This window comes from Cucumis melo, chromosome 7, assembly GCF_025177605.1.
Source record: "Cucumis melo cultivar AY chromosome 7, USDA_Cmelo_AY_1.0, whole genome shotgun sequence".
Lineage (NCBI taxonomy): Eukaryota > Viridiplantae > Streptophyta > Magnoliopsida > Cucurbitales > Cucurbitaceae > Cucumis > Cucumis melo.
This window is the reverse complement of record NC_066863.1, coordinates 21,319,389-21,391,477: the sequence shown is the minus strand read 5'-3', so window position 1 is coordinate 21,391,477 and position 72,089 is coordinate 21,319,389. Positions and strand designations below refer to the sequence as shown.

The following is a 72,089-nucleotide window of genomic DNA, read 5'->3' as shown; positions in this document are numbered from 1 at the left end:
ATTACCATTGCCAGCTTATATGTTATCCAATGGGGCGTAAAAATGAAAATAGTTGACAGGGAAAGGAATACTTTATTCCTGAAAATAAAATCCAAGTCCAAAAGTTGAATTTTGTTTCTGGTTATATAGATAAATTACGGAAGGTGGTCAGCCAAATTATCTCTAGTAGTGGAACAAAGCTAAACAAAATCAAGTATTTAAGGCAGACTGAAATATCACTTACACTTGAATAATCAAACATTTCTTCTTAGTAAAGCAACCAATATTCCTTCTCAAAACCCTTAGAAGAAATTCCAACATTTCTCACAAAAGAAAAAAGAAAAACAACCATTTACCTGAGTGAAGGAAACCCAATAGAGATTTTGGGAGATAAACGATGAATGAAATAAGAAGCTAATGGGTCACCGGTGGCTTACAAACAAATAAAGAATGGAATAGGCAAAGACAAACAGAGAATGAAAGAGTCAAAGACGAAAGGAAATACGCAGAGTCGCAGATGAACAAAGTAACGAACGACGAAAAATCAAAAGTTAACTTCAATTTTTAACCTAACCAGTTAATTTCGACCTGATCTGACTCAAACCGAACTGAATCGAATTGGTTCTGTTTCAGTTTGGTAATATTGTTGTTTCAAATTGATCTAACCCAAACCAAACCAAATGGGTTCGATTTTTTTCTCCCACCCAAATACCTTGATGAGTATATGGAGAAAATCTAGGATGGCACCTTTGTAGGGGAACGACTCATTTTTCAGTGTTATCAAATTTTCAATTTCTTTAGAGCTCATCTTGTTGCCTTACTAGGCATCCTCAGGTCTGGATGGCCCAACTTTTGTTTTCTTATTTTTCTTGGTTATTACGGCTCTAAGCCCTAGGTTTTTAGGTGAGAGCCTTTGTTCCAAGTGGCTCATATGCTCACTTCTTCTTGAAATTCTACCACCACAACTTCAAGGCAGTCTAGTTTCTGGTTCTTTGCAGCCTTCTTCTTCGTTGTCAAATCATCAACTCGCTCGTGCAAAATTGTGAGCTTCTCCTTTTTCTTTTCTTTATTTGGCTTGTTGATGGTTTGGATTTGCGCCAACTTTTCTTTTGTTCTCGCCAAGGACCCTAAATTCTTTTTCCTTTTTGGAAGGTCTAGCGGAGAGGAGTAGATCCATCCCCTTCTTCCCTTGTCTTTCTTGTCGCGTACTTTTCTCGTTTTTTTCTCTTTTCTATCATACGCATTTTGTTCGCACGTTCTCACTTCTTTTTTTCTTCATCCTCCCTTATCCGCCTCATCCTTTCCTCTTTCTTCTTTTATGCCTCTTCTCTTTCTTTCTTTTTAGCCTCATCTTTGAATGAATTTTAAGACTTTTGTGGAGTCTTCTTTGCGCACTATAAGCTTAGGCATTTTCTTTTTTCCTTTGGCCCCACTATTATCTTTCCCATACCATGCTTCAAATGCTTATGAATCGGTTGAAGTTTATCAAGTCATCTGTGCCTATCATCGTAGGGTCCAAGTCAGTTAACCCTTTGTAGATCTCCTCCTCTTTCCTCATCCATTTGCTGGCAGATGTAATGGGTTCATTGGTTTACCCTAAAGGCCTTTGGGCTTTCTCTGAACCAAGCCTATCAGAGCAAACAAAAGAAGGGTTTTTGGTGATTCTGGGTTTAATGTTGATCTTCTTCGTAGAGCCCTTAGGTCTAGGTTTTTGCAAAGAAGATTCTTGAGGATTGGTGGATTTTCCAGTGATAGGCTTTTTTGATGATTGTGGGTTTGAGGGTACCTCTTTCCTTTTCAGGAATTTGGAAACTAAATGGATTTCAGTATTGTTCTTTTATTTGTTCGCCATGGGTTTGGTTAAGGGTTTGAAGTTTCTGATGTGTTTTACAGTGAAGGGTATGAGTTTTTCAATGAGGCTTGACTAGTTTGAGAGAATTTCAATTATACGCGAGCTTCAAAAAGGACAAATAAAGGTTTTTGAAAGGTTTCTCTTTGCTATTTATAATCGACGAGTGACGACTATGTCATCACTTGATTTCAGGATATTAATTGTGGTCTGACACTGAGGGAGCGCATCCCTTTAAAGGCAAAAATGACCATTGCATTCAATGCAACGCTTTGAATTCCACCATGAGATACACAATCCCCTAGGTGATACTAAAGTTTGGGTGGGCAGCTAATTATCTTATCGCTTAATTATGTGCGGGGTAACACCATTCTTAAACTCATGCAACTGAAGTAACATGGCCTCTCCTGCGGCATGATTGTTAAAGTTTAACTTTTTACACGTCCATAAAGCCTTGTGCTCCAACTCAATGGTAAATGGTTGATCTTTCTAAAGACTAACACATAAGGAGTGGTGTGGTATTTAGACTCACTGCTTAGTGTTATGTGTGTGTCTATATCTTATGCTATGCAGTAAGGCATGGTTATTACATGCTATATGCTCTCTATGTCTTGCATAGTTACTAAGTCCTCGTTGAGTTCAAGTTTTCATATTGCTTGTCCAAACATAAGCGAAACAATAGGTTTTTTGGGTAATCCATGGTCGAACACTTGTCATTCATGTGGTATCAAATTAAAGCTTAGTTCTAAGGTTCACTCATCATTCATGTGGTAAAAAGAACCATCTATACCATATGAAGAAGTGTAAGTTCAAACTAGATCTACTTATCTACACTAGAGAATTTGTAAAAGGGGAATAAGAATGGAAGCAAGATGGGAATGCGAACTAATTTATGCAAGAAATAGTAAAGGATAGATCTACGAGTCGCTAGGCTTTTAAACCATGGGGCAGCCTCGATGCAATGTATCTCATTTAACTAGTTTATGATCAAGGCAAGCACCTCTCGGTATCTTAAATGCCACACTTGCTTGCCTCTCAGAATGCAAATGACTAAGCTTGGTTAAGCGAGATATATCTAGAAGATTTCACTTACAAGACTTATAGAACTTCTCTTTTAAGGGTGACAATCTCTCAGTGTCAAATACTCATACTTGTTCTCCTTTCGGGATACAAATGATGAAAGTTATCTCGCCAAGGTGGAGTTTATCTCTAAACTCCTCCTTGTGTGCATTAGTCATATCCTTAGTACTTGCCCTCTCAGGTAGTTGGCGATAAACATTAGCCAACTAATGACTATAGCTTAACTAACGCGATAAGAATTATAAGCTAAGCTTCTTATTAAGAACTTATCATAAGATCAAACAACAAATAACACATTAACAAGTGAACAGTAAAGAAACAATGAATTGAAAAGATATAAACATGCAATATCTTAAAGAATGTAGGTCTTAGACTACTGTACAATATAAACAGATACATTGCAAAGGAATACAAAAATGGAAAGTTTAGAAATGAACTTTACAAGTTAAGGGAAATGAAAAGTGGCATCTTCCTTACTCGAACTCTAAGCTCTCACTTAGAGACTAATTGGAGAAGAAGAAGAATAACTTTCACAAACGGCAGAAAGACTACTCCTTTTTGCCACTTTTTAGGTTTTGGTTCATTCAGGCACACTTTGCTTGGTGTAGAAGGAATTCTTTTATAGGCAACTTTTCGGTGGGAAAATTCTATTCTTCTGATCATGTTTGCGTTGAATGCAACCATTGTTAAGTCACATCACCCCAACTACCATTCTTGTCTTTTAGTGAACTTTCCTCGCGTGTTGACATACATCCTCGCCAAGAAGTTGTACTTGCTAGACAGGCTCTTCTTGTGTAGCTCTTGCGCGAGGTCTAGGATTCACTAGTTTCTTCTTTTGTTCTTATTCCTATGTTAAAACATTAAAAATGCGGTAAAACAGATATGAAGACTTATGTACAACGTATTTCCAAATACTTATGAATTTACAACATAAGCTTTGCGTTTTGACACTTTTACTATGCATTTTGGCTTCATTATTCTATCTAAATGGCTATAATCTCCACAGCACTGTGTGAGAAGATCTCTTTGACCACAAATGGCCTAGACCATCGCGAACGAAACTTTCCCAGAAAAAGATGTAAATGTGAGTTAAATAGTAGTACTTTATGTCCAGTGTACAACTTGCGCTTATGGATACGGCGGTCGTGTCATGCCATCATCTTTTTCTTGTAAATTTTGGCATTCTTATAAGATTAAGAACACCACTCTTGAACTCATGCAGCTGAAGTAATCTGGCCTCTCCTACTGCATGATTGTTGAAGTTTAACTTTTTGCATGCTTATAAAGCCTTGTGCTTCAACTTCAGTGGTAAGTGGTTGGCTTTCCCCAAGACTAACGCATAAGGAGACATCCCTATTGGTGTCTTATACGCGGTGCGATAAGCCCATAATGCCAAATCTAGGTGATAGGCCTAGTCCTTGCAGGATGAATTTACCACTTTCTCCAAAATTTTCTTGATTTCCCGGTTGGAGATCTCTGCCTGACCATTTGTTTGAGGGTGGTAGGCGGTGGCAACTTTATGGTTGATATTGTACTTCGCAAGCAACTTGGCAATTAATGAAGTAAGAATCTTTATCGCTAATAAAGGCTAGCATCTCGAATCGCGAGAAGATGTTCTTTTTAAAAAATTTGCTTACTATCATCGCATCGTTCTTCGTGTTGGAAATGACTTCAACCCAAATCGAGACATAGTCCACGACCAACAAGATGTAGGATGGTCGCCAAATTAAGGAAAAGGCCTCATAAAATCAATCCCCAAACATCAAAGAGTTTAATCTCTAAGATTTGCTTTCGAGGCATTTCATCACGATGAGACATGTTTCTTGTCCTCTAGCACTAGTCATGATTGATCACGTAGTTCCTCGCATCTTGAAATAGAGTGGGCCAAAAATAACCACTCCGTAAGACCTTCCTAACCATTTTTTGTATGGTAAAGTGTCCTCCATAAAGCACTTCATGCACTTGGTGATTATCTCTTTTGTTTCAGATTTAGAAACACATCTTCTTAATATCTGGTCTGGCCAGCATAGCCCCTATCGCCACATCACTTGAATCAGACATGAGTTTAAATGGTTGCGACCAATCAGGGTGATGGCGATAGGTGCTAAGGTCAACGTGTCTGTAAAAGCGTGGAACGCTTGGTGGTACTTTTCATTGAAATTTAAGGGTTGATCAATGCAATTACTTAAGGGTTTAGCAATTTGAGAAAACCCTATGATGAATCTTCGATAGAATCCAACGTGTCCCAAAAAGCTCCTCAGCGGCTTTAAATCCAAAGGCGGTGGCAACTTGCTTACCATATTAATCTTCGCATGATCCACTTTTAATCCGGCATGGGAGATTTTGTGCCCATGAACAATTTCCTCTGTTACCATGAAGTGACACTTCTCCTAATTTAGTACGAGTCACGTTTCTTCGCATCTCTTTAACACATCTTCCAAACTGCCCAGACATTCTTTGAAGGAGTCCCCGAAGACAGAGAAGTCATCCACGAATATTTCAATTGATCATTCGAGGAAGTTTTAGAATATAACCATCATGCAACTTTGGAATGTCTTTGCTGCATTGCATAGGTCAAACGACATGGAGCGAAATACAAACATGCTATGAAGACATGTAAACATGGTCTTCTGCTAATCTTCCGGTGCAATTGTAATCTGGTTATAACCAGAGTAACATCCAGAAAGCAGTAAAATTTCTTCTCTGAAAGCATGTCCAACATTTTATCAATGAGAGATAAGGGAATGTGGTCATTCTTCGTCTCTACATTCAGTTTGTTGCACTCCATACAAATTTTCCACCTAGTGATTGTTCACGTTAGGATCAGTTCATCATTTTCATTCTTTATAACTGTCATTCCTCCTTTCTTTGGAACACATTGGATTGGGCTAACCTATTCATTGTCTGCGATCGGATAGATTACCCCACATCAAGTAATTTAATAATCTCTTTCTTTACTACTTCTTTCATCACAGGGTTTGATCGACTTTGAAGCTGATGGTGCCCTCTTGCCCTTCTTCCGATCTGATCTTATGCATGCAATAGGATGTGCTTATTCTTTGAATGTTTGTCAGGGTCCATCCTATCGCCTTCTTGGGGCGTTTTAGCATAGTCAATAACGCATTCTCTTTTACTACATTCAATTGGCGGAGATGATGATGGACAAAGTGTCATTCTCTCCCAAGTATGCATACTTCAGGTGGTTAGACAATGACTTGAGCTCTAATTCTGGTGGCTCTTCAACTGATGGCTTATTCTTGCTAGCCTTTGGTGTGCAAATCTGAAGGCTCAAACTTCCATGCGTAACACATGACGTTAACTTCTTCTAGGATGTATTCAAGGTCTTTTTCTTTAAAGAATTCTTTAAGGCTAAACAGTTTGGCAAATACTTCTTCTCAATAATCTCATCCAAAGGGTTCTATTACATTGTAGTTTTCAACAGTGGAGGGGAACTTCATTGCGTTAACAACGTTAACTTTACTTCTTGGTCATTAAGTTGCATGGTTAATTCCTCTTAGAGGCATCTATGAAGGCATGAACCGTTGACAGAAACGATTGCCCCAAAATGATATGTACCTCTCGATAAACTTGGTACAAAATGACGAAGTCTACGGAAAATAAAAACTTATCCACCTTAATCAAAATGTCTTCAATCTTGCCCTCAAGTTGTGCAATGGATCAATAAACTAGAGCACCATTTGAGTAGGTTAAACCTCCTCTACCTCTGATATCATGAAGATAGAAATGGGCAACGAATTTATGCTTGCTCCTAGGTCTCATATATAGTGCATGACCAAGATCCATCCCGCCTATTATGCTTGCTCCTAGGTCTCATATATTGAGCAAGGTACCGTGAAGCTTCTAGGGTCTGTCATCTTCTCTAGTACCCTATTCTTGAAGACATCGCTTGTTGCCTGCGTTAGATCTACAATTTCATAATCATTCATCCATCTCTTTTTCCCCAAGATATCTTTTAAGAATTTCATGGAATAAGGCATTTGCTCTAGCGCATCAACAAATGAGATGTTGATATGAAGTTACTTTTGGAAGTCCAAAAATTTTTGGAATTAGTTTTCGTCGCCTTCTTCTTGAAGCAACCAGGAAATGGAGAAGACGATATAGGATTTGAGCTTGTCGCTTGGTCAGATGCTTCACCATGTTGTTCATCTTGCCTCGTGCTCTCTACTTTCTTGTTTTTCTGTATGTCATTATTCTGCAAGGAAGAATTAATATTAGTTAAAGAAATATATAAGAAATTAGAATCATTACTTGTGGTGCCATTCTTGGTGTTAGAATTAGAAGTGGTATTTCTACGTTCAGGTTCTGTGTCACAGATGGTCAAATTTCTTCTGCTTCTAAGTGTCACATATTGACACTTCTCTTTCCTCGATCCCCCTGCCTGGTGTGGTATTTCAGTATTGCTTGCAAAGGATCTTCGTGGTTTTCCAAACAAATCACTAACTAGTTGCCCCAGTTGTAACTTTAGATTTTTTATTGACATGGTTTGACGATGCAGAAGGGCATCATTCCTCTACATATACTTATGGAGAAAGACCTCCATAAATGAGGAGGAGGATAGAGTTGTGTTGGTGGCTTGTTGATGTTGAAGTGCTGAATCATGTTGTCTATCATTGTGATTTCTTTAACGAACGCTAGATGCTTCGTTGTGATAGTGTCCGTGACCACCTTGTCGCCTTGATTGTTTTGACCTTGTCCTTTCTAATTGAAGTTAGGATGATCTCTCGAACCCGCATTGTAGGTGTTGGAGTATGGATCATTATTCACATATACGACAGTTTCTATATTAAGTGGGCATGCGTTAGTGTCATGAGGGTCACCGTATCCCACACATCCCATCGCATTCACTTGTTTTACTGCTTGAACTCAATTGCCTACGACATTTACTTGTGATAACGCAAAAGATTGCAGTAGCTTTTTCATTTAGGTTACTTGTCCACGTAATTCCACCAATGCATTTCTATCAATTCCATTGTCAATTCTTTCTCCTTGGCAAAAGCCAAAACCATTATCTTCTTATTCTTTTATATTGCTGGCTAACGAATCCAACAGACTTTATCTAGTTGCAGGAGCTTCTCAACACGCCTCCTACTAATAAGGTGTCAACTGACTATTGAGTGTCCTTACTTAGTCCAAAATAAAAACACTTTCATCAGGACAAATTCAGCAATGCCATGATCAGGGGAAGTTTTCACCATTCTCTTGTAGCATCACAGGCTTGATCACAAAACTTGCATTCTCACCATATTTAGGATAAACAATTCCATGATTGAATTCATATAAATTTGGTGAAGCATAGAACCTTATAGATCTGTCTCGATCGTGAGCCAAATAAACTAAGTTGGCAGCTTGATTGGCAGGGGCTCCTTGATTATTTTGGTTATTCATTCTGTTTGTTCTTTGTCTCCTCTGCCTCTGTTGTCTATTTCTCCAAAGAGATTACTCTGTCTCAAGGTCAAGTTTGAATTCAGGTTGTTCACCCTCACTTATAAACTCGTTTACACACTCTTTGGTTAAAGTATGTGATTCAGCTGAAAAAGAACATTTGCATAAGATTAGCGAACATATTAAATTCAAAAAGTCCCCGACAACGACGCCAAAAACTTGCATATTTTGTGTAATGCAACGTTTGTTCATTATTATATCATGTTAAGCTCTAATTGAGTAACCTATTAGGCGACTAGTGTAGGATGATGCGATAAAAGGAGCAAATCCTATCTATGGTTGTTACTCTTCTCATGATATGCATGTAATACAAGTTGCCCACTCTATCGTCCAAGTGTAAGCGAAGAGAGACTTCCTAGTAAATCTCGGGTCGAACTTAGAAAATTAATGTTCCTATTAAATCCATCGTGTAGCGAGACTCATGCGATATAATCTATACAATGTCGATATGAACAATATATTTTATCCTAATTAGTACACTAGAGTGCAACTGGTGGTACAAGGTGATCATGGAGATGGAGCATGATGGAAAATGAACTCATATTGCAGGCATGACATGAAGGAATATTTAATTAAATAATCACAATGTATTATGTATTAACATTTTGAGGGATACAAAACATCTATTAACTTCAAAATTAAGGCAAGCGTCCTTTCAGTGCCTGCGCCATACTTGCTCGCCTCTCGGGATCCAAATTCTTAAAGTTAAGCTATGATTTGTATCTAATCAGTTTGTATATATTGCAAGCAATTTATCCTAATTCAAGGCGAGCAACCTTTAGGTGCTTTCATCGCACACGTTAACATTTCTGCAACTTATCCGAAGAATGAACTCGACAATAAGATTGTATTCCTATAATCTCTTCATCGCTCGCTTAGTTAAATACAGGCGCTCACTTGTCAGGCGATTGTTATCAGCACAACTGTCTTTTCTCTCAAATAAACAATGCTTGATGTCCGTGTTTAGCTAAACAAAACTTACAAAACATACATTCGTGTTCTCTAATATTAATAACACTTTTCATTGCTCATAAAATAGATCGAAAGTGAATATCAACAGAGAGATAAAAGAGTGGTAGAAGAAATGCATTAATATCATAAATATAACTTTAGGCCTTTCGGCCATGGATTACATTTTACAAATTAATACAAGAAAATTATAAAATGATATATAAAGAAATATGTCAAGCCCCAGAGTATGATTTCTCATATTCCTTGGCTCGAATTTTTGCCTATTTGTTGAGGGAAAATGGTAAGTGAAGAACTCTTTCTCTTTTTGTTATAAGCACTAACCTAAAATTCAAGTAGAAAGAATGGAAGATAGAATGAGCTTGCTCTCCGATTCATTTTCATACACTTTGTTCTGAAGTAGATGCTTCTATGTATAGACAGTGAGTGATGCTGACAGGACATTTCACGCCTCATTAATGCTTCGAATAAAAGTTGTATTAGCGCTGCGCATATGTCCTTTTGTCCTTTTTTCTAACATGTGCACCAACCAAATTTGTCTGCAAGTGCATCAGATAGCCTAGCTCGTTATGATCGTTGTCATGTCGGTTGGATGCATCTCCCTGCATGACATTCTATCGCCAAGCATAAAGTTCTTTTGTAATATGCGATACATAATTTAATCAAATCCTCTACTTTTTTCCATGTTCTTATGCAATAAGGCTTCATTATTTTACATAAAAGGCCATGATAACTTATATTTCTACGAGTGGTCACTTGATATTTGCATGCTTTGGTATTTAAGAAAAATGATAGTTGGATAGTTTGTAAATTCACAAATACCCACCAACGTGCTATTGACATTGCGAAAGACGATCACATGAAAGCAACATCTTGGATTGTTTCTTAGTGTACAAAGTCATTTTTTAAGATGAATGACAGGGCTTCATGTCACCCTTCTAATGTTTTAATTATATGAAAATGCATCATGCAATAAATGTGCGAGTTATGATAAGGCTTGGGAGGGCTTGAGATTCATTTGAATTCTACTAGGGGTACTCCGGAGGCATCATCTGCCATCTTGTCGGCATTCTCGAATGCATTGATTTGAAATGATTAGGTACATGCTTTCACAAATATAGTGTATTTCAAATATAATACATTCTAAGTTACCAAGTAACTCATTTACAATTTTGCTATTTACAGGAACATATATTGTTGAAGAAGTAAATGATGAAGATAGGTTTAAGTATTATTTCATGGCTCTTACTACTTTTATCAATGCATGGAATTATTGTTTACTAATAATTTCAATTGATGGTGCGTATAGGAAGAAAAAATACCTGAGTACGTGCTTGTTTCTTTTTTGTGAATGCATTATAATTGGGCTTTAAGTATATGACTAGGTTAGGCATCTAAGCTAGGCCCATACGATAAAAGGTGTTAGTTCCTACCTATGCATTGCTGACTTTAAAGATGCATTGTGTACGTACAAGTTTTCCTCTCTCCTAACCAATTATAAGTGAAAATAGAGGTTTTCTGGATAAGTCGGGGTTGAACTCAGAGAATTAATGATTTTAAGGTTTTAATCTTCCATTCTAAAATCATGTGGTATCTGTACAATATAAGTGCATAAACAGTATAATCTAACATATTCTTATCTACAATATGTTGTTGGAGAAACAAGATGGAAGTGGCGTTGGTGATTTATAGAGTACGAATTCTAGTGTGTTTCGGCGATATGAATGCAGAAATTTCTAAATAATTAGGTGCAAAGCAAGGGTAACCAATTCATTAAGTTGATACAAAGCATTTATTAATTTCAAATTTAAGACGAGTAACCTCTCGGTGCCTTCACCATACTTGTTCTCCTTTTGGGATCCAAATACTTGAAGTTAGGAAATGATTTATATTTGATTCATCTGATCAAAGTATATGCTACTCATCCTATATTAAGGCGAGCAACTTCTCAGTGTCTTATCAGATGGATGGACGAGCATGGTAATGGAAAAGAATCAAGATGGAACACTTTAGTTTCATATAATTTAACATGAAATTGAAAACTAAGCAAAAAATAAATTCAAGAATACTTACTTGAATTTTAACATTCTTGATCGTTTTCGTTGATTTCAAGTTGTAGTCAACCACAAAATTCTTCTATACTATTCTCTAACTTTAGAACACGGTCGTGGGATCGAATCAGTGACCAAATTTGTGAGTTTTTGAGAGAAAATGAGAAAAATGAAAATTTTCCAAAATTCTCCTCAAATTCTTCACCAAAATCTTACTTTAATTGATCAATATCTTCGGTATTTATAAGCAAATCAGGTTTGCAACATCGTAACCTTCACAAATTGAGAAACTATAAAAGAGGTGGAAAAAATCTCACCTTTTTTAAGAAACGATTCAATTTGGAATTGAATTTCAAAATTTTCAAAATATTTGATATTTGAATTTCTACGATTCAATTTTCTAATTATTTTATTATTTAATTATAATTAATATAATTAATTAATATTAATAAAATAATAATATTAAATCAAATCCCGATTAATCCAATTGAATTAATTTGAATCTCTATTCAGATTTTCCAATATATTTAAATCTTATTTAAATATCACTTGTTTCTTAAAACCTCGTAACGAAAATTAATTTGAACTATTCAAATTTTCGATCTCCTTGTTCTGAATTTTATTACCAGAATGAGCTAGTAGTGGAGCCTAGTAGACTTAATGATTATGGACTCTAATGATCCAAGATTAACTTATTAAACTCTTTTAGATCAAACTAATCAACATTTGTTAACTAATTGATAACTTGTACAAATATAAGTTATTGAAGCCTTTTAGGTATGAAGCCTTAAGGCAAAAGTTTAGAAGAAAACGCATAGAAAAATAGAGAAATTGATTAAGTTCCTACAAGTTATTATGGCCTTTTAGGTAGAACAATGGAGCCAAAACGCGGGATAAAAGTGCCAAAATGTGTAGCTTCTATCGTAAATTCATAAATATAAGAGAATACAACTTTCATAAGTCTTCAAGCCTGTTTTATCGTGTTTTTAGTAATTTATTGCAGGATTATAAAGAAAAGAAGAAAGATAGTGGATTGCAAAGGAGCATGTACTACGCGATAAAAGGCTTTTCTGGCGATTAAACATCTCTAGGCGAGGAACCACATCTTTACGCGATGAAGATTCACTAGAAGACATGAATGGGAGTTGGAGTTGATGTAACTTAACTGTTGGAAAACGAACTAGGGCTAGATGCAGCGGAATTAACATAAATTTTTTTCTCTAACCCTTAGAACATAAACAAACCATGCATAAACAATTAATCACGAATAAACATACCTTTATGCCAAACTGATCCAAATCGAATTGCCTCTGTTCTTGATAAGAATGATCCTTCAATTTGTATCACCAAAATGCTGCGAAATCATAAGTGTTCTTAGACAATATCCATGCGCAAACTGAAAATTTGACTCCTCGAATTTTGGTCTGCTAGAACCATACAAAGTGAGAATTTCGACTCTATATTCTCTCTTTGTGTAAAACGAATTTTATGTTTTTGCTTGTATGTAAAATAAGACACCTAAGATCTTATTTATAGGCTTCCTGGGATTTCTTAATAAGCTCTTAATTCTTCAATTGGGCTTATTAATTACGTCTCCTAATAAGTTTCCAATTTTCCAATTGGACTTATTACGTTTCGTAATAGGATACCAATTCTTCAATTCGATTTATTAATTACCCAAGCCTAAAGACAAATTTGACACAGTTCTTTCACGTGCGATCTGTTAGGTTAATTTAATATAACAATGGGCTCATAACTCGTTCTATGGTTCATAAATCATAATTGGTCTCTAGCAAGACATTATGACTGGCCATATTAAATTAAGTCGATGATCAAACATAACCTAATATAATTATTGCTTTAATCATTTTATCATGCAATATCCATAATTAAATATAAGGCATGGACACAGTCACATTATCTAATTCAATTGGTTTCTCGATCAATAAGCATACTGAAATAATAAATGACATTAATACCCTTATTAATTCATTTATAGCACGGTCATACATTTCCACAGTCACGCTTAATCGAGGGGCCTAGAGATATCTCTCTATAATAAGAGGGATAAATTCCATCTTAATTAATCATTGTCAACTACATAATTCATAACGTATTCGAGTACAACCATTATAATTACCGATTAAAGATAATGTTTAATTGTGTCAAAATAGATTAAATTCTTATGTTTGACACTATGATAATCTCAGGTCTAAGGATAAAAACAATCAATTATTTGAGATTATTTATGACACATGTTCATGTAATAATCTCACAAGGGGTCAGTCTAATTTTATTCTCTAATAAGAAAATATTATTATAATTTATGTCTCTACATATATAATCATCTTATCGTTATCAATTAGAACTCATACTAATCTTAATTTATTATTGTTCCCACAATAATAATCGATTAGGGATATTTAGAATATAATAACATATTCATGGATATTATTATACAAGAGCATGCAATTGAATAATAACTTTTAGTAAATAATTAAAAAAATAAATCAATCATCTATAAAATTATTATAGAGCATAATAAAAAACCAACAATTCTCTCACTTGCTCTATACATAATCAGCTAGGTATCTAATACCCATGTCCCTAGTATGATAATCATGTTTTGACTAAGGAATAGCCTTAGTCAAAAGAGCTGCTACATTATCATCCGTTGGTACTCAACATCTGTAGTAGAATTGGCAACAGTTGCTTGTTTGGAACTCTTCCAACTGACAGCACCTCCATTCAAACAAACACATATCTTGGCTACGATCTATAGTCATCTTTGTTGGACTGAAAACTTGCATCCGTGTAGCCATTTACAACTAGCTCATTTTCAAGTCATCCATATACCAAGAATGCATTCTTAGTTCTTCTCAAGTATTTAAGGATATTTTTCACTACCGTTCAGCTTGCTTAATTTGGATCTAACTGGTAGTCAAACTTAGCACGCATGATACATCTGGTCGAGTGCATAACATGGCATACATGATAGAACCCATAGGCGAAGCATACAGAATCTTTTGCATTCTTTCCCGCCTATCTTTGGTCTTTGGACACTGATTCTTGCAGAGACTTATGCCATGTGCCATTGGCAAGAATCTTCTCTAAGAATCTTGCATACTAAACCTCTTTAGTATATTTTTTTCAATATGAACACTCTGACTTAGGCCTAAGAGTCTTTTAAATCTATCTCTATAGATCTTGATGCCTAAAATATAAGCAGCCTCACCATGTCTTTCATAAAAAAATATTTATATAACAAAGACTTGACATTCTGTAAGGTAGGTATATCATTTCCAATGAGCAATATACCATCGATATAAAGCACGAGAAAAACAATTATGCTCTTAGTGACTTTCTTGTACACATAAGGCCCATGTTCATTTTTTATAAACTTAAACTTTTTTACTATTTCATCAAAACGAAGATTCCAGCTTCTTAAAGCCTATTTCAGTCCATAAATGGATTTTTGAAGTTTGCATACTTTATTAGCATTCTTTGGATCGGAAAAACCCTCAGTTTGTGTCATATACACATCGTCCACGAGATTTTAGTTAAGAAATGTTGTTTTGACATCCATTTGCCATATTTCATAATCATAGTATGTAGCAATAGCAAGAAGAATTCTAATAGACTTAAGCATCGCGACTAGTGATAAAAAAGTTTCATCATAGTCCACACCATGAGTTTGTCGGGAACTTTTCCAACCAAATGTACTTTGTAAGTGTGCACATTGCCATCCATGCCAGTTTCTTCTTGAAAACCCACTTGAATCTAATGGTTTTTATACCTTCGGATGCATCAATCAAGGACCATACTTAATTATCATACATGGAATGCATTTCAGACTTCATGGCTTCGAGCCACTTTTGCATCTACTCGGGAAAGCAATTCCTTTTCTCATGCTTGTGTTTATGCTTATATCTGTTTTAATTTTTTCCCCTTGTTATTACTTTTTTTTCCTATTCTTATAATTCTGATTATGCTATGATTCTTTGGCCAAATCTATCTTCATTTTTTTCTCTTTCCTCATTTTTTTTCATTTCCTCATGATTCTGTTTATGTTCATTGTTACTCCTTTCACTACAAGAAAATTGAGATATCCCGACGCACAGAACGACATTGGGAAAGACTATGTTGAGAAATAAAGTTTATGTCGTCATCAAGACTTCCATGTTGGTAGTGGCAATATGTCCCGACGTTGTGTTCAAGATGTCAAGACAATATACCCCTTCCCCGACGTCGTGCACGTGCAAGTTGGTGAAACATGAAAATTAAATAATAATTTGCCTTTTCCCCAATGCCATGCAATTATACGTCAGGACCTAGTTATGCCTGATATGGACATCTGTGGCATCGGGAAAAATAAAAATTATTATTTAAATTTTAGATTTCCCCGACGTGTACATGCACGACATCAAAAATGTTCTTACTATGGCCAACGTTAACATTGACTATGTTGGGAAGAGGTAATGTTTAAATAATTATTTAAAAATTTTCCCGACGAAGTAGGTGAAACATGGGGCTTAATGGGGCTCATTTCCGATGGTTTACTTATGGCATTGGGAAAAGTGGGGATCTGACGACGTCTTCGTGGTGCATCAGGAGATCCCCTATAAATAGGAGTATTGTGTTCTCAAACGAAAGAGAAAGAGTTAGAGATCAAGAAAGAGGGAGATCCACTGCCTTGCCATCGTCGTCTGTCGTTCGTCGTCCCCTTGCTGTTACTGTCGAGTTGTTTCGCCGCCCACCATCCTCTCCTCGTTTTCGTATTTTGTCCTTATTGTCGCTCTACATTCTAGTAAACGTTTATTCTTTTTTGTTTCTTTTTTGTTTCTAAGTTAAATAAATTATGTTTCAAATGTATATTGAATTTTCATGGATAGAGTTAAAAGTTTTACAATCTATGTTTAAATGAAATCGTTTATTGAAATTGTTGAGAGTTTAGGAATTAAGTTGTATGTATAAAATGTATATTGAAATTTATTATAGGTTTAGGGTTGAAATTGTTGAAATTTATGTTTATATGTATTTAAATTGTTTGAAGTTTGGGAATAAAATTGTCTGTATAAATTTTTAGATTTATTGAAATTATATTGAAATGTGTAGAAATTATTGAATTGTTGAAATTGAAAATTTTTAAATTGTTGAAATAGTTTAAATATTTGAAATTGTTGAGATGGGGGCCAGTTGAGTCATTTTTATTAATTTGTTGTGGTTATTATGTAGTTATTGTAGCCTTTAGTATTTAATTTGTTTGTATGCTTTGTTTATTCTAATTAAGTGTATGGTAGCCATGATTCGTTAGTTTAAATTATGGTAGCCTTCAGTAGTTTATAATTTGTTGGAAGTGTTATATAGCTTGTAATTCTGGTTAATTGGAAGTGTTATGTAGCATGGAAAGATTGAAGTAATATGTGATTAAGTTGTTCTGGCTATCCTGCAGTTACGGTAGCATTTTTAGTTTAAACTTAGTTATAGTGAAAGTTGGGATATTGGGTACTTATGAGGTGTAGCTTATTCATGGAGTAAGTTTGAGCATTTTAGAGGAGGAATATAAGACTAATAAAACATCTTTATGTTCTTGGTTCTAAACGATGGACAAGGGTTGGATGAAACTTAGGAATAAGTTCTCGTTTGAGTATAGAGAGTTATGTTCTTGGTCCTAAATGATGGACAATGGTTAGATGAAACTTAGGAATAAGTTCTCAGTTGAGTATAGAGAGGGAGTTTCCCAATTTTTAGAGTTTTCAAATTATCACATCGATGAGTACGGACAAACAAGGTGTTCGTGCAAGAGATGTATGAACTCAAATTGGGACTTATTAGAGGGTGTGTAGTAACATTTATTAACGATTGGAATACCCTCTCCTATACAGATTAGGTGTATTATGGAGAGTCAGTGAACTTGCATAGAGGTATAGAAAGATTTGATGAAGGAACTAGCAGTGACCCTTTTCATGAAGAAGCTAGCAGTAACTCTTTTCCTGAAGACAATGAAATGTTAGGTACTTCATGATTTACAAGCTCTGATTGAACATGAAGAAGAAACGGAGGAAGGTTTGGAGAATGACGTGCTATTTAATAGTGAGGTAGAATAAGAGACAGCGAACATATTTCAAGAGTTATTAAATGAAGCACATAGTGAGCTATACCTCGGTTGTTCAGAATTTTCATCCCTGAACTTCTTGGTTAAGTTGATGCATGTCAAGGTTCTCAACAATTGGAGTAATAAGTCATTCGACATGTTATTGGAGATGTTTAAAGTAGTGTTCCAATGTGTAATACTACTATCCTTAGTTCATTCTACGAAATCAAACGAAAACTACTAGACTTAGGCTTGGGCTATGAGACTATTCATGCATGTAAGTACGACTGTGTATTGTACAGGAAGGAGTTTGAGGATTTGCAACATTGTCCAACTTGTGAATCTCGGTACAAGGTTAGTCCTAATAGAGAGAAATCTTTTTTTTGCACAAGGTATTGTGCCACTTTCCATTGATACCGAGATTACTATGATTGTTTGTATTGCAAGAGGGTTCGTCTGACATGAGATGACATAAGGATAAACAAGTCGAAACAGATGATGTGTTATGACATCTAGCTGATGCAGAGGGTTGAAAGAATTTTGATTGTGAATTTCCTGAGTTTACTTCAGATTCACGGAATGTTCGTTTAGGATTAGCTTCTGATGGGTTTAATCCCATTTGGAATCTGAGTACCTCGTACAGTATGTGAACTTTAGTATTAATTCCTTGCAATTTTCCACCTTGAAAATGCATGCAAGAGTCCAACTTCTTCATGTCATTGCTCATACCCGATCCAAGATCTCCTGGTAGGAAAATTGATGTTTACCTCTAACCATTGATTTAGAAATTGAAAGAGTTATAAAGTTTTGGTGTTCGTACGTGTGATTCGCTTATCAGACAATTCTTTCAGTTGTATGCAACCTTGTTGTGGACAATTTATGACTTTCTGGCGCATGGTGACTTATCTGGGTGGAGTACGAAAGGATATCAAGCATGCCGCAGAAGCATGAGAGATAGATTGTCATTCGAGATAAGATGGAAAATATATTTCATGGGACACCGACTTTATCTTCTAGAGAAACATGTTTGGCATAAAAGTAAGCTACATGATGGAAGTGTAGATGTAGGTCTCCTCCAGTTGTACTAAATGGGCATAATATCTTGAAATAACTAGATTTCCTGGAGTTTCCAGTGATGAGTAAACATCTCTCACTAAAAGATAAGAAGAGAAAGAGAGCTTTAAATTGGACGAGGAGAAGTATCTTTTTCGAACTTCCTTACTAGGCAAATCTATTAATACATCATAAACTTGATGTAATGCATATCGAAAAGAATGTTTGTGACAATTTGCTCGTTACATTGTTGAATATTGAAGGAAAAACAAAATATACCATAAATGTTTTGTTGAACCTATAAGGTTTAAAAAGAACAGAGGATTTACACTTGATAGAAGTTGATAACAGATTAGTGAAGCACCATGCAAGTTACATGTTGACTAGCAGTGAGCAAGTTGCATTTTGCAAGTATCTAAAATCAGTTAAATTTCTTCATGAATTTGTTTCTAATATTTCACGATGTATGAATGACAAAGACAAGAAAATATCAGGTCTTAAGATCCATGACTATCATGTTTTGCTACATCGACTTCTCCCTCTTGGTGTTCGAGTGTATCTACCAAAAAAATGTGTACATTGCAGTTATTAAATTGTGTTTTTTTCGTGACTTGTGCACAAGAAAAATACAAATAAGTGATTTGGACTGATAGCAAGAAGATATCATAATCATACTGTGTAAATTGGAAAGAATATTCCCACCTTCATTCTTCGACGTAATGGTACACCTTGTCGTTCACCTACCATATGGAGCAAAAGTCAATCGTCTGGTTAATTATAGTTGGATGTATCCCATTGAGAGAAGTTTATGCACGCTAAAATAGTTTGTTTAAAACAAAGCACGTCCTGCGAGATCTATTGTAGAAGCATATGTGATGAATGAATTAAGGACTTTTTATTCAAGATATCTAAGTGGGATTGAAACTCGATCTACTCGAGATGAACAAAATGATGATAGCATTCATGATCACAAGGTACTTGGTGAGTTTGAAGTGTTCGTGCAAAAGGTACAATTATTAGGTGCGTCAAGTTCATGAGCTCTATCATAGAAAGAGAAACGCCTTGCACATTGGTACATCTTGAACAATGTAGATGAAATAGCGGAATACCGCAAGTACGCATTTTCAACTCTATACTTCACTGGCTATTTTAAGTTTTTGTTAAGTTATTATCGTCACAAAGACTCACAACTATGTACTTAGGAAATACTTGAGGTTGATACATCGTCAAGCTCAAAACACTGCTAACTTATTTAAAAGACATCACCTAGCATTTCCTGATTAGTTTAGAGCTCGGGTACATAGAGTACATGAATTTGGGAATTGATATATTCTTATTTCAGAATTCATATTCATTTACATCAATTTTAAGTTATAGAAATACGTGAGAGATAAAGCCTTTCAGATGATTTTTCCTCACTTACGACGGGACCTTTACTTGACGTTCGGTCTTATAGTGGATGCATCGTCAATGGGATACGATTTCACACGATAGAGCGTAATTCTCGATGTACTATACAAAACAATGGAGTCATAGTAGTCGATAAAAATAGTGGCAGTGGAAGTGCCGACAACAATTTCTACGATATATTAGATGAAGTTCTTTTCATTCAATATCTGATGGGACGACGTGTTTGGCTATTCAAGTGTAGATGGTTTGACATAGATAAGAATAAAAACCATAGGACACACATGGAATTAGGGTATAAATCAATTAACATGTCGCCTTTTTGGTTTTCTAAGGAACCGGTCATTCTCGCCATCCAGGCACATCAAGTCATTTACCTCGAGGACCTAAAAAATGGTGCCAATTGGAACATTCAAGTGGTCCAAAATAAATGTAGATGGGACGTGCCCGAAGTTGAAGATGTTGAGAATGAGCAATTGAATGTACTGAAAATCGTTGTTGGACATCATGTGGATGAACACGTTAAGGATAATACCTTGTGCAGACCTGATTTTGATCCTGCAATGGTGGAAAGACTGATTGTGCATCATTTCGTTAACGATTTCATAAAGGATGATGATGAACAATTATCCATTCAACGCAGATCAAGTGATGATGACTAATAATGACGAATCACGTATTCACATATTTTATTTTTTATATATTCAGTTTCAAATACTCTCATTTGTTTAATTAATTTTAGTTTATATGTCCCAATATCCATCGCTCTAGGAGCGGATAAGTCGATGCTCTTTTGATTTCGATGCCTTTATGTTCAACAACATGGGAAAAGCATCTTCGGTGGGCGATACGTCAAGTTAGTCCCATTACTTAAATAATTAATTGCATAAAATGGAGTTCTGTTTTTTATAGTCTTCTAATTCGTAGATGCCTCTCAACCCAATACTCGAACTCTTAGGAGACAGGAGCACTCTAAGAACTTGGAGTTAGATAGATACGTGCATCAGAATGGGAAGATCCCAATATCCATCGCTCTATAAGCGGATAAGTCGATCCCGCCACATGTTGTTCGCTTCAGCAACACCATCAATGTGTTAACACGAGATATATTTTCAATCTGCTTCCTTAAGTGGACTGTTATTACTCTAGAGTACATCGAGGTTGTGAAGGGCGGTTAACGGGTAAGTTTTTAAATTACCTTATATATATGTTATCTACGTGTATATATATATATATATATATATATATATATATATATATATATATATAGAGAGAGAGAGAGAGAGAGAGAGAGAGAAACCTAATCCATGTGTACTTTTCTTTTGTAATGATGGTTAGTGCTTGATTTTGCAAATCGAATACTTACTCGATTTGTTGAGCATTAAAAGCTCAGTACGTGGAAAGAGTTCAGGGGAGACAACCATAGGCATTTTAAGAAGTTCAGTGATCTTGAACAAGCACATTCCAACCCACCCCCATATTGAAAAGTTGTGTAGAAGATTGGCACTTCCTCCGCAATCACTACATAGTTGACAGTTTCAGGTGATTTACATTTTTTAATGTTCCTCACCGTTATTTCATTTTTGTTATTTGTATGTAACATTTTAATTGTTTGTATGTGGGATCAATTAAGGATCAACAGGGCTGCTAGAGTGAAGCACCCTTACAACCATAATAGTGGATCCAAGTTGTTTCTACAATGACAACATGAGCTCGTTGAAAAACAAGGTCAACTAGTCGACTGTGTGGAGTTGTTTAGAGAAACATAGGTTCGGAGTGGCCAGCTCATTTGCAGGTGGTCACGGATGCATATGTAAGTTTATGAAAATCTTTTGTCTTATTTTGTACTTTTATTTACGAGTTTGACTTAATTAAAATTTTTCTTGCAGAATCAAATGCTAGAACTTCAGTCCCAGCTACCTCAGAGGATTCTCTAGGAATGAGATATGTGGGACAATTTTAGGTAGACGATCGAGCTACTCAAAAGGTCTTGGTTGGGCTCCAGGCCAAAATTCTGAAAGACTGCTAGTAGTTATTCGTCATCATCATATGAGAAAGATGCACGACAAGGAGGTTAGCGAACAAATGGAAGGAAGTACCTGACAAATGGTAGAAGAAAATGCTCAACAAATAGAAGAAATGAGGATGATGATTGAGGAACCGAGTTGAGCACAAAAAGGACCTCGATTCCATTGCAGTACGTATTTTTCAACTTTCAAGTTCTTTAATTTCTTATCTGTGATATGTATCTAACTTTACTTTTATGTCATTGTAGGTTGGGAGCCTTGGGGAAACTGACGTCCATGGCGATTAGGAAAATTAGTTTTTAGTTTGTATTTTTCATATAATTCAGAACCTACATATGTGTACTTTTTAAATATTTGATTTAATTTTAACATAAATAGGATTTGGTATTTTAATACTTTTTTTTTATTAATTTTATGTTAGTTTTTTTCAGAATTTGATTGAATATAAATTGAATAAGAACTTAATAGATTAAAAAAATTAAATAATAATAATATTTTTTAAAAAAAATTCCCGACGTTGTATCTAGCAAATGTCCTCTGACGCAGTGTTGAGCGTTACATACTGCTGATGTCAAGGGTGACATCAGCAATACTCTATGGTCGACACATTGATCGGACGTCGGAAATACCCTTCCTCGACTTTTTGAATTAGTCGGCGAATCGTGCATCGGGCGAAAGTCATTGTCGACGTCGTCCCGTTTAGGTATCGATGTTGCCTCCCCAGACGAATTACTGCCAACTTTGTTCCTGACGTTGGTTATTGCGTCAAATAAGCCTTTTCCTACACATTTTGTTATTTACTCTGATGCCCCTATACGTTGGAAGATTCGTTAATTCTTGTAGTGTCTGCTCATATTGTTTCCTTTGCTAATGCTTCTGTTTATGCTCATATCTATGTTAATTTTTTTCCTTTGCTCTTACTTTTTTTCCTTTGCTCTTACATTTTTTCCTTTGCTCATGATTCTGATTATGGTATAATCCTTTGGCCAAATATGTGTTCATTTTTTTTCCCATTTGCTAATATTGAAAGCAATTAACAACAACCCGAGACTTACGTGGAAACCCGAGAACCGGGAGAAAAACCACGATACTTTAGTTTTTATTATTTTTCTTATGAACAAAAACAATAGGTACAAAGGGAGTATAAATAGAGTACAATAGGAATAAGAAAGGAAAAGATTTAGGAAATATTTAGGAAATAAAATCTTATATTTTATTTTTTCCAAAAGTATATTTTATTCTTTCCAAAAGTACTAATTCTAACACTCCCCCTCAAGTTGGGAGGTAAATATCAATGAGTCCCAACTTGCTAACGCAAAGGTCGAAGTGTGGTCGGAGAAGCCCCTTGGTAAGAACATCAGCAATCTGTTGGCTTGAAGGAATGTACGGAATGCATATGCTTCCACTGTCAAGTCTTTCTTTGATGAAATGCCGATCAATCTCAACATGTTTAGTTCTATCATGTTGCACTGGGTTGTTAGCAATACTAATAGCGGCCTTATTATCACAAAAAAGTTTCAATGGTGTCTCACATTCCTGATGAAGATCTGACAAGACTTTCTGGAGCCAAATTTCCTCACATATTCCCAGACTCATAGCTCTGTATTCAGCCTCAGCACTGCTCCTGGCCACAACACTTTGCTTCTTACTCCTCCAAGTTACAAGATTTCCCCAAACAAAGGTACAATAACCGGATGTAGACTTTCTATCAATAACAGATCCTGCCCAATCTGAGTCAGTATATGCCTCAATGGTCTTTCTATTTGTTTTTCTAAACATCAACCCTTTACCAGGTGTATTTTTCAAGTATCTCAGGATTCTGTTAACAGCTTCCATATGTTTCTCATAGGGAGCCTGCATAAACTGGCTGACAACACTCACAGCAAAGGAAATATCCGGACGAGTATGGGATAAGTAAATTAATTTACCTACAAGGCGCTGATATTGTTCTTTATCAACTGGAACTTGATCATCAGAGTTTCCTAGTTTACAGTTGAATTCAATAGGAGTATCAGCAGGACGACATCCCAACATACCTGTCTCGGTTAGCAAATCAAGGGTGTATTTTCTCTGAGACACGGAAATACCTTCTTTTGATCTAGCCACCTCCATTCCAAGGAAATATTTCAGATTTCCCAAGTCTTTGATTTCAAATTCATCACCCATTGTTTGCTTTAGTTGACTGATTTCTGTTTGATCATCTCCAGTCAAAACAATGTCATCCACATAAACAATTAGAATAGCTATCTTTCCTGTTTTGGAAGCCTTTGTAAATAAAGTATGGTCAGAGTGCCCTTGACTGTACCCTTGGGACTTGACAAAGGTAGTGAATCTGTCAAACCATGCTCTCGGAGACTGTTTCAGACCATATAGAGATTTTTGGAGTTTACACACCTCCTGACCAAATTGGGCTTCAAATCCTGGTGGGGGGCTCATGTAGACTTCCTCCACAAGGTCTCCATTCAAAAAAGCATTCTTAACATCCAGCTGGTATAGAGGCCAATCTTTGTTCACAGCAACAGATAGCAGGACTCTAACAGTATTCAATTTAGCAACTGGAGAAAAAGTTTCCGAATAGTCAATACCATAGGTTTGAGTGAACCCCTTTGCAACTAACCTTGCCTTGTGTCTATCAAGCGTACCATCTGCTTTGTATTTGAGAGAGAATACCCATTTGCATCCTACAGTTTTATGTCCCTTGGGTAAAGCACAGATCTCCCAAGTTCTATTCTTTTCGAGAGCCTTCATCTCTTCCATAACAGCATTCTTCCATTCAGGACACTCTAGAGCAGTGTAGATATTTTTCGGTATTATGGTAGAGTCAAGGTTTGCTGTAAACGCTCTAAACTGTGGAGAGAGATTATCATAGGAAACATAGTTGCAAATGGGATGTTTAGTGCATGATCTGGTACCTTTTCTCAATGCAATTGGAATGTCAAGAGAGGGATCATACTCATCAAGTTTTCTTGTATGACCCTGTTCAGCTTCATCGTTACTGGTTTCTATTCTAACCTCAGTCTCATCATCACGGTTCTTTTCTTCCATATTTTCAAGAACAGCAACATCAGACTTGTCATTCTCACTCATTGTATTATTAGTACAAGGTTTTGTAGGGTTTTCCATACCTTGGTCTCGAGGAGGTTCGAAATTTTGGACTGGAGCCGGCGGTTGACTAGTAGGGGACCCAACTTCCTTTCTGAGATTCCTCCTGTAATATGTTTTCCAGGGAACTTGGTTTGTGGGTAAGATTATGGGATGAGGATCAATGTCAGACACGGTAATAAGAGTAGGTTCAACAAATTCAAAGGTGTTGTTAGACTCTTCACTCACATTCTCCCCCTGAAGATGGCTAACAGGAAAGTAGGGTCGGTTTTCACAGAAAGTAACGTCCATAGTGACAAAATATTTCCTAGACGGCGGGTGAAAACATTTATAACCGTGTTGGTGAAGGGGATACCCAACAAACACACAGGCCTGAGCCCGAGGGGTAAATTTGGTCTGATTAGGGCCGAAATTATGGACATAGGCGGTGCACCCAAACACACGAAGAGGAACCTCAGAAACAAGACGAGTAGAGGGGTAAGACTCCTTAAGACAATCTAAGGGAGTCTGAAGGTGGAGGATACGAGAAGGCATTCTATTGATTAAGTGAGCAGCTGTAAGAATAGCATCTCCCCACAGGTATGATGGAAGGGAAGTGGAAAGCATAAGTGAGCGGGCTACTTCCACAAGGTGTCGGTTTTTTCGTTCGGCCACTCCATTTTGTTGAGGAGTGTAGGCACATGAGGTTTGGTGAACAATCCCCTTGGAGGCTAGAAATTCACTAAGGTTATGGTTTTGGAATTCCCGACCATTATCACTTCGAAGAATTGCAATTTTTGTATGAAATTGTGTTTTGATAGTATGATAGAAGTTTTGGAAAATGGATGGAACCTCGGATTTATCTGAGATAAGGTAGACCCAGGTGAGACGGGTATGGTCATCAATGAAAGTTACAAACCACCGCTTTCCCGAAGAGGTGGTGACCTTGGAAGGACCCCAAACGTCACTATGGATGAGGTTAAACGGTTGTGTAGGTTTATATGGTTGTGAGGGAAAAGAGACTCGATGTTGTTTTGCCCGGATACACACATCACAAGATAGAGAAGAGACATCAACTTTAGAAAAAAGGTGGGGAAATAAATGTTGCATATATGTAAAGTTTGGGTGGCCCAGTCGAAAATGCCACAACATACAGTCTTGTTCAGAAGTGCTAAAGTAGGATGACAGTAAACTAACCCTAGACAAACTACTACATGAGGTATCATCATCAAGGATGTAAAGTCCCCTGCTATGCCGGGCAGTGCCAATCGTCCTCCCCGAGCTCATGTCCTGAAAATAAACCGATTCAGGTAAGAAGATAGCTTTACAATGCAACTCACGAGTGATCTTGCTTATAGATAACAAATTGTAAGACAGTTTAGGGACATGCAAAACATTCTGGAGAGCAAAACCGTCAAAGGGAACTATTTGTCCTTTGCCAGCGATCGGAGCTAGAGAGCCATCGGCTATTCGGATTTTTTCATACCGGCACACGGGGCATATGAGATAAAGTGTTCTGAAGAACCTGTCAAGTGATCTGTAGCCCCCGAGTCTAAGATCCAGGGATTCTTCCCATCAACGCTAATAAGCCCAAGGGATTGAGGCATACCTGACTGAGCAATGGCACCCAGAGTCGGAGTCTTGGTCTGGCTCACAGTAGGATCAGTTGATTGAGAAGTGCTAGCAGGTGTAGTCTCACTAATGTAGGCACGTCCTGAGTTCTGTTTCTCGTTGGAGGACCGTTTCTTACCTCCTGGGGGACGACCGTGGAGTTTCCAACACTGATCCTTGGTGTGCCATTGTTTCTTGCAGTGCTCACACACAGGAATTGACTTCCCATTATTCTTGTCACTGTCATGATTTGAGGACCGAGCGCTAAAGGCTGCGGAGTCAATGGTAGGGGTAGTCAATACACCCATGGCATTAGTGCGATCCTCTTCCAGGCGGACTTCAAAACAAACTTCCATTAGCGAGGGAAGAGGTCTTTGTCCGAGTATATGACCACAAACATTATCAAATTTGGGATTAAGTCCTGCAAGGAAGTCATAAACACGGTCAGCCTCTTCAAGTTTAGCATATTGTGTACTGTCATTTGGTGTGTCCCAAACTGTCTCTCTGCACAAATCCATCTCTTGCCAGAGGAGAGAGAGCTTGTTAAAATAGGTAGTTACGTCCAGGGTCCCTTGTTTGCAATTATGGACCTGTTTTCGCAGTGTATATAACCGAGAGGCGTTCTGTCGTTTCGAGTAAAGGGTCAACGTACAGCTGCTGCTTACTGTACTGATTTGACAAATTTACGGTTGAGGGATGCTGTCCGGAGCTCGTAGACGGCGCATGAGGATGCGGATGGCCGGAAGGGTTTAACGGCTGGACATCCGACGGCGCGTAGAAGGGAACGGGATGGACGGTGACGTGAAACGGCGGCGGCGCGTGGGCCCACGCGCCGGACACGAGCGGCGCGTGAATCAACTTCTGGTCAGACGGCGGCGCGTACGGCTGCGGAACCACTCCCGTTGGGTAGATCGGCGGTTTCTGTAGGTTCTGGAGCAGTTTCTCCATGGCGGCGGCGACGGCGGCGTCCACGACGGCGGCGATTCCGGCGGCGGTGACGGGTTCAGTTTCGATCTGGGTTTCTCCTAGGTTATTTTCTAGGGTTTCGTTATTGCTTTGCTCTGATACCATATTGAAAGCAATTAACAACAACCCGAGACTTACGTGGAAACCCGAGAACCGGGAGAAAAACCACGATACTTTAGTTTTTATTATTTTTCTTATGAACAAAAACAATAGGTACAAAGGGAGTATAAATAGAGTACAATAGGAATAAGAAAGGAAAAGATTTAGGAAATATTTAGGAAATAAAATCTTATATTTTATTTTTTCCAAAAGTATATTTTATTCTTTCCAAAAGTACTAATTCTAACAGCTAATATTTTTTTTCCTTTCCTTATGATTCTGTTTATGTTCATGGTTACTCCTTTGCTCATATTTTTTTTTCCTTTGCTTATGATTCTGTTTATGCTCATGAAGAAATTCTATGTTAATTGTTTTACTTTGCTCATAATCATTTACGTAGACATGTTCATACCTTTCTGTCCATATTTTAAAGTCAATCTCTTCATACCTATTGTTTACTTATGGTAGTAGGTCTCATGTACTACTTTTGACTGTCATTTCTGCTTCTGATGTTGGTCATTTCCTTCTTTGCTTTTAATATGGGTTGTCAACTATGGATGTCATATCCCTTATATTCTTGGGATTCTTTGGTTCTTTACTGCTTAAAATCTTCATTGTATCATTAAGTACTCTCATCCCTCTATTATAAATATGTTGTCCCCTTTCTTCATTCCATTTCATCCTTGCTCGTTTTTCAACGTACAACTGAACTTTGTTTGGTATGTTACCATTCTTCATTCACATGGCTACTTAATTGTATGCCCATATTCAGTTCTTCTTCTACAACACATTCATTATGTCCATGTTGAATTGTACTTACATTTTGAGTAAATGTCTTCCCTAACTTGTTTGTTGTTGTCCTCTGTTCTATTTGTTACTACTTTCGTTTCAATGCATCTTAAAAAAAAAATACTCCTATCCATTTTTTTGTTACTGCTTTCAGTCAATTTGATATTCAAACATAAAATATGATGTTGTCCATGTTCTTTGTTGTTGTCCAATGATTTGTTTGTTACGGCTTCCATTAAATGCATCTTTGAAAGAAAACAGTTGTTCCTTTTCATGTTCTTTTTCTCTTTACATGAAAATCGTTTAATTTGCTACACGATTTTTTAGATTTTGCCGCCCTGATCCCCTACCCCACCCCGATAAAAAATATAATTAATTATATATAAATATAAATATTTATTTATTTACTTATTTAATAATATGTATAAGAGTAAAAAAACCTATTTTGATATACTTCATTTCTTTCTTTTTCTCTATTCCATTTCTTTATTTTGTTTTCCCTAATTTCATTTCTATGTTGTGAACTTTTCTTAAAAAATATATGTATATATTGTGCCTTGACTTGTGATTTGTAAATTTTTCTTTAAAAAAATGTGTTGTTGCATCTAAAAAAATATGATGTAATTAAAGGCTTTGTCAGAATACTTATGGATTGATTTTTGATTTTTTTTTTATATATTTTTGAATTTTATGAATAAGTTTCTAAATGTATGTTCTAATAGTTTAATTTTTATTTTTATAAACAATGAGAATTTTACATTTTAATTGTTTTAAATAAGAAAATTGATAATATTCTATTGAAAATAAAACAACCTTGAAAATGTATACACATTTAAATGTGGATTGGAAAATGCTATTAAACTTAAAAAAAAGGAAAATATTTTCCTATGGGAAACCCGATCCCCACGCAATCCTTGTCCCACTCCTTGCGGGAAAATTAGTGGAGATGGGGAATGGGATAGAGGGGCAGAGACGGGGATGAGGAGTGACATCCCCGCCCCTGCCCTTCTCCATGGACATCTCTATCTACAACATCACAAAAGTTCTTCAACATGAAACATTCTTCTACGCAGAATATAATTGAAAGAGCGTTCAGTCTGTTGAAGGGTTAGTGGACAATCTTACAAGGAAAGTCATAATACCCAGTCTAAGTTTAATGTCGCACAATAATGGTTTGTTGTCTATTGCACAACCTAATCAACAGAGAGATGACCAACGCTGAAATGGTAGAGGATTACAATAAATTAAGGTGATTCAATGTATGCCATGACTGCAGGTGACGACATTCACTACATTGAGACCTCGAATGAATGGAGTCAATGGAGGGATGATCTGACTGCAAAAATATTCAGTAAATGGGAGTTACGTAATTAGTAGTACTGTTATAGTTGTTTGACTTTTGTAAATGGCTATGATATTTTATGATTCATGCACGAATGGTAGATAATGATGAATAGTTTACTATCTTGCATACTTTCTACCTTATGTTACTCATTTCATTAACATGTTTACGTATGTTTACATGTATGACAAGTTCTTTCTAAGCCCCTAAACTCATCTAGATGAAAGAGGAAGAATCCAAACTGGTCGAGTGTTTAGTGGTGTTGGTCTCTGTTGGTGGCTGGAAGTCAGATAATAGTACCTTTAGACCTGGGTATCTAGCATAGCTCCAACGAATGATGACAGAGAAGTTGTCAGGCTGTAACATCCAGGGATCACCGATAATAGATTGTCAGATTAAATTCCTAGAGAGAACGTTTTAGGACATTGCAGAAATGCAGCCCAACATGTAGTAGGTTCGGTTGGAACGAAGAATTCTAGTGCATCATCGCTGAGTGTGATGTGTTTGAAAATTGGGTGAAGGTATGTATCTTTGGACGACTGTTATTCGTTTACTATCACAATAAAAAACTAATATATTTAAATGTTTGCATAGAGTCATCCTGTTGCCAATAGCCTCTTCAACAAATCATTTTCCTATTACAATGACCTGTCCTACATTTTTTGGGAAAGATCATGCTACAAAAGCATGCACAGAGACCTTCGCTGATGTGGGGTCGAATGTGCCAGGAGGGTTCGAGGGATTTCCTATTGACGATGCTAAGGATCCGGAGATCCCTATGATGTATAGTCAGAGACTCGACATTTTGCTTGATATGAGGTCATGGGGACACGATCAGGTCGATTGGGTGAGGGAAGGAATGCTTCAAGTCAAAGCAAGAGGGAGTGAAGAGGACAAATGGTTGAAACTGTCGACATTATTCGCAATGTAATGGAATTTGTGAATGACCAATTGAAGGCCATTACAGAATGATCGAACACACAACGTCAGGGGAAGGACAAGTACGATGCTAAATGCATGAACCAGTTACAAGATATCCTTGAATTAAGTAGTGGTGATAGGGTGCGGCTTATGCGAATCATAATGCACAGTGTCCAAAACATGAAAGCATTCTTGAGGATACCTAACGAGCTGAAATTGGAGTATTGCACCGTACTGCTAGAAGATAACGCTTGACAAATTGTTGATTTGTTTTCGTTTCTTCCTTCTATGGGCTGGATCTTTTGTTTTTATGTACTTGTCTTTATTTGTTAATCTATTGTAAACAAGTTTGCTACAAAGGTTATATATATATATATATATTACTTAATTTATTTTCGGATAAATACGCATTGGAAATGTCTTTCGTGTTGCTTTCTCACCTAAGCAAATACATCAACAAATCATAGCGATGTATGCTTAATTTATGATATGAATATCGTAACATATATATAGATTAGTCAAAAAGTAAGATTGAAGCTTAATATTTGATATGAACGTCGTTATTAAAAAGATTAAAGAAAATCATTTGAATAAAAATTAACAACCCATCACGTATCATATATATGCATGCAAAAAAAGTAGTGAAAATGCAAGATTGGAGCGTAATTTTTTATATGAACGTCGTAATGAAGAAGATTAAAGAAAATCATTAGTAGATTTTTTTTATGATGTCTCATGTATATGCTTGAAAAAAAAAAGAATAGTGAAAAATCAAGATTGATGCTAAATTTATGAAATGAACATCGTAATCATGAAGATTAGAAAAAAACCATTTGAAAGAAAATTATTAATTCATGTATCATATATATGCATGGAACAAAAGAGTAGTGAAAAAACAAAGTTTAAGTTAAATTTATAAAATGAACGTCATAATTAAGAAGATTAAAGAAAATCATTTCAGGATTTTTTTATTTACCATATATATGCATGCAAGAAAAATGGTAGTGGAAAAGGAAGATTGAAACTCAATTTGTAAAATGAATGTCGCAATTAACAAAAATAAATGAATTCATGTGAAGATAATTTTTTTTTGATGTACCATAGATATGCATGAAAAAAAAGTAGTGAAAAATCAAGATTGAACCTAAATTTATTAAATGAATATCATAATTAAAAATATTTAATAAAATCAATTTAAAAAAAAGTGTATTTCATGTACAATATGTAGGTAGAAAAAATAAGTAGTGAAAAATCCTAATTGTAATAGTCTTTAACTCAAACACAGCTTATAATAACACATGTTATCATAATCTATATTCTAAACACATGTTATAATAACAAATACTATAATAATCTGCAAGGTTATAATAACACGACTATAATAGTTTACATTAATAACACAAACTATATTAATCTGCGACCTAAATACAAACAAATAACACAGATTATAATAACCTGGATTTCAAAGATAGACTATTATAATCTTCCATTATTATAAATACCAAAAGCCCCCTTGTTGAATCCAACGAAATGCAAAATAAACATAGGAGAGAAATATGGGCAAGAGTAATACTTTCAAATGCTCACCTCACCTTTCCTACGGAAGTTGACAAAACAATTTTTTCAAAAAGAATCCAAAACTGAAAAAAAAAAAAACTTAAAAGGGGCTAAAAATGTCAATTTCTCTTTTAGGTTGCGTGTTTTTTCATTATTATTTTTTTTCTAATCAGGAACCCTAGAAATGAAAAATCCCCAATTTTGAATGGAAACCCTAATCATAATCCGTTTTGATCTTTGTGGATCCTCCATCTTTGCGCACTGTCGGATCATTCTCCGGACCTCACTCTTCTTCGCCGGAGGTTGAATTGATGTTGCTTGCGTGTTGATTTACTGGAACCAGCGGTGGGGGGGTGGGGGGGGTGAGAGAGAGAAAAGGGCTTAGATAGGTGAAGAGAGAATAAATTGTACAGAGAATGGGGAGTCCTGGATCTGGTGCGGTTGATTATGCTGTGGGATCGATCGTGTGGGTTCGAAGGAGGAATGGTTCATGGTGGCCTGGTAAAATCTTGGGTTCTGATGAGCTTTCATCTTCGCACCTTACATCACCTCGATCTGGAACTCCGGTCAAGCTCCTCGGAAGAGAAGATGCCAGTGTGTAAGTTAGGATCCTTATTATGATCTTTGAATTCTCTACCTTTTTTCCTCATTTGTTGTTTAGTTAGGCTCCTCTGTTTCATCGGTTATGTCTTCACTTACACTGGCTTATATTTGTTTCTTCGTTTGAAGCTTGAATACTGAAGAAAGGTGGGAAATATCCAATGCTTTCAATAACAAGTTGAGTTTTAGATGACGAAAGTGCATGTTTAGGGATACTGCCTTATGCCTTAGTATCCAAAATCAGACTAGATTATGTCACTATTTGCTTTAGGAAATTACGAAGTACGGAGAATTTGGAAGAGGTTTATTTGCTATAAGATGGCTTTATTGGCTGTTTCTATCGGGTTGATTGTGGATAAACATATTGTTAAGGATAGCATGCTGCTTGCCAGAAAGGTTGTGAAAGAGTTATAAACTTGTCCAATTTACGAAGGGTAGGTTGTTCAGAACTAGAGAGTAGAGTCAATTGTGTTGGTGAAGGATATCGCTGTGATGAAGTAAAAACTGTGATGCTTATTATCAGTATGAATTAGGGTTATATCATTTCATGAACAGGAAGAGTCAAAACTACAGTTGATAATTAATTAACTAAGAAGATGAGTCAAAATTGTTATGATACTTTTGTTCCTACTCGGGGTTTTCTCACTAGAAGGTTGCTCCATATGGAAACTATAATTTGGTTACCGATGGCTTCTGGCATAGAAAAAGTATCCACTGAGCTCAGAATTCAAAAGGTAGGAGCAATTCAACCAAATAGCTACGACTCCTTTTGGTAACCATTTATTTTCTAAATTAAGCTTATAGACACTGCGTACATCTCCAAATTTCTTCCTTGTTATCTATAATAGTTTAGAAAACTAAGCTAGATTTTGAAAAAAAAAAAAAAAAGTGATTTTAAAAAACTTGTTTTTGTTTTTGGAATTTGACTAAGAATTAAACCATAGTACCTAAGAAAGATGTAAATTATTGTAAGAAAGGGGATGAAATAGGCTTAATCTTAAAAAATAAAAAATGAAATTGTTATGAAATAGGACATAAATAAGTGCACACACCACATAGCTATCATTAGCTTTTCTCGTTTCAAATAAGTTCATGCAAAGCACTTTACAGCTACCACAAAGAATCTCCAATTGGGTGAAAAGTACCTGAATCAACATCTGTGCCTAGAAGATAAGTGTTTTAAAGATTGAAGCAAAGAATCAAGTAACAACAATACGATTTGTCATCTTCGTTGCTAGCATCTGTGGGATGGACTGGTTGATCTGGAATGTTAGAAGTTTCCATTTGGGTTGCTCCAAAGCCCCTTGGTTTGCTCCAAGTGCAGAAATGTGGGAAATACCTAGTTGGTCTTTAGTTTAGAGTAAGGAACCTAAGTCTGGTTCTGGGATTTGTGAAGACCATTGGCTGCCGAATTCTCCTCTTTCATTCATTTGTTTGAACCTTTATGTTATCGCTTGAAAGATAAATTGGTGGCGGAGGATTTTGGGATTCTAACGATTTACATTTAATCTAGACTCAAGAAGGAATCTACAGGATACAGAGTTTGAAGACTGGCTGGTTTTTTAAAAATATTGGAAAATGTGGCCTCTAATCACGTCAAGATAGCTTAATTTTGAAGGGAAATTCCGGTAAATACTCGTGCAAATTACCCATTCTCTTATTAACGAATAATTACAATCTTGAAGCGGACCTAAGATCAAACTAGGGGATTTAAAATTCACGAGAAGGTAAAGTTCTTTGCAGTCTCTTACCTGAAAGGCACAAATACTCATGAGATCTAAAGCATGCTTCAACAGCTAGAGGAAGGATGAGTTAATTAGTTACCCTTTTCGGCTGCTCTTTTACAATGGTCTGGCTTTTTGGCTGGAAATTGGAATTGTCGTTTACTTGAAGAGTTTAAGGTGATGCTTCTTGAGCTTTTGTTGGTTGGACTGCTAATTTAATTTACTATGGGAACCAATTTTGTGTAGCCAGAAGTTGACTAGGCAGGAATTCAATTAGATATTTGGACACATGGAAACGAAGGGCTTGGAGATTGCTATGCTAGTCTCTCTTATTCTTCTGTTACTACTGTAGCCAAACCTAGTTTTCAAGGAAACCCCATTGCTTTATCCTTAAGTTTAATGCTGCTTAATGAATTTCCTATCATGTTTCAAGATCCATTGTTTTGTCCCTTCCAAAATGACTGGAAAGACCACTAGAGTGGAGTTCTTTAGTGAGATTCTCTCTCAATTACGTGTGAGAAATGCACAATAAATCTAAGATAACCATTAAATATGCGAAATTCAGCAGAATCAACGTTATTTGGACATTGTAATCAAGGGTTTAGAAGTCTGGATCATTAGCATGTATGTCTGGAAGATGTTCAAAAGTAGTCATGTCGCTTCTAAGCATGGTAAGTATGTTCTCGTTTTTTATGAAGAGGATTTGCCACTTTGTTTTCTTGCAAGGATTGATGTTTTTAAATAAAATTAAATCATTGGAGAAAAGAAATCCATCGAACATGCATTTGACTTATTTTTTAGTGATTGGATATATTTAAGAGAAAATGGTCAGTTAGTAAAATGAATACTTTGTATAGAAGGTAATGTTTCCACTGCTTAAGGGTTCTAACTAAAGCATATAATTCTAACTTATAGGTACATCAATATAGTTTTGAACCCACCAACTTCTCACTCAAAGTACCATATTGGATGTTTGTTTTGAGATAGAACAACCCCTATCCCAACTTCTGTTGCATCAATTTGCCACTTGAAAAGGTGAGAAAAGTCTGGTACGTAAAGAACTGGACTCTTGGACAAGTATTCTTTTAGTTTCTCAAAACTAAGTTGTCTAGGGTTCTTTTTCTTTTTTGAAACGGATATGAGTCTCTTTATTAAATGTATTAATAAAAGAGACTTGCTCAAAGTACATGAGAATTATACTACGAGCGAAAAGAGTAATCACAAACAAAAGTATAGATGCAAACAAAAACAACACAAGCAAAAGTAAGAACAAAGCAAACTTAAAAAACTTTTCATAAGAAGCCCTAAAACAGCTGAAGATTGTAGACTAAAAACTTCAAAATGGATCGGAGGAGAACACCAAGGGAGAGCAAATTGCCAAGCAACTTGTTGATGAAAAAATATGCCTCCTAAGTAGTCCTTAAATCTTTGAGTGAGTGACTAGAACCAAAATATTTGGAAAGAACTTTAGAGGGTCAAAATAATAGAATCATCCGTCTAACCTCTCGTGATCCACTACAACTCAAACCAAAATAATTCCGCATTTCTCAACAATGGACTTTAAGTGATCTGGAATTTCACAGTGCTGAGCTTGTGAAGGAAATAAAGAGGCATGATTCTCAATAATTAGATCATCCTTCTCCCCTGTCTTTGGCATATGTTCGGCTTCCTCGCTGCTCGCACTAGAAGGGGAATCAAAATCTGAGACACTTTTCTTTTTTGATGAAGCAAATGGAGTTCGAGCAGAAGAACCTCTAAAAAATTTTACATTTAAATTAGAAAAAAAACTGAGTATTTAAAATGAGGATGAACTGATCTCAGAGGAACTGACTTTGATTGAGAAGGGGCTTGCAAAAGGGCACGATTTGCCTTAAAAAAATCAGGGTTCTGATCCAAAATCATTTTTTCTTTAGCGAACTTTTTCTAAGGCCTCTTTAACCCTTTTTCTTCTAACAAAATGCTTTGGAAAAGTCTTGAAGGGATGTGGGAGAATCCTTGATTTTGGATGTTTTTTAGACTTAACCTTCGACCCATATTTGGTCGAGGGAAAGAGGGAAGAAGAAGAAAGAGCAACAGAGGAAGAGTTGGGAGATGGAGTTTTTTCAGAGGGGATTTCAGTGGGCACAGAATCTGCAGTGTAGATGAAAGCAAAAGACTTTGACGAGGATGAGGGAAGTGACTTAGCAAGGACTTGCCTTCCATTTGTGCTGATACTTGGAATTCTAATTGGCAATGAAGTATGTTCAGTTGAAAAATTCTCTTTTCTCTCCAAGGGTTGCACTTCAACTTCCCCTGCATTTTTCCTTTCTCTTTTAGGGACCTTTTTCTTCTTCTCTCTCCACTTTAAAATCGGCTCTTTAATGGCCCATGTCTTTTGGACTTCCTTCTGGGGGCTTACTACTGGAAAATTTTGAGAGAGGCTTTTCGCGCCAAGAGGATCTTGGACTACTTTCAACAACTCCATGCGCTGTTCTAGCCTCTCTCTTCCGACAAGCATGAGTTTGATTTATTCTCCTTGAATCTTCCATCATTGGCGGGAAGAAAATGGTTGGGGAGTCTTTGTTTTTAGAATCCAGTAGACTTTGAATCTGGTTTTCTTTCTGAAGCATCAACAAACTAAATGTGAATGGATTTCTTGAAAATTTTTCTGGGTTATGAGTAGAATCTAACTCTTCATCAACCAAGTAGTTGATGAAGAATTTAGCTCTTTTTTCATATGAGATTTCTATAGTAAATGGTATAAGACCACAAAATTTTTCTGAGCTTGAATTTTTGAAGCAACATTATCAACTTAAATTTTTCATTTGCAATAGATACTAAACCGTCGAAATAAGACGCAATAGCTTCAAAGGTTTGTTGGCTCCAGTAGTTGAGGGTAAGTTTTTAATCGATATCCACCCACCATTGCCCTTCACTACTTTTGACCGACCATGTAACTGCTTGTTCCACCTCTTAAATTTTAAATGAAAATTGCAACAAACCTGCCATTTCCTCGGGTATTCAACAAAGTCTTCCACCTCACCTTGATCCAAATGAAGTAAAGTACTTTCCGCAGACAAAGGATTGATAATCACATCAGAATCAAAGAATAGTTTTAGAGTGCTAGCTATTTCTGCCCATTCATCAATCTCTCAAACAATCTTGTAACAGTCCAAAGATTGTTGAAATCTTTGCAAACTTCTGGATTCTTGATAATCTAATAACGGTTTATGCTCTGTTTTTTGAGTGCTAGAAACAGAGGAAGGAATGTAACTCATTGGCTTCACCTTCTCTGCATATCTATCTTTCAACACCTTAAAAGTTTGCTCCTCAATATTCTTACTGCTGAATGATGACCTTAAATGGGATGAGTACCAAGTCATGTATTCATGTTTTGACTTGAAACCTCCTAACATTTTGCTGAACGAAACCCAACCCTATTTATCTTGATCTGAGGGAATATGAATGAAGGATCTACCACCTGTACAGGGCTAATCAACTTATCTCATTACTCAACCGGACTTAGCTCTGAATTTAGAAACTTCAACCATCCCATTTTCAACTTTTTCGTTTTTGAAAAAGAATATATCTTCTGGTTTGTGGCTCAAAACTGAAATGGCTTCGTGAAACCATATAAGCTGGGGATAATGACAGTATTAAGTTGGCTTGTACTTCCACTTGAAATGATCCATCCTCGTACTAAATGCAGAAAAACAAGTTATCAATAATACAACTTTCCATTTCCATCTTTGACTATGATTGAAAGCGTCCAGTAAGGAAAGAGACTGAAAACACACTCGCCAAAGAGGTCTTCTTGCTGGAAAACTGATAGATGAGTGGTGTCGGAAAGGGGGAAAGGGGAAGGGAGGAAGAAGGGGAAGGGAGAGAGGAGAGAGGGAAGAGAACTTACCTTTTTTTAAGTTGTTGTCAAAGAGTACCCTTTTTTAAGCAATCTGTTAGAGGAGCTGCTATAGAACTAAAACTTCTAATAATTGGTGTAAAAAGATGCTAAATATAGCTATATATATTTGAAACGGAAGCACAAAAAAGATTGTACTTGTTTGATGGATTTAGGGTGAATGGTTTTATTTTGATAGGGTCAACTTCAATCCCACTTTCTTTGATTATGATTTCTAAAAATGATATTTCATCATTGACTAAAAGCTAACGTTTAGAAGAATTTATAAACAATTGATATGATGCTAGCGAAAAAAAAAAAGGATAGTTTTCAAGTGATTCAAGTATTCTTGTTTATTTTTGCTCTAAAGAAGTATGTAATCAAAATAAACAACAAATTTGTTAAGGAAAGGAAGAACATGGTTCATCAACCTCATAAATGTATGGGTTGTGTTAGAAAGGCGGAAGGGGATGACTAACTCACTAGAGATCCCTGATTAGTCTTGAATGTTGATTTCTATTTCTCCTGGACAAATTTAAATTTGGTGGACTCCACTTGTCAAATCGATCTTTGAAAATGCAGAGGACCCTCCTAATTGGTCCAGTAGTCAATAGATAACCAATTCGTAGTATAAAAAACGATACTTGATAGTTATTTTATTAATTGCTCTATTGTCAATGTGCATCCTCCAACTACCATCTTTTTTAGGTGTTAATAAAGCAGGAACTGCACACGAACTTAATACTTGGCTGGACGTGTCTTTTTTTTAATAGTTACGTTATTTAGTCATGTAATGTTTGCACTCTTGAAGGCTCATCTTGTAGTGTGGTGTGGTCATGTAACAGCTGCTTCTCCTTTCTTAATCCAACTAACCCTGTAGGGTATTGGATGTGGTTTTGTCTTAAGTTCTACGGCATTTGCTAGCTTCTTCGAAACAATGTTCCTGTTGCTGCCGCTGTTTATAGTGACGCCACACATGTACCCATGTATATTGCATCGAGTTTTAAATAAAGAATGGTGTTGAGGGTGTGTTGCTGCTCTGGGAGCAAGGAGTAGTCTTTGAATGAAACAAGAAAGTTGTTCCCCTTGATTAGCTTCCAAGTAGGTGATGTTTCCTTCATCTGATTCCCTGCTGCCCTCTCTTTCTAGTTTCTATATTGACATCTTCTTCCATTGTCGCTATGGTCTTTCTTGAAGGACAATTGTTGAAGAGATGTCCCACTTGGCACTTGGCCACCACGGAAACATTTTCCCGTACTTGGATGATTGTATGGATGTTGTGCTTTCTCTAAGAAGGTTTAGGCATTTTGTCTTTGGCTGGTGGTGGTTCAATTTTCTTTCCTGTTGTTCCTACATTAGATGATGAGGGAATGACTTTATTGTTTGTCATGTTGTTCCTCCTGAACCCTCCCCTCTTGTTTTCCAAAGAAGTCCTTCAGTTAGACCTTGATTGAAGTTCATTCATTTGTTCAATGGTTTCCTCCAAGATATTGCATTGTAGCTGTCTTCAGTTGTGGTTGTTCAATTTTCTTTCCTTTTGTTCCAACATTGGATGATGAGGGAATGTCTCCATTTTATGTCATGTTGTTCCTCTTGAGCCCTTCACTTTTGTTTTCACAAGAAGTCCTTCTGTTAGACCTTCTTGATTGAAGTTCATTCATTTCTTCAATGGTTTCAGCCAAAGATATTGCATCTGACAGTAAACCAATGGGACGTACCTTAACCTTTTCTTTGATGTCCATTCATAAACTTCCCACAAATCAAGCCATTAGATGATTTTCACTTTCAGCTAAGTTTGTTCTTGGTCCTAACCTATGAAATTATTTCGTGTTGTTAGCAATGCTTCTTGAACCCTTTTGGCAATTTTGGTACTGATTACATAGGGTTTGTTCCTAAATTCCTGATGTGCGGCAATACAGGTAGGAATCCGTCCTTTAACATTCTCGTCAATCTTTTCAAGTCTTGATCGATTCTTTTCCATACCTCATTCTAGTTTCTTCTGTTAATTTCCAAACATGTAGAAGCGCCCCTTTCAATTTTAGAGCTACCGAACTTACCTTTTTGTTATTTGATGTGTTTGTGTAGTTGATAAAACTTTCCACCCCTTTTATCCAATCCAAAAAATTCTCAATATCCCATTTCTTATTAAAATTTGGCAGATCTAGTTTTACCTTATGACTTTACAGTCTTTATCCCTCCGGCTTCAAATTGTTGCCTAGGTACCTTTCTTCTTCATATTCCTTCAATTCCTCTTCTTCTTCCTCACTTGATGTTGATGAATCCATAACATGCAGATGTCTCCTATGATATATCCTTAATCTTGGTTGTTCTTGGAAGTTTCTTGGTAGATCTTGGATATTTCTTGGATACTCCTAGTGTTGAAGAAGATGAATTGTAGGCAACAATTCGAATTCAGAACATGCCGTTGTCTCCGATGATATATCATTAATCTTGGTTCTTGAAAGTTTCTTGGTAAATCTTGAATATTTCTTGGATGTACATGCGCCTAATGTTGTTGATTCCCTAGTTGTCTATCTTGGTGACAGATTAATTTCTGAAGTAGTTGTGGTTGGTTATGTGCTTCATTGATCGATCTAGCTAAATGGACACAATCTCAAGTAATCTAAGGATGCCATCAATTGATCCCTTGACTGAGAGCAACAAAATAGGGATTTCAGGGATAGAGCAATTAGTGTCTCCACTTCTTTTTGTTGGGTAAAGTCAGTTGACATGGTTGGCTTCTTTCCTGCCATTGTGCCTGAAAAATCTTGATGTACTGATAACAATTGGTGTAAACTGAGAGAGATGGCTTTATTCTAAATAAATTTTAACCTCCGTAGAGGCATTTGGGCACCGAATTGGTTATTATAGTCTATGGGTTAACATAGTCTGTGTTTGGGGTGCAAACTATTTCACAGGCTATTTTAGCATGGTTATAATAATTTTAGGTTTAGGTTAAAGACTATTTTAGTATGGGTAGGAAATACAAAACCATGTAGAGGTTGTGTAGGAACTAATAAGTATTATAGAAATTTTTTTAGCAAAATTGGATTTAGAATTATAAAACGGTAGTTTGTAGATTATAATGGTTGGAAACACCAACTATTTTAATCGGAACTCCAAACATGAACCGGGCTATAAGTTGGTGGTCCAAACAGTCCCTACAAAACTAACACCCAAATATATTTAGGATGGAAACTAAGCTAGAACTTGCTGTACAGTTTAATAACAACTAAAGTCATGACCTTAAGCCCTTAAATAGCCTTAAAGCTATGAATACGTATGTTAACTAAAATATATCAACATAAATACAAAGTATTCTACGAACAGTAACGTAAAGACTACATCAGTTTGGTAATTCATTTGGTTTGTTCAATATCATATATAAGCAAGAAGGTTGCATCCATGGCTCCGTACTATTTTTTTTTTGAAAAAAATGTTATTATGTTTTTAATTCTATAAAATTATTATTATCATCAGTTGTATTTGATATCTTCATCTATTTTTCAGGGATTGGTACAATTTAGAGAAGTCCAAGCGAGTAAAACCATTTCGATGTGGTGAGTTCGATGATTGTATTGAAAGGGCAGAGTCCTCACAAGGCATGCCAATAAAGAAGAGAGAGAAATATGCGCGAAGGGAGGATGCTATTCTTCATGCTCTTGAACTTGAGAAGGAACTACTGAATAAGCAAGGAAAACTTAACTTATATTCTGATCAAATGACTATTGAATCCCCTGGTGCCACTGCGAAGGAGGGAATACTTTTTTCAGAATATATAGGAACTGATGATCACAACTATGGACATTCTGAATCACACCAATTTTCTAAGACAATACATGTAAGCTATGACAATGAAATTACGGAACCATGTCTTAAAGCAAATGAAGGAGCTCAGCGTAGTGGTGAGGATGAACATTCTGAATCAAGACCGAGAATGAGAGGCTTGCAGGACTTTGGACTCAGAATTACTTCTTCCAAAAGAAAGGTTCTATCTTCTTCTGTTGTCTCGAATGGTTTTGAAATGCTTGCAACTGATACCAATGTTCTGGTTCCTCCCGGTGTTTGTAACATTGGAAATGACAGTGATGCAAATGGTAAGGACTTTTTGGTTTTAATATATGAATTGTTCATTGAGGAACACTGGGCAAGGGATGTCCAAATGCCTGTCTTGATCAGCCAGTCCTGAACGATCCCGAAGTAGCCACAGGTAGCTTTTGACTGGTCATATTTTTTTTATTCTTCAGGGATGCAGCAAATTGATCGGGCGAAGAGGAGCAAGTGTATGTATCTTCCAGCTGATTCTAGTGATTCATTGGAATGCAGAGAATCTTCTCTAGGTCAAGTTGAGATGTCAACACCTGATTTAGGACCTGGGGTTATGCCTTCCCGGCCTGATTCCCTTCTTGAAGAAAATGCTTCTGGTTCGTCTGAAAATGATTCTTCTGATTTAGAGACTGATTCCGATTCTTCCAGGTCAGATCAGGACATGGATAATGAGATGACTGCACTTTCAGGTTATTATGTATTTCTCATATAGATGGATGTTTGTCATATGGATATTGCACTATTAATTTCTGCTACAGATTTCAGTGATGTGTTACACTTGAATGCTTATCCTCATCAATAGAATAGTCTCATTTTTCTTAAACGATCACCATCTTTGCTGTTTTTATTAAATGTTTTGAGCTTCCATACATCCAATACTGTAATTGTGATTGGTCTAGGAGTCTAGCACATTTGACGTGCTTATTTAGGTATATTTCTACGCTACATTTGATCCTTTCACCAGATGCTTAGGGTGACGATCAGTTGTGGACCCGTGGTTGAAGTCACAGTACAAGGAAGAATATGTAATTAGTTGATTTTGGTCATTATTCATTACTCATCTCATCCTAGTCGAACTTGTTTAGTCTCTGTACATATGTGCTCACTAGGATGTTTTCTTTCTTAGCTATATGCCTTTAGTTGTGCTAGTAGAGAGTTGGAATTAGTAAGTCCAGGCATTCAAATCTTTTTTCCAGATTGCATCAATTTTGACGTTCACTTTATTTTTAATTAAGACATGAGAAGTTCAATTCTGAAGCTGAATTTTCAATGCTCGTATTTCTTTTAAATGTCTGATGAGGTTTTGTTCCTTCTCTTTGGTATTCTGTATTAGATGTACTTGTTTACATACAAAAATAAATTTGTCATTGAAATATGATATACCAAATTGCTATATAATGTTGCTTAGCGTTTGCTTGACTGAGGACTTCTTCTCAGTAATCGTGGAAATGAAAATTGTGAACTACAAATTTGGTGTTTTGGAATGTGAGTTTCTTTTCATTCCCCTTTGGTGGCAACCTTAACTTGTTACTGCAAAAAGGAAAGGAAAAAGAGAAAAAAGCTTCCTTGAGTTGTTCTCCATGTTTAGATCTCTGAATTGTACAACTGGTCTGCAGTTAGTATTACTTGGCTTTTGCGCTTAGTGTTTCCTTGCTTCGTTAATTTATTCCATATATTTGGTTTTTTTCAGATTCTACCTTGCCTTCAGAAAAGGAGCCGAGTACTTTTGAAAGAACGGACACACGAGAGCATGAAAATATGAGCAGTGAGGAACCTGATGATTCTGTACATTCTGGTGATATGTCTCACCTTTATCATCACGACCCTGTATCTACTAATGAAGCAGTGTCTAAGTGGAAATTGAAGGGAAAAAGAAATGTTCGTAATTTTTCTAAAAAACTCGTTGGAGTAGATGATGAACCATCAAGTCATCTATGGGTACATGCCCAAACGAGACTCAATAATAGGAATGATTACTTTGATGATAGCATGGATGGAGTTGATGCATTGGAAGAGGAATATTACTTGACGTCTAAAATGGTATCAAAAGATCAATATTTTGTCAGAAATTATTTGCCTGACTGGGAAGGTCAACCTGCTTTGAAAGGATATTGGGATGTAAAAAATCCCTTATATGGTATACCTCATCATTTTGGTGGAAGGCCAAGAACTATATTAATAGATGTTGATCTGAAGGTCCATGCAAGTTACCAAAAAGAGCCTGTTCCTATCGTATCACTTATGAGCAAGTTAAATGGGCAAGCTATAATTGGGCATCCTATTCAAATCGAAACTCTTGAAGATGGTTTTTCTGAAACTATTCTTTCTGATAGTCTAGGCAATGCACCCAGTGAAAATGATGGAAGCACAGCGCTCCAACCAGCTTGGAGGACTGCAAGGAGGACGGCAAATGTTCGTATCCCTCGGCCTCATTTACCAACAGTACCAGATGGTGAAGAAGCTGGTTATGATTCACAAGAAAGGAAATCAAGATTGAAAAAAGTAAAAACTGGGGTCTACCTTTCGAAGGCAGGCCAGCCTCACATTCCCCGGGGACCTTCAAATGATAGAAGGCTCCCAAAAAAGATGGCTAAGAAAGTAAGCTTATCATCTAACCAGAAGACTAGAACTTTATCTTCAATAGATGTTGAGCAGAATTTTAGTAACATGCCAATACATGATAGTGTAAGTTGTCAAATTAATGGATCTATCAAACCAGAATCTTCCGGCCCCCCAACTGTAGCATGCATACCAGTAAAATTAGTATTCAGTAGATTGTTAGAGAAGATCAATAGGCCACCCTCAAAAGCTACTAATAATTTGGTATTGTTAAATAATAATTCTAATAGAGATCCTTGACAAGTTTACGTGTATACTGTTGACAACCCAAACTAAATGTATATCACCGGTGCCAATTGATTACGATATTCCCTGACCACATGACCTATTTTGCCAGCCCTGATTCTTTTGGTAAATCAAGCTACTAAGGATGCTTTAGTTGTAATAAGTAATTAGAATCGTATTCTTTAGGTAGGTAATTGTGAATTTATAGAATGTATATCTTTGTTCAAGACAAGACGATAGCTACTTCGATCTGTTTTTACCTTGTTAGAATTACAGGACTTGAAAACTGAATACTAAATAAATGTAAATCTTATATAGTTATTTTAAGGGTGGAAAGTCTTCAGTTACAAGGGGAAATTTATTTGTAAATAACTCTGGTCCCTGTACCATTTGTATGTTGATTGTGCTATGGCCACTTTTTTAGTTTGTGACTCTTTATACCTTGTGCAATTTTTTGAGAATTTTTATACGCATGATATTTCTTCTCTCTTTCTCTAATTTATTTATTCTAGTTCTAATGTCCTTTGCATCTTCCCCCATACCCTATCAGAAAAGGGCTCTTATTACTTAAAGTCTCAATGTGATATGTATTTCGTTTTTTCTTTCTTTTTGTTTCCAAAATTGAGATTTTTCCTTCTAGTTTCCAACTATAATTTGACTTATTAAACTGCTGTATTCTTAACCGAATGAAAAAGGGGTCTTTTAAAAAATATAACAAAGCGGCAAAGTATTTACACTGTATAAAATAATTTCAAAAACAAAAAAAATTTAAAGGCCCATTGTGTAAACATCAAAAATGCTTTGTCAACTACATCGTCAATAATGCGTGTGTAATATATTTGGTTGTTTGGTATACGATTGTTTAATTTGGTTACATTTAAGGGTGTGTTTGAGAGAAGGGTTGATTTAGGGGAGGGTTAGTGTTATGATACAACTAATGTTATGTTAAACCTAGTTTTATCATAACCATTGTTTGGGGAAGAGTTTAGAAATGTAGTTTTATGATAAGAAGTGTTTGGGGAAGGGTTATGTGGGAAGGGTTATGATATTGCTATAAATAAGATGTGTTTGGGGGAAGGGTTATTGGGAAGGGTTACGAGGATTTTATGATAAATGTGTTTGGGGAAGAGTTAGGTGAGTAGGTTTATGTGAAATTTATGATAAAATTTATTTGGGAAAAGTGTTATATGGGTTGGGTTAATAATTTTTTTTTATATAATATAATATTTTTTAAATGAGATTGTAAATATGATAAAAAACATCTTTTTGCATACTTTTTTACGAAAGCGTCAAACCCGTCTTACTGAAAATAATTTATTGTATGTGTAATGTTATTAAATTAGTAAAGACAGTTGTCCAGTTTAGAAATAATTTTTGAACATATTGTGAAAATTTATTAAAATGAATTTTTTAGAAAGAAAAATTAATTATTTCTTATTTGTAATTGGCGATAGCGATGTCCCCCTATTTTAGACATATATAATTACCTGTTATAACGCTTGGGTGAAATTGTGACTATTTTTCTTAATTTTAAATAAACATCATGAAGGAAAAAAATAGTTGTCTACAATAGCAAAAGCATAAACAGTCAACATCATACAGAAAAAAAAAGAGTAAGCAAATAAGAAGCAACCTAGGTCGGTACGAACATAAACTATGACGTGATGTCTCGTAGGAGGACTCTACAAAATCCCTCCCTTTCGTCCTCAGGCATGAGCACGATATCCCGAAGGTCGTCCATACAAGATAGATGATGCCTTTGAAATAGCGCCCTATCCAAACTCGTCAGTTTCAGCATCTCATGCAATATGCGGAAGAATTTCGTGCGCACATGGTTGTCATTGGCAAGGGCGCGTGCAGGCCACTTCGCAATCATTTTGAGTTGCTCGTTTGTTTGGTTGAGCGCCAGATGTATGCCTTCAACATCCACCTCTTGCTGACTTCCCCTCTTCCTCTTGGATCCACTCGATCCGATCCTACCCTCTGAACAGTGAGAAGGTCGTGAGGCACGTACATCGTCCTACGACAGGTTAATCCCCTGGCTGTACACGGGCGAGAACTCATCGTTTCCATCTGCCATATCAAATTCGTCATACCCGCCAGACTCGTTAGACCCCACGTCGTCATATCGCGATAGAACACATATGTAACTTCGTCATAATACGGAAACGGTTTGTTCAAGAGTCCCTTCGCTGCGCGCAGGATGCAACTGCGGGGAAAAAAAAGATCACTTATGAGTATTGATAGAAAAATGGCGAGCGTTGTGTGACGTTTATATTATTTTCTTTACTCTAACCCAATTATCAAATAATTCTTTCTCCGCAACGATACATTTCTGTTCATCGTTCCACCCAAAGCCACTGCACGCTGGCTCCCGCATTTCGGCGATGGCCTGGAATGTCCGCTTTAGTGTCTTTATTCTACAGTCAATTATAGTTGTTGTGCGGACCTGACATCCAGGTAGTTTCTCCGCCATCATGCGTACCAACTGGGCCAAGTAACCTAGCCGGAATGTACCATTATTCGATTTCCATCCCCCCATTGACACCAACTCCATTAAACACTCCATAAGAGTGTCATCCTCCTCCTTCGTCCAGACATGTCTCGGGGCACGGTTTGAGGTTGACATATTGAGAATGACGAATTACAAGAAATACATGGAGTACGTTAGTAATTTCACAATTTCACATTTAACAATCACAAACAAAAGGCACGCGTACATTTCATATGCAACAGTACATTTTATAGGTGATAGAAATTCGCATACAATCGATGACTTGTAATGTAAAATTGTCTTATCTAAGCGTTACGCAACTGCCAATCAGTGAACATCGATTCGGCTAGTTCGTCGCTCCACTGAGACCACTCGTTTGTCGTCTCAATGTAGTGAATTTCTTCTGAAGCGGTGGTCGTCGCGTAGGTGGAGTCTTCCTCGTCCACGTCGTCAACGTTGCCGTAATATGTCATTTATCTGTTGATCAAATTGTGGAGCAAGCAACATGCTAGTATGGTGCGACACTGGACTTGTAGGGGATAGTACGACTTCCCACGAAGAATGGCCCAATGACCCTTAAGAACACAGAAGGCGCGCTCAATGACATTCCTTGCCGAGGAGTGCTTCATGTTGAAGTACTCCTTTGCATTTGTTGGCGCATTTCCAGCACCACGCCACTCTTGCAAATGGTATCGTTGGCCTCTGTATGGGGCGAGAAACCCCTCCGCGTTTGGATAACCCGTATCGCACAGATAATAATATCCTGTTATTAAAACATTTGTTTAAGCACTTTGAATAGGTAAGTAGAAAGCGACGTTGTTTTATTATAAAAAGATATATCCTTTGACACTTGTAGTCCATTTTCTCGTGAAAGGACATCACGTAGAATCCACGAGTTTGACGCGGATCCTTCCCAACTGGTGAGGACATAAACGAAATCTCCTTTCGTGTCGCACACACCCAGTACGTTTGTGGCAATTTTCCCTTTACACGTTCTGAATGTAGGTCGATCTGTTGTGGGGACGTTCACCTTTATGTATGTCCCGTCTAACGCGCCAAGACAATTCTGCAGGTTGTAATAAACACGCCGATATAAGTACCCCGTACATTAAGCTCAAATACATTAAACTTGTACCATGCCCACCTCGAAACACTTCCAACGTTGATCATTGCAGTTGTTTGTCACCGGAACAGGTCTCTTTATCAACTCCTCGTATAGTCGGACAACAACCAATAGTACAAGGTTAAAATGTCGTGATACTGTCTCACCGGACCGTACAAATTCCTTTTGAATGACGCGGTTCTTCACGTCATGGACAAGGACATGCAAGAACATTGCTACCATTTCCTCAACGTCGACAATCTCGGTGGACGAAAGACCAGATACAGTCCGAAGTAAATGACATAGAATTGCGAAAGTTCGCCTGTCCATTCACGTGCTTTGGCGAGAAACAAGATCTGACTCGTGTATCATGCGAAAGTTTACAAGTTGCCTTATTCTATGGCGTGTATCGAACGATACGCCTATTGTCGTTCATTAGTAGCTCCAACGTTAGTAAGATCTGACGTTGGGCCAGCGTGAACGCAGTTAGGATGCCAAGGAGGATTTCTTGATCAATTACAAACTATGTAAAATTTCCTAAAAAATATGTACTAAGTGAATTAGTACAATATCCATATACATTATGAAAAATCTCTAATTAAAGCTTATTAAACACTTACTAAGTAAATATTATTTGGTACAAAAAACAATTAACATATATACAAATTATTTTCAAACTTTTTTTTTTGGTATGTAAGAGAAGAACGTCTTATTTTCAAACTTTTTAAGTAAATACTATTTGGTACAAAAAACAATTAACATATATACAAATATTATTTTGAAACTTCTTTTTTTTTTTTTTCGATATGGAAGAGAAGAACGTCTTATTTTCAAACTTTTTAAGTAAATATTATTTGGTACAAAAAAAAAAATAGCATATGTACAAATATTATTTTCAAACTTTTTTTTTTTGGTATGTAAGAGAAGAACGTCTTTGGTTTGTAAGTAATATGGTGTTAATTAATTGCTTTATTTGTGTTACTTAGAAGGATTGTACAAACATTGAAAACTTTTTATTAAAAAAAATTGTGAACTTATCTATAGTATGGTCTTAAGTTAATTGCTTTATTTGTGTTAAGTGTTAATTAGAAGGATTCTTCGTGTTAATTAACCGTTTATTCTATTCGGTAAAACAATTTATTTAATAATTTAGCATAACCGTTTAATACCTTTTTAGTCTACAATTTGTTGCACGTCAAAGTTAAAAATAAACAGTAATTTAAATCATAGAATGAAAGAAAAAATTATTAATTCATTAAATAAAAGAAATGTCCATGAAAGAGTATATATTACATAACCAATACTGTTTATATCTTAACTACATAATTTATACTGTAATAAAAAAACGAATACAATATCAAAATTACATATGGCTAGGCATAATACCTCTTACAAGGGTTGGATCACCGTGGGTGTTCTGAAAAACAAAAATAGAAAGTTAGGATACAAGCAAGTTCAAAAAATTGAAGAAAAATAAATAACAAAAGGAAGGAGTACATACTTTGTACGTAGAAGCACTAACCCGAAATTGAAACGTAAAAAAAAAAAAAAAAAAAACAACGTTGAAAACACAAATTCAATTTTGAAAACAAATGATAAATTGCCTTAGAGTTTACAAATCGGTTCAATAACTTGAACCAGATTCCATAGTTGTAGAGACATCAATTAAGATGGATTAAAAACAAATAACAAAGGCAAGAAACACATGTATCAAAAGAAGGCAGACAACAAAAGCATAAACAGTGGGGAGAAACAAAGCATACACATAAGACATACCAAGAAGGTTAAAAAGGGCAGCAAAATGAAGGTAGAAAGTAGGGCAGAAACAGTGAGAAAAGAAGGCAGAAGTGGTAAAGCATACGCATAAAATGAAGGATTATATAGAGTATGTAGGGAGTTAAAATGCAAATAAATGACCTAACCAAGAAAAGGCAGAGGAATCTCTGAAAAAGCAGGCTAAAAGATAAGTCAAACAACAATCAAAGTAAATATTGGAAGCTATTCTGCAGCCAAGTACACATGAAAAGATAAGCCAAACAATTGAAGGGACAAAAGAGAAATGAAATAAATCTAATTCAAAAGTAACTCCCAACCATACTCAGGTAACAAGATGCAACAAAGTAAACCAAACTAAACCAAACGAAGCAATTAGTAATTAAAGTAGAACATATTCCACAAATCAAAAGACGGAATGCAATCCCATATACATCAGCAATTAGTAATTAAAGTAGAACAAATTCCACAAATCAAGCTACATACATATATGCAAAAGACATAATGCAATCCCATATACATCAACAATTAGTAATTAAAATAGAACAAATTCCACAAATCAAGGTACATACATATATGCAAAAAATGTAACAAAATCAGTGTATGTCAATCATGAAACTCATCATCGGCTTTGAAATTGGATTTAAAATAGTCCAATACCTCCCTACCAAGCTCGGCAACCATTGGTAGAAAACGGTGGTGTCAAAGCATCTGTCTTATCAGTGAAGGAATGATACCAAGCCAAGCGAAACATCCACTGCAACAATGGAAACTCGAGCGGCAAGGATTTTCTGTTAGGGTCGCCTTCAACAAAATTTATTTGGAGGCAAAACCCTATACTCCAAAAGGTTGTGGTGTTTGGAGCCAATGTCGTGGAAGGGTCGGCTTCAACAAACACGACATACCCTTTCAGGAGTGAGAGAGACGGATGAGAGAGATGTAGATAGAGATTCGACTACACGAAATCCTCCCCAATTAGCGAAACGCAACAGAAAATAAATTTTCATGAAAACGGATCGAGGAAGAACAGAGAACGAAATAAGGAGAAAAAAAACATTTCGATGAGGGAGAACAGAGGGTTGTCAGACGAAGGAAGGAGATGTTTGAATTGAGGGAGAACACAGAACGAACGAGGGAGAAGACGGATTAAGGGAGAAGACAGAACAAAAACAGGTTAGACCAGACCTTGGAAAGGACACTATGTAAAATACAAAAAATGCCTCGTCAACAATGCGCGTAATATATTTGGTAACGCAATTTGCTACACGATCGTTTAATTACTTGGGTACACGATCGGTTAGATTTTTCTACACGATCGTTTAGATTTGGCTACCCCAAATCTAAACCATTTTTTCAAAATTTGGTATACGATCGTTTAGATTTGGCTACACGATCGTTCACATTTGGCTACACGATCGTTTAGATTTGGGGTTCCAAATCTAAAATTTGTTTATTCAAAATTTGGTATACGATCGTTTAGATTTTGCTACACGATCGTTTAGATTTGGCTACACGATCGTTTAGATTTACCTACACGATTGTTTAGATTTAAAAAAAAAATCGTTTAGATTTGGAACCCCAAATCTAAACGATCATGTAGCCAAATCTAAACGATCTTCTTGCCAAATCTCAACGATCATATATCAAATTTTTTAAAAAAAATCGTTTACATTTGGAACCCAAAATCTTAATGATCGTGTAGCCAAATCTAAACGATCATGTAGCCAAATCTAAACGATCTTTTAGCCAAATCTAAACGATCGTATACCAAATTTTGAAAAAATATCGTTTACATTTGGAACCCCAAATCTAAACGATCGTGTAGCCAAATCTAAACGATCATGTAGCAAAATCTAAAGGATCTTCTAACAAAATCTAAACGATCGTATACCAAATTTTGAAAAAAAAAATCGTTTACATTTGGAACCCCAAATCTAAACGATCGTGTAGCCAAATCTAAACGATCATGTAGCCAAATCTAAACGATCTTCTAGCCAAATCTAAACGATCGTATACCAAATTTTGAAAAAAAATCGTTTTACATTTGGAACCCCAAATCTAAACGATCATGTAGCCAAATCTAAACAATCATGTAGCAAAATCTAAACGATATTCTAGCTAAATCTAAACGATCGTATACCAAATTTTTTTTAAAAAATCGTTTACATTTGGAACCCGAAATCTAAACAATCGTGTAGCCAAATCTAAACGATCTTCTAGCCAAATCTAAACTATCGTATACCAAATTTTGAAAAAGAAAATTTGGGGTCACTACAACAAATCTGGCCTTTAATGTCGGGTGGAAAAAATGAAAAATGGGCTTTAATGTCGGTTTTCAAAAGGCGGATGTTTAATGTCGGTTTTAAACCGACATTAAAGAAGGAGCTTTAATGTCGGTTTAAAACCGACATTAAACATCCGCCTTTTTGAAAACCGATATTAAAGCCCCTTTGTAATTTTTTTTAAATTTTTTTAATTTGGTAAAAAATCAAGTTTTTCTCTCTCTTACTTTACCTTTTCTTTTTCCTTAAAATTTCTATATAAATTCTCCTCCTCTCTTCTTCCTCCTCCTCTCTTCTTTAACTTTGAAATCTTCTAACCCTAAATTCTACAGCCACCAATCAAATTTTCTTGCTTTCATTTCCTATCCTCGTAGATTATTTTTTCCATCGACGATTTGAAGATTTACTATGGCCGGTAAAGGAGAAGGTCCGGCGATCGGAATCGATCTTGGAACCAAGTACTCTTGCGGAATGGAAATGGCCGAAATGGAAATGGAAATGGAGGAATGCTCCTTTGTTGTCTCTTCAGACCCTCACAGGTTCATCCTCTTTCTCTCTTCTCTCTTCATATCTTCACAATCACTCCTATTTGTTGGTCAGTTAGCTGTGGATTTTTCTTTCACTTCTTTGTTATCCTTTACCATGATTTCGGTGTTTCGCGTTTTCTTTTTCGAATTGTAAACATAATCTTCACTGTATTTGTTTAGATTGATTGACTCGGTATGGCTACACTGTATTTCTAGTAAGGAATTGAACATGGGTCAACTTTTGATGTTGCTATAATTGGCCGGTAAAGGAGAAGATTTAACAATTTCCATTATCCTTAGTGTTGTTGTTTCTTGCTTTTTCCCTCCTGTCTTTAGTAATGGTAAAATGCTTCACAATCCAATTAAAAGAAAAAAGGTGTGTATTTAGGGTTTTAGGGTTAAGGGAGTGAGCCGGCCTAATGTTGAAGGGTAGGTTTGAGAAATTTTTTAAAGAGAAAGTTAATAGGGCTTTCTTTTTCTTTTTCTTATTATAAGGGCATTTATATGAATGGTCAATTTTCAACAACATAGCAGCTTTATTTGCACGCAAATACACAAATAACCATTTCTCTGTATATATTATATTGGTAGCTATCTATGTATAGTGCAATCAACACAAGCCACTGCTACTGACTTTCTCTTCTCAATTCTTTAAATTTTTCTTACTTTTACTTATTATTTGGAGACTTTTTAAGTTTTTTATTTGTCGGTTTGTGAGATATTGATAAATTTTGTAAAACTTTGTACTAATAAGTTTTTTATTCTCTTCTCAATTCAATAATAAAATTTATTATAATAAAACTTTGTAAAATTTATTATTAATAAATTTTGTTATATTTATAATTATTTAAATATGTTATTGGGCATACATTTTAGTGAATATGTGTTAACAATTACCCTTAAGTAAATGTTCTTGAAATTGCTTTTTAGACTAAATTTAATTGTTTGAGTTCTTTAAATAATGAATTCAACCTAGTCCAATAATGAAATATTTGAGTTGCATTAATTTGTGACACTCAGATTCATTTCTTTATATTCTTGCTTTTAAAAATGAGTAAATAATACTACGATTATTTTAATACATTGAATTAAAATTAGCATCTCAATTTAAATTAGCACTATAAATTTTCTATAATTTCCAAGTGTGTTAAAAATGTTGTTAAGAATTATTGGAGAATAAATGATCTAACAAATCATGAAATAAAACACACGATGTCTCAAACTGAAGTCGGCTGAAGCTGGTCTAGAGGAAGGAGAAGGTTCCATGATTTCAATTTTCAAAGTTTCTTTGCTCAGCTTTGCCTTTTAACCGTTTATGTTAGAATAAAGATATGAGGAATTTTATTTGTGATGCACAATGAACATAGTTTATATTATTTATGAGGTCATGGTGATAATCATTAATAAGTTCAACTCAGGGTGCTTTGATATTGATGTTTTTTATTATTCAAATTCATCTTGTTTAGGTTGACCTTTTTTTGTTGGTTGTGTTTACATTTTTTTTCCCTAAAAACTGGAGATGCTACAGCTTCATTTCAAATCACTTTCATTTCTCTCCTAATTAGTGTAAAATTGAGACATCTATGTTGCTCACCTTGCTTGGTCAAGTACTTATTTGGATTGAGGAGTTTTTAAACCTTGGTAGGTTTCATAAGCCTATTAGAAGTTTTATTTGGTGAGCCATTGTATAGTACGTTAATTCTTTGTTGAGTTTTACTGTAATGTCATGCTTTATCTACATGTCTTGATTGATAATTTTGAAGAATTATGGGTTAGTCTTTTCTCTATATCTTTAGTTGAGTACTGAACTTCATTATTATTTGATCATGTGTTTTTTAGGTTTGCGGATGTCTATGGGTAAGCTTTTTCTCTATATGTGTTGTCTTCGTTGGAAGAAATAGGAGGACTTTTGGATGTGAAATGGTTTAGTGCTTCCTAAAGGGTTTGTTTAGAGTGTTGATTTGAGTTATGAAATTGGAAAGTTAATTGGATTTGAGTTTTTATGTTGGAGTTATAGAAGTCTATGTTTAAGGTGCATAAATGTTTTGTTTGGCATTGGGAAAGATGGGGAAAGAAAGGTAAAGAAGGGGAAGATAAATTGCATTTAGAACACAAAGTTGATGAAGATAAAGTGCATTTAGAACACAAAGGTGCATAAATGTTTGGCATAAATGGTCTTACGTGCTATTTATTTGCTAGGATAAAGTATTTGTTAAGCATTCTACTGTATGATCTTGATTTAATTTTGCCAATTTGTTTGCATACCGTTGGTAATATCTTCATATTACCAATGTCCATGATGACAGTCAGAAGAGTCTTTTGTTGGAAGTTAAGAATTTGACTGTTGTAATTGCAGAAACCAAGCAAGAGATTCTCAAGGGTGTTAATCTTGTTGTTTACGAAGGAGAGGTTAGCTCAAAATTAATCTTTACTATTGTTTTAGGAGCGGATTCTCACATTTTGAATTTTTCATTGATTTTTTGTTCATTTGGAATTATTTTTCTGACCCTAGTAGGTTCACGCCATCATGGGAAAGAATGGTTCTGGAAAATGCACATTTGCAAAGGTCAGTATTATTTGTGTTCTTTTCTCTAATTCTCATTAAACAGAAAAATGATTTCTGACGTTCTTTATCAGTAATGAACTTTGAGCTTAGAAGTTTGTTAGTTTCCTTTGCTTCACATACTATTTTATTAACTCTTGAGTGAAAATTTGGCAAATATTCTCTAGAAGCAAATAATATATCTATAATGCTTGGGTCCTTAAAAGCCATTTCAAGTTGTTTCATGCTTACAGTCTCATTGATTGCTTTACTTTTCAACTTATTGTGTTGATGTTGCTTATTTCTTTATAGATTGATATTGGTTTTCATAATAATGTTATGTAAAAAAATGTTGATTATTCATTTGTTTGTAGATAATTGAAGTCATATCGGGTTGAAAGCTAAGCGATTGTGCAGAGATTGCCAAGCGACCGTTGAAAATTGAAGATTGAGAAGGCATTTAAGATTTTTAATTATTTAATTCTTGTATTAGAATATTTTTTCATGTACTATTGTAGAATGTATATACATAATATTAAGATTTTATTTTGTGTATAAAAGACAAATATTATAGTTTCTAACATAATATGAATTTCATTGATTTGTTGGCGTGTGAAAAACATATTTATCTACATTGATCCAATGTCGGTCTATAGGACAATAATGTGACAATTAAATAAAAATAAATTTGTAAAAATGAATCCAAAAACTAGGCTTTAATGTCGGTTTTAAACCGACATCAAAGTTCAACCGACATTAAAGGGCTTCAATAACACTATCAAAGATGTCGGTTGAAAACTGACAAACCGACATTAAAGAGGCCTTTAATGTCGTTTTTAAACCGACATTAAAGCCCAACCGACATTAAAGGGCATCAATAACACCATCAAAGATGTCGGTTGAAAACTGACATTAAAGGCCTTTAATGTCGTTTTTAACCCGACATTAAAGAGGCCTTTAATGTCGTTTTTAAACCGACATTAAAGCCCAACCGACATTAAAGGCCTTTAATAACGCTCACAAAGATGTCGGTTGCCAAGTGACATTAAAGGCCTTTAATGTCGGTTTTAAACCGACATTAAAGACCAAAATTCTTCTAGTGGGTAGCCAAATCGTGTACCTAATTTTGAAAAAGAAAATTTGGAACACATTGATTTTCTTTTATTAATCAAATAAATGTAATTTGGTTATTATAAATTATTTTAATTTATATTTAATTCTTTAACTACACGTCATTTTTAAAAAAACGGTTCATCTAATTATTTATAATTATTTAGAAATATTCATATAATTTTAATAATGAAGAGAAATAACAAAATTTAAATTTGTTTGACAAAACTATTAAAATGAATATAAAGGGAGACCAGACAACGAAAGAGGGAGAATTGATGGGATTTCACGAGGGAAGACGAAACACGAGTTGAAGACGACGATTGAGGAAAAGACGAAACATGCGTTCAAGACGAAACGTACGCCGGGTTGGGGGAGAAGGAAACTATGTTTAGAAAACCCTAAAACTAAGGTTTCTATAAACCGTGGGCCAAACAGAGGTTAGGGTTGGGCTAACCGAAGCCCACAGTACTAACCCTTCCCCCAAACAGCCCCTAAATTTGGTAACACGATCGTTTAGATTTGGACCTAAATCTAAACAATTTTTTTTTCAAAATTTGGTTACACGATCGTTTATGTTTGGCTATGATTTTTTTAAATTCTTTTGCTACACGATCGTTTATTATGTTTTACACGATTAGATTTGTTTACACGATTGTTTAAATTTTTTACACGATTCATTAGATTTATTTACACGATAATTTAGTTTTGGCTAAACGATTTTTTTAATTCTTTTGGTACACAATCGTTTATATTTTTCTATCCGATCGATTTATTTTTTTTACACGATCGTTTATATTTGGCTACTCCAATCTAAATGATTTTTTTCAAGATTTTTTATACACGATTTTTTAGATTTTGCTATTTTTTGTACATGGTCGTTTAGATTTGGTTACCCAAATTTAAACGACATAAAAATGAATCAGAAAAGAAGAAAGATAATGGAAACGAATCGCAGCAGAAAAAATAAAGGAAGAGAAAGAAGAAAGACGATAGAAAGATTAAACGACATAAAAAAAAATTAGAAAAGAAGAAAGACGAAATCGCAGCAGAAAAAAAGAAGAGGAAAAGAAGAAAGACGATGAATCGCAGCGAGGAGGAAGATGAGGAAAGAATCGCAATGAGGAAAAGAAGAAAGGTGGAAGGGCAAACCTGAAATATTTAAAAAATGACTAATTTCATAGACTTTGTTACACGGGCCGTAAATAGTTGGGTATTTTGTTATATTTATGAAAGTTTTCCGAATAAAAACCACTTTTTTGTTTTCAAAATTTTGATTAGTTTTCTTTAAAGATTGATAAAAGTAGATAAAAAGTGAGAAATTTAGAAGAATAAAAAGTGTGTTCATAGGCTTATTTTTCAAAAAAATCTAAAAATAAAAAATCAACTAATTATCAAACGGGTTTCAAAATATTAGTTTCTTTTATTAACAGATCTATAAGTTCGTTGTTTTGAGATTATTTTCCGACACTTTGACCAAAAAATCAAAATTAAGAGCTTTTTTAAGTCTAAATAATAATAAAAAAAAATACTCAATTACGCATGATTAAATTTTAGTTAATTTTTATAAATATAACAAAACACAAAAATATTTACCCTATAATATAATTAAAAAGTCTATGAAACCAACCATTTTTTTAAATATTACAGGTTTGTATTTATCTTTTTGAATTTTGTGCGGCTCAGGTTTTTTCTCTTCCTTTCCATCTTCTTTTCTCCTCTTCTTTTACAATTTTTCTTTTTCTTTCCGTTTTCTTTCTTCTGCATTTTTTTTTAATTTTTTTTGAATCATGATATTTGTTTTCAATCAATCATAAATCTTGTCAAATCTAAATGATATTGATACAAGATCGTGTGGCTAAATTAAACGATCGTGTACAAAATATAAATAAATCTACAAGATCGTGTAGCTAAATTAAACGATTGCGTATCATGGTTATTTGGAAGAAGAATTATGCGCGCATGTGATTAATTATCGCGTGTTAGCCATCTTTTAACGTTCAATTATAGATCTACATACATAATATACATACGCAATAATGTTAATACAAAAAAATGCACTTAAAGGAAACTTTCTCGCGATCAACTTCTCGAAACAATCTTTTCAAAACCTACTTGATTAGAAACAGTACAATATGTTAGATATGTATTTCAATTTTTTAGAAAAAAAATTATGGCACAACTGTATAAGAGCATGAACAAGATAATTTGTATGCTATATATATATAATTAAGGGGTTTTCTAAAAAATATAACAAAGATGAAAAATATTTATTCTATAAAACAATTTCGAAAAAGAAAAAAGCCCACAAACCCATATTATGAAATATAAAAAATCCCAATAAACGTGTGATTAATCGACCACGTGCACACAAGTAATGTTTTACTATGGAATCATCATACGTGATTGTGTAGACAAAGATACAATTGATACATGATCTTGTAGATTACAATAGATATAAACAATCAAATACTAAAAGCTAAATAATGGAAAAAATCTTTAGATACAAATGGTCGTGTGGAGTACCTTCAATAATTGCCGCATATGTGCGCTTGATTATGTATGTAATTATAAACGATCGTTTAGAGAAGTCAAATCCAATCACTCATAATTACAAAAATACCATCAAACCAATGCGCTATAAAAAGGAGAAGCCACTTGTTCATACTTTTCCTCTTCTTTACAGTCCTTCGTCTTCTTCACATCATTTTCATCGTACATCTTCTTCGTCAATCGCTTATTTCCTCGTAACTTCATCAACAAAACTTTCAAATTATTCTTCGTCATGTTCTCTCCTTCCGTTCTCATCAATCTTCGAAAATTTGTTTCTAGCATTTTGGTCGTTGCTCAATATTTTGGTTCTACAACCAAATCTATCTCGATCTATTTCCATCATCTATCTATATCTATCATGATCTATCTCCCATACAAAGAGGTCTGAATTTATATTCGTTATATTTAATTGAATAATCATTCTTATTCTATGTAACTTAACCCTAACTTTTTATTTTATTTTATTTTTTATAAATAGATGGTGAGCAAGAAGCAAGCAACATCAAGTAGCAAATCAATGAAAACTAATGGAAAGGCAGAAGAAAGATAAAGAAATGAAGGTAATAAAATAAAATGTGAATATCTGTCGGTATATTATTCTTTGTTTATACTTGTGTATCTTTGTCTGATTGCTCTATTTTTGTCAATATCAATCTAAACAGAGATGTGTATTTGAGAATCTGTTAGAACTAGCCCTTTGTTTATAACATACTGTTTATTATATCTTTTCAACAGGTCAAACACTATCCAAATGGCATTATTATGGAAGATGAACACAAAAATATTAGAATTACTGTGTACTATAATTTAGAGACATTGAATTAGATCAAATAAAAAATAGACCAAACAATTCTTTCTTTGATGAACAACCCTTTTGACCAGTTCTTTTAATTAAAATGGCCAAAATACCAACATAATTCCTGAATTTCTTAATAAGTAAGCAATGTCATACAAAAAAAGGCTAATGTCTTTGCTTTTAACTTCAATGGACATATAACATAATTTGGGCTAAAAGAATTCTGTTTGATGACTAGATTAAAAGGGCATAAATTCCCAAAATTAAATCTAGGAGAAAGAAAAGAAAATGGTATGAAAAATGCCCTTTTTCCTCATGACGACTTTATAACAAGAAGAGATATAGAAAGAACTTCCAAAGCATTAAGCATTGAGGAAAGCTCATTGAAGGAAGAATTAGTTAAACTCTATATCTTAGAACGTTTTTAATTCCTAAGCAAATACACAACCACATAAATCTCCAACATCTAGACATATTGGATCATGAAGAAACCTTCAAAGACTATCCATGAGGAAAATTATCATACATCCTAACATATCAATTCTTCAAGAAAGCATCATACAACGACAATGCTGCTATATACCTTGAAGGATTTTCCCTAGCTTTAGTCTATTGGGCTTTTGAGATAATACCAAGACTTTCCAATTTAGATGTTGGGTTTGGAAGAAAGCTTGGAATTCAAGGGCCAACAATCTTGACATGGGAATGTTTGGAGTCAAGTGACTAGAGGACTCTAAACATGAACATTTTTGAATATGAGAATGTAAGTAAATTTAAAGCATGTTCTATATATGTCTATTTAGATAGACAATGAAAGATTTCTATCCATGTCCATCTGGAATGACAATGATAAAAATCTATCACTGTTTATCAATATGGTTGCTACTTTTCCACTAATAATCTAACATCATTTTACTTGTAGTTCTCTATGACACCACTAGACTCAATAGAAGAAGTGTCTCAAACAATTTTGAAATATTTCAAAGATATTGAGGACAAGGATAAAAAAGATCAAGCAGAGCAATAGAAAAAGAGAGAAAGAAATGGAAAGAAACATAGAAACAAACATAATCTTGAATGAAATAAGCGAAATAATAAAATTAAGAAAAAATAGAAGCAGAGAAAATTTTGTTACGACAAGGACTAAAAGAAATAAAAAGTATGTTGACACTTGGTTATGAGAAGCTTGAATGTTAGGCTACCATCAGACAAACTTCAACAACAACAGAGAGAGAAAGAAAGTACATATCCACAAGTTGTGGAAAAAAATATACCACCTACTTCTAGCCTTGGCCTTCTTAAGGAAGATGAAGAAGTTAATACAATGGTCAACTATGCAGCAACATATTGCTCTACGGTTAGTGTTTAGTTCATTATCTACTGCTTTGTCTTGTTTAAAATTGCTTAAAGTCCAAATAAAAAACAATTATGTTGTTTCTTTTTCTATGTAGGGAATTGTGGTCTTTGAAACACAAAGTAGTTTGGAAACAATAGGAACTACCGATTTAGAAACACCCAAACACAACTGTTGCCACAGGTTTAATTTTTTTGCAAACAATAAATCTATCACACATTATCTGATATAGATAAAGATAAAGGTCTATTTGTTGGGTTTTATGTCCTAAAACTCGTAGATAGTAAATATAATCAATTGACCGTCATTAATAAAGTGTTTTATTATTATACTTTCAATAAGTGTTATTGATTATATTATTAGTTTTGTCTTAATAACCTAAATCCAATAAACTAACATCCTAAACTGTTTGGTGAGTCTTGAACAGTATATAGAGACATACGGGGATCAATGTGTTTGTATCAAATACAAAGTGAACCGTTTCCATAGTGTTAACAGGATAAGGTACCCAACCTTAACCCTATACTATAGACCAGATCAGCTTAAAGGGTTTATAGTATAGGGCTAAGGTTGAGTACCTTATCTTGTTAACACTATGGATACGGCTCACTTTGTATTTGATACAAACACATTGATCCAATGCGTTCATATATGCGACATGCAAGTGAAGGTATCATATGCAATGAGTTTGCATAAGACTGGACCACGAAATAGTAATCACTAGATGTAACTCCGTTAACTAGTTTGATTTCTATTTCATTAGAATGACCTAGGTGACTTAGTCTTAATCCTGAGTGTATTATGAACTTTTGTTTACGAGGGATTGTCCTTTGATTTGTATTGGTGAGAGTGGCCAAATTGCCGACTCAATATGCTTATTATTTTAAAGATAAGACTGAGTAGGGAGCTGCGAACATAATCACACAAGATGGAATTCACTCCTTCCCACCTTTAGGGTAGGTAGATAAATGTTCTCTTAAATGGTATCTCCGGGACTTGAACAAAGGGTCCTACGCTCTCTATGGTACGAGAAGGGTTTCTGTTTAGTGGTTGGACCATAAACAAGTTGTTCATTAGAGGAGCACTGGTATTTAAGGACTAGAAGTAACCTAGGGGTAAAACGGTAATTTGATCCAACTAGTGTTACGAACACTTGTGAAGGACTAACTTACTGGTATTGGTCTATATCCGTGGACACAGAAAGATATCTACAGTGAGAAGAGTTTAGCTGTGAGTCTTTAGTGGAGTATACACACAGTTAACGAATATTGATTAATGTGGTTAATGAGTTTAGCTAATTAATCTCATATCGTTGTAGCTTCTGATTTGTAGGTCCATTAGGTCCCCTTCCTAGATCATAAAGAGTAAAGAGATTTATTTGTATTGGTTGTAATTTGAAATGTTCAAATTTACTTTGGGAATTAATATAATGTATATTGATACATCATAATATAAAGTTTATATTTTAATTAGATTTTATTATAGAAATTTATTTTTGGATATTATTCAAAATTAAATTACGAGAGAATAAAATATTTGAATGAGTTCAAATATTAGTTTAATGTGAGTTAGATTCATATTAAAACTATAGGTTAAAATTTAATGTGTATGTGATACATATTAAAACTATAGGTTATGAGAGAAATTTATATTTGAATATGATTCAAATTTTGGATTAAATTAAATATAAGATATTTAATTTAGAAATTAATTAATTGGAGAATTGATTAATAGTTTAGTTTAATTTCATTTAATTAAATTTGATTTAATTAAATTAATTAAATTAAAACTATAGGTTATGCGAGAGATATTCATTTAAATATGATTTAAATGAAATATTAATTAAATATGATTTAATTAATTAATTAATATAATTAATTTAATATATATTAATTTCATATTTATTTATTAAATTAATAAGGAACGTGGGTGGTTTTCCCACGTTCCCATTTATTCTCTCTAACTTCCCTCTTATTTCGTCTAAAGAAGAGGAAATTCTTTGCGTAACAAAAACACATTAGGCGTTCTGTGATTTTTTTAGCAGAAAAAAGGATTATTGCATTCTCTCAATTTTTTCTCTCTAAAAAAAAAAATCCCTCAATCCAATTTGGTTCCCATAAACCATCTCAATCAGAGAATATGAAGGTTTCCAAGTGGTGGTGCCCAAGTTGGTGTTTGGTAGATTCAGAGTTGTCAACGAGAGTAAGTTCTTCTTCTCTGTATTTTCTTCAAAGCATGTTTAACCATAAAAATTAGTTTTGTAATTTTTGCCGTATTTTTAAGGTTCCAATTAAAATTGGGTCTCTGTAATTCTTCCACTCTAAATGGTTTTCATCCCTTCACTATTTTTGTCTATCTGTGATAGTTAGATGATGCTTTTTTAACATTCTAGACATCTATATGATGCTTTTTTAACATTCTTACTTTATATACTTTCAGATAGATGATGATGAAGAAGATAATAACGAAATCATAAATTTAGAAACACAAAAAACACAAGTGTTGAACATGTTTTAATTTCTTTAGTATACAACTGGTTTCACGACCGTTTATATATGTTACCTGATCATTTATATATGTTACACGATTGTTCATTTATGTTACACGATCATTTATATAGATCTTTAAACAATCGTTTAGATACTTTATATTGTACAGTCGTTTACATTTTCTTGTACAACCATTTTGACAACACATTTTCTTGTCACATTTAGACAGATGAAGATAAAGATGGAGAAAAAGAATAAGAAGTTGAAGATGAAGAAGAAGATAAATAAACATCAGATGAAAGTGATGAAGAAGAAAATATGAGGAGGGAAAACAAAACAAAACAAAGCTAGGAGCAATTGGTAAATATTATTGCAACATTTCACCATCTCTCACTATCTAAAAAGAATAAATAACTATCATTGCCTACCATTCATTGTTCTTGTTACTAACTTCAACAATTTCTTGTTGCAAGTCGTTGAAGAAAAGAAAATATAAAAAATGATGAGAAAGTTGAAGGTGAGCAAAATCAAGAAGATACAAATACTAATAGCGAATGAATCATGTTTACAACAAAAGGAAAACAAAAGGTGAATCAAGTTATTGATGTTGATAATAATGAAACTGAAGAAGAGATTGACAGTGATAGTAGAGAAGAAAATGCAACAGAAGAAGTGGAAACAAAAGAAAACAAAAGAAAAGTTAAGGAAAAGCAAAACGAAAAAAATGGTAGGGACAAAAAAAAAAAAAAAAAAAGCCAAAGGTTTCAAACATGCTATGGAGACAACTAATCTCAAAACAAGAAGAAACCAGCAAGAAGAAAGAAAGAAGAATGTCAACTCAAGAATACATTGATTCCGCTCCATCCTTTGATTTCTCATTATTTTAGAAATGATTTATAATGTTTGTAAAGCTTCAGATCTGTAAATTTTAAATTTTGAACATTTCTTTGTTTTATACTTGAGTAATTTGTATTTCTTTCTACTCTAGTTTGTAAGTTTCAAACAATTTCCAATCTTAATTTTAGAATCACAGATACATAAAGATAGAATACAATCATCAACTATCCCTTGATATTCTACACCATCGTATAGAACGTATAACAGGGTCGTTTAAATGAAGTCCCACCCGATTGTTTTGACTTAACTACATAATCGTTTAACATTATTATCATCATGTAAGATATAAAAGAGGATCATTTACATTTTATATCATGATCGTTTAGATTTAACAACACTATCATTTAAACATTTAACTACACCATCCTACACGATCGTTTAAATAATATCTTATACGATCGTGTAAAATGTATAATAACATCGTTTACATGTAGCAGCCCAATCGTTTAAAGTTGAAGAAGATCGTTGGTTAAATACTAACGATAGTTTACGTCTATCGTGGCGATCGTATGAAGAGATTAAGGTCACGTGGAGACGATGCGAAGAGTTTGGTGTTTTTGTGTGTTGTAAATAATCAATTCGCATTTATTGGCCTTTCACCGATTAACACAAAAATACTCTTCGTTTTTTGATCTCTCTCTTCACTTAAAATCTATCTCTCAAACCATTAAGTTTAGGGTTTCCAAACTTTTCATCTTGAATATTTTCCTCTCACAAAATTTGGTTTAAGATGTTGCTATTTCAACCAAGAACAACAAGATTAAAAAAAAAAAGAAAAAAGCGAGCAAAATGTAGATGGATAGGAATGGATAGAGAGTTTGACAAAGGAAACTATGATGGTGATTCCGAAAATGTCTAGAAAACACTATGGTAAGCTCTTATTACTTCCTTGATTCTAAATCCTCTTCCAACTCCAGATGAAAAACAATGGGTTACAAGCTTCCATATCCAGATGGAAGTGAATGGAAGGTGGGTTTAAGAAGGGAATATAAGGGCTCAAAACTCCTGTTTTCTTGGTTAAAATGCGTGTTGGATGGTGAGAATTATACACACATTTTATCTGAACATTTACATTTCCAGATCCAGATGGAAAGGAATGGACAGTGGGTTTGACAAAGGAAGATAACGACTCGAAAACTCTTGTGTTTCTGCTTAAAAAATATCTAATATTTTACAAGCTTCCAGATCCAAATTTTGCATCAAACGTTTACATCTTTTCGATATGTATTCTACATGTAATAACATTTACAATAAATGAATAAACACTTTTGAATATTTCTTTGTATTACACTTGTTGAACATTAGCATGTAAATATTTTCAATTAACTCTATGATCGTTTAACTTCTATAACAACATCATATACATATTATAAAACAATCGTTTAAAAGAATGAATATATACATTCGTTTAGATGTTGTTTCAAGATCATTGGATTTTATTACCAGATCATTTACTTACATGAACGATCGTTTATAGAACACTATAAGATTGTTTATGAATAACAACCCAATCATTTAAATGTTATTAAATGATTGTTTACATGTAATGATAAGATCATTTATGATTTATAGTTTATTGTTTAGCTTTTAAATGTAATGACAAGATTGTTTAGATGTAATCAAAGATCGTTTTTACTTAACTATACAATCTTTTAGATTAATTAACATGATCGTTCTGACATTATTGGAAGATTGTTTAGACCTTATTTCTATATTGTTTACTAAACTAAATGAAAGTTTAGTTTTAGCAACACGATCATTTAGATGTTATTACTAGATTGTTTACATGTAATGACAAGATCTTTGACGATTTATAATTTGTATGTAATGAAAACATCATTTAGATGTGTACTAAAAAACCGTTTTGACTTAACTACACGATTGTTTAACATATATTACCATCGTGTAAAACAAATAATAGGATCGTTTAGATTTACTAGCACGATCGTGTAGGTTTAACAACTCAATCGTTTAGGTTAGACAACACGATTGTTTAAATGTTATTGGAAGGTCGTTTACATGTAAGTGAAACATCATTTAGATTACAATATATTATAGTATCGTGTAGATTATTACATGATCTTAATCGATCGTTTGCCTTTATCATGTACTAAAGCACATTGACACGTTAATAAAAGTGATTTCAGCTATAAGATTAAGGGATTAAGGCGACGTGGCAACCATGTGAAGAGTTTAGGGTTTATGGGTGAAAATGGTCAATTCACATGTTGTAAAGAATCGATTTGCATTTATTAACCTGTCAGTGAGTAACGCAAAAAAAAAAAAAAAAAAAAAAACTCTTCCTTTTCAGTCCTTTCATCTTCCTTTAAAACCCCTTCTCACAAACCATTAGGTTTAGGGTTTCCTAACTTTTCCTCTCAAACTTTTTCTTATTCTAACAAAATGAGATTCAAGATGCTGCTATTTGGACCAAGAATGATAAGATCCAGAAGAAGAAAAAAACATGTCAGGTGTTTTCGAAAATCTCTATAAAAGACTATGGTATGCTCTTATGAACTTCCTTGATTCTGAAACCTCGTCCGACCCAAATTGGAAAAGGACGAGTTTTATAAAGGAAGATAACGACGCTATTTGGCTCAAGAAGGGTTTAGATAGTTGAATCCTCGTAGCCATTCTTCTATAGTGCCTTCAGGAGAAAATCTGCTTCTTCTTTATCTTCGGCTGTTTAGAAATGGTGATGGTGATTTCAATATTTCTCTGTTTTATACTTGTTAAACATTTACATTTAATCGTTTTGAATTAAATACATGATCATTTAACTTTTGTAACATCATTGCTTAGATATTGTGAAACGGTGGTTTAAAATAATTAACATTATCGTTTGGATGCTATTAAAAGATCGTTTAGATTAAATTACTAGATTGTTCACTTAAATAAACCACAATTGTTTATGACAATGACAATATCATTTATGGTTTAGAGTTTAATGTTTATAGTTTAGATGTAGTCAAAGATTTTTTTGATTTAAATAAAAAATCGTGTAGATTAATTAATATGATCATTTTTGTTGGAATTTATGTCTTAAAGCTCGTAGCTTGTAATCATATTCGATTCAATAAAGTTGTAGTTGAGAAATTATTAGTGAAATTGAAAAGTATAATATTAAATCCAATAAACTAAGGTCCTAGGGCTATTTTGAGTAAACTTTAATTTTATGTAGAGACATAAACGTGAATCTAGTTCAAGTATATATAGCTTAAATAGTCTATAGTATACGAATAAGGTTGGGTACCTTATTTTGGGGACATTATGTATGCAGCCCACTTTGTAGTTAGGAAAAACGACGTGATCTTGAATCGTTTATGTAGAAACATGAAAGTGGGTGCATCCTACATAAGACTGAACCATGAGATTGTCACTTTGACGTTATAACGCCATTTACTGTTTAAAATTAACTTTTTCGATTATTGATGACTATGAACTCTTGTTCACACGAGATTATCCTTTGATCTGCATAGGTCATGACAACTCATTAGTGTAGGGCCAATAAGCCTCCTATTTCAGGGAGAAGATCAGGTGGATAGTTAGGGATATAGGGTGCAAGATATAATTCACTCCTTCCCGCTTTAGAGTTAGTAGATAAGTTGTTCCCTTAAGGACTGCATCTAAGTCTTGAACGTGGGGTCCCACCATCTCATTGGCTTGAGAGGGATTTAGTTTATAGGTTGGACCTTAAACCAATTGTTCCATAGTAGATCAGTGGGACTTACAGAGCAAGATGTAGTCTTGGAGATAAAACAATTTTTTAAACCCAACCGAGCTTACAAACAATATGTGATGGATTAACTTACTGATCATGGTTATATCAGATGGACATAAATATATCTATAGTGAGGGGAGTGCAACTATGAGACTTTAGTGGAATGACTCGTTAGTTAACGAATGTTGATTAGCTTGGTCTAAAAGGGTTTAGCCACTTAATCTCGAATCGTTGGAGCCAATGATCTATAGGTCCATTAGGTTCCCCTACTAGCTCATATGAAATAAACTTAGAATAGTATGATGGATTGATTCAAATTTGTTTGAATTAGACGAGAAGAGAGAAACCGATAAGTATATGTGATATAGTCATCGATTATGGATTAGAAAAAGAGATTTATGTTTAAATATTAAAAATATGAATGTAGATTCATATTCAGAAGCTCAAAATTTATCGAATTGGTCAAAGTTGTAAAAAGTAAAAATGTTAACTTTTGACTTTGAAAAGTCAAACTTTGACATTATCGATTCAAATGTGATTTGATTGTTAAGAAAATAAGTGTGGATTCATGCTCGGTAGGCCGGATTTAGTCAAGATGGTCAAAATGGTAAAAAGTCAAAATGTTCACTTTTGACTTGAAAAAGTCAAAGTAAGTCAAAGTTTGACTTTGATTTGAATGGTCAAATGAGCATTTCACCCTTGACTAAAGTTAGTGGAAAAATCCAACATTTTGTTGGATAATCCTACTAACTTTTAGTAGGCTAAATGGAGGCTGAAGGTGATGACACCAAGTTTGAAAAACCAAACCCTGCCAAAATTCCAACCATTTTCTTCCTAAATTCATCTCTCTCTTTCTTGATTCCTTCATCAATCAGGTCCCACTATCCGGTTTTAAGTCTGAAGGATAGTAGGTGACTACTAGTGGTGGTCTGTTTGAGTTCGTGAGAGGAGTAGACGTTTATATTAGGAAACTACAAAGGTAATTTCTAATTAAACCCTAAATCTTTTGAGTTTAGGAGTGCATGTTAACTAGGTGAATATAAGGTAAGTTCTCGATTTGTTTATACTCTATGCATGTTTTTTTTCGACTAGTTTTGATATTATTGGGAGATCTTAATTTTTTACTTACCTAACGATTGTTTACTTTTAGCAACACGATCGTTTAGAGTGTATCGTTTATGTTCAATGATACAATCGTTTAGATGCTTTCAAAGATTGTTTTGACTTAATTACATGATTATTTAATATATATTACAAGATCTTGTAAATTATTAAACGATCATTTACACATATCGTTTATAAAAACGCACTGACATGTTAATGAATGTGATTTAACACTTTAAAAAAGAACGCAAATTTACAATCTTGCCCCTTTGGTAAAAACAAGCCAAATACGTACTGTTTTCTTCATTTTCGCTCACTTCATTTCAAACACATTGTTTTATTTCACTTTTTCACTCAAACGTTTCCAATTCCTTTAATCCTTTCCTCTCAAATGCCCATTTTCCATTTCAACATCAAAGGTATGTTTTTGTAACTTTGATTTTTTGTTGCTTAACTATATTATGACTGATGTACTATCATGTTACGCTTCGTCTTCTTTATATTTCAAATCTATACCGTTGTTTAGCTTTTCATCTCAAACTTTTCCAGTCCCCTTAAACTTTTATTCTCAAGATTGTTAAACATTTCCACTTTTGTCTTCAACAAGAAAGTTGTGTTCGTGCAACTCTGACTTTTTCTTGATTAATTATGTTATGAATGATTCACTTATCGTTTTACTCTTCGTCTTTTATATATTTCGAAACCTGTACTCTTATTAAGCTTTCACTCTTAGATGTTTCCAATTCCGTTAAACTTTTATTTTGAAGATTGTTAAATGTTTCCATTTATCATTACTTGTTGATTAATTATATTATGACGGGGTTACTGTTTGGATTAAATGATCTGTTACATCAAGTAAACGATATTTTAACCTAGACTAAACGATCGTGTAGATTTGTCTAAACGATCATGCACATATTCTACACGATCGTTTAGAGTTATCTAGACAATGATGCACATAATCCAAATGATGGTTAGGGGTTTATAGTTTACTTTTAGGGTTTAAGGTTTAGTATTTTCTAAATGATCATGTATATAACTAAAATATACTATGATCATTCTTTCTAGGATGGTTGTACCTGGAGAAAAATACATTCTTGCCACTTCTCATGCCAAGTCCACAAGATTGACACTCTTAGTAAGGATAAATTGACCAAGGAACAATTGCAGATGTTCAATAAAATAAAATTCGATCCATTACTGAATGTGAACATGGTCTTCAATGGCCAGTTGATTCATCATTTCTCGCTGAGGCAGATACCTGAAGAAGACAAGGCAAATGGAATATGTTTTTCTATTTTGGGGTAAAAAGTCCGTTTCACCTAAAACGGGTTCAACATCATAACCGGTTTGTGACCAACTGGTGTAATATTGGATAAAGATTATGAGAATAAGCGACTATAAAACCTCTTATTCGGATCACATAACAAGAAGATCGTTTAGAGTTATCTAGACAATGGTGCACATAATCCAAACGATGGTTAGGGGTTTATAGTTTACTTTTAGGGTTTAGGGTTTAGTATTTTCTAAATGATCATGTATATAACTAAAATATACTATGGTCATTCTTTCTAGGATGGTTGTACCTTGAGACAAATACATTCTTGCCACTTCTCATGCCAAGTCCACAAGATTGACACTCTTATTAAGGATAAACTGACAAAGGAACAGTTGCAGATGTTCAATAAAACAAAATTCGATCCATTACTGAATGTGAACATGGTCTTCAATGGCCAGTTGATTCATCATTTCTCGCTGAGGCAGATACCTGAAGAAGGCAAGGCAAATGGAATATGTTTTTCTATTTTGGGGTAAAAAGTCTGTTTCACCTAAAACGAGTTCAACATCATAACCGATTTGTGGCCAACTGGTGTAATATTGGATAAAAATTATGACAATAAGCGACTACAAAGCCTCCTATTCGGATCACATAGCAAGAAGATAGTAACATGCTTGGAAGTTGAGGAAGTTTTCAAACAGTTTGATTTTACAAATGTTGTGAAGATGCTGAGAAGGTTGCCTTAGCCTTCTTTATCGAAACTGTGATGGTGGAGAAGGATAAGAAAACATAGTTCGATATGGATATTTTTGGAAGAGCTGACGATGAAGAAGTTTTTAAAAATTTTGACTGGTC

At 34.7% G+C, this 72,089-nt stretch overlaps 1 protein-coding gene and 1 long non-coding RNA gene across 8 annotated transcripts; both read left to right on the top strand.

Moving 5' to 3' along the window:
* Window positions 1-32,489: 32,489 nt before the first annotated feature.
* LOC103492907 (uncharacterized protein At1g51745) lies at window positions 32,490-45,649 on the top strand. 6 transcript variants are annotated; one of them, XM_017045689.2, is made up of 5 exons: window positions 32,495-32,936; window positions 33,068-33,085; window positions 42,050-42,636; window positions 42,787-43,056; window positions 44,058-45,649. In XM_017045689.2, exons 1-5 carry the CDS (start codon window positions 32,755-32,757, stop codon window positions 45,224-45,226), a joined length of 2,226 nt encoding a protein of 741 aa, XP_016901178.1. In that variant the 5' UTR covers window positions 32,495-32,754; the 3' UTR covers window positions 45,227-45,649. The 6 variants fall into 6 exon arrangements, with proteins under 6 accessions (XP_008451676.1, XP_016901178.1, XP_050943993.1 ...); XM_008453458.3 differs by lacking the exon at window positions 33,068-33,085 and adding an exon at window positions 35,578-35,697 and having other exon boundaries at window positions 32,791-32,936; XM_008453456.3 differs by having other exon boundaries at window positions 32,791-32,940.
* Window positions 45,650-53,145: 7,496 nt separating this feature from the next.
* On the top strand, window positions 53,146-56,532 carry LOC127150276 (uncharacterized). Of its 2 annotated transcripts, none has more exons than XR_007822504.1 (4): window positions 53,146-53,401; window positions 55,746-55,798; window positions 55,902-55,955; window positions 56,306-56,532. It is a non-coding gene; the product is annotated as an uncharacterized LOC127150276 (long non-coding RNA). The 2 variants fall into 2 exon arrangements; XR_007822503.1 differs by having other exon boundaries at window positions 53,148-53,401; window positions 55,905-55,955.
* Window positions 56,533-72,089: the final 15,557 nt, after the last annotated feature.

Coding starts and splice junctions, on each gene's coding strand:
- LOC103492907 (XM_017045689.2), top strand. CDS start 32,755: ATGGGGAGTCCTGGATCTGGTGCGGTTGATTATGCTGTGGGATCGATC. Junction 42,637..42,786: donor AAATGACAGTGATGCAAATG/GTAAGGACTTTT, acceptor TTTATTCTTCAG/GGATGCAGCAAATTGATCGG. Junction 43,057..44,057: donor TGAGATGACTGCACTTTCAG/GTTATTATGTAT, acceptor GGTTTTTTTCAG/ATTCTACCTTGCCTTCAGAA.